The sequence below is a fragment of the Abramis brama genome, assembly GCF_963993115.1.
Source record: "Abramis brama genome assembly, chromosome: 20".
Taxonomy (NCBI): domain Eukaryota; kingdom Metazoa; phylum Chordata; class Actinopteri; order Cypriniformes; family Leuciscidae; genus Abramis; species Abramis brama.
Window position 1 is genome coordinate 23,635,630 of NC_139982.1, and position 72,089 is coordinate 23,707,718.

Genomic DNA, 72,089 nt, shown 5'->3' on the forward strand with positions numbered 1-72,089 from the left:
AACATTGTGTTGGCGTTCATGTGTCATAAACAATAATTCTGACATGACTTGGAAGAGGTATGAGTTTCCCAGGTGTATTTGAAGGCACAGTCAGTTATAGCACGGAGTCAGGTGTAAATTAGACAATAATAATAAATGTATATTGCATATAAAGACTGTCATTACATGAAAACAAGGAGCTAAGTAAATTCTTTCTTCCTAGCTCATGCTAATCTCTGACTATGCTAATAAAATAAACAGCATGAGACAGCAGAGTCCTTATCAGCTCTACAAGAAACCTGTGATAAAGATGGCTAGCAGCTTCCTCTAAACTAATGTTCGACCAGTCTCAAGACACTAAATCAGTTTAATCAGCTTTTACACTTTCCAACCATTTACACGTCCAACTTAAAAACATTGCTCTGCGCTCATTAGCCAACACAAAAGGCTAGCGACTAAATGAGGCATGATTCATGAAACGGATACCTTTAATCATCACTCCTAGCCCCCGAAAGGTCGTTTAGTATATTATATCTAAGTGTGCAGCTTATTCCTGCTTCATTACTGATAATTAAGACCTGTCATATTTTCTTGCACAGTGTGTCGGCTAAGAGCTTTGGCATCTGCCAAATAGGCATCAATTTTCAAAGCTGTGGAATGAAAGGTAAGGCGAGACGTTATAAAAAGTAGAACTGGGGTTGGTTTGGTTAGCATTTCCGTTCGAAATCACGATTTCACAGAAAAAAAAGTTGAGATTAAATAAGACATCTTATTTTGATATCGGATAGCTCTCAGCAAAAGTGATGGGTTCCATGAACAGGGAATGGCTTGCTCGCAAGAAGTCTCTCGTGGCACTATCTCCTCAGATAGTTATCACATGAATAGCCTAACAGAATGAATTACGGGCAGAGACTTGGGAGCTGTGGAAATGTGGCAGAGAGATGCTAAAAGGGACAAAGTGGCTTTTTCATTAGCATCTGTTGTGGCTCGACTGGCATAAACTGGAGAAAAGCCTCAGAGGTGTCATAGGGAGAGAGTAAAGAACTTTGCACGAGGTAAAATGGAAATTAAAAAACAGGATAGGCAAATTTGGAAGTTTACCCCAACTGTGACGACTTCCGCTTTTGAAAATCCCAGAAATGTGAAAAGGGTCCAAAAAGGTATATACCTCAGGCCTAACAGATTTCAGCAGGGCCAAAATGATATTGAAAACTAATTTCTCTTGACACAGCGAAAATAGACAGGATTCTTCCAGCATTTCTTAGCTTTTTCAGTTTTTTTTGAAAATGGTTCAAGGCTATGGCTTCACGAGAATAAAAAAACACCCCCCAAAGGCCTTAAGTTTGCTCAGTTGAAATGATCTGCTTTGACAAATTTAACAGCTCTTTTTTCTCCCTCTCCAAATGCACTTGTCACTCAGTATTAGCCGTCCTCATTAATGACAATGGGAAAGTTTATCTTAGCCACACATTTAAAATCATCCTCAGCTTACAATGGGGCTCAAAAATCTTCCACAAAATAGAAGGCGGACCTACTTACACAGACACCCTTTTTTGAAGTAGTGTTACTCTTTATGCTTGGCTGTGAACAATCTTTCCACAACAATAAGGTACATTCTTCGGTGATCAATACTTATTATCTGTGCTCTGGTACATCTCTATACAACCTCTCTGAAAGGCTACCTGTGGGGTTTGGACCTGATGGTCACTGCTTGATCCGCCACTAGAGATGCACAAAAAACTCATTTTAAAGTCATTATTGTAGGCTTTTGTGTAAATATAAATATATATATATTTACACAAAAGATATATATATATATATATATATATATATATATATATATATATATATATATATATAATATATATATATTTACACAAAAGATATATAGATATATAGATATATATACACACACACACACACGCACACACACACACACACACACACAGAAGTGGCCGAAAGTGATGTTTGGAGGGGATATTTGTTTTTTATGACCCTACAAGTTCAAATATGGGGAAAATATATATATTTTTTCTATTTTAAATATGAAGGAAAAATAAAACAGTAAACTTGGTTAAGGTATTTATCTGACAAACTTATTTGGTAAAAAAAAGAGGCAAACTACAGCTACAGGTTTTATTTTACTATGCAAAAACAATGCATAGAAAAACAAAAAGCTAACAGGAAAACACTGAATATATATATATATATATATATATATATATATATATATATATTCATAGTTATTGTATATATAGTGTATATGTGTATATACATAGTTATATATAGATTATATATATATATATATATATATATATATATATATATATATATATATTTTCATAGTTAATGTATATATAGTATATAGTGTATATGTGTATATACATAGTTATATATAGTTTATATATAGTATATACATAGTTATATATAGTTTATATATATAGTATATATATATATATATATATATATATATATACATAGTTATATATAGTTTATATATAGTATATACATAGTTATATATAGTTTATATATATAGTATATATATATATATATATATATATATATATATATATATATATATACATAGTTATATATAGTTTATATATAGTATATACATAGTTATATATAGTTTATATATATAGTATATATATATAATATATATATATATATATATATATATATATATATATATATATATATATATATATATATATATATATATATATATATATATATACATATGTATATGAACTATGAACATATAAAAGTAAATCATGAATATGTTTTCAGATTTCAAATAAATTAAATATTGAAAGGCCAGATTGACCTTTCCTGAACTATGAACATATTTAAAACATCCACAATTTATAGTATAAATAATAATAATAAATACAAAAAAAAACACAAAAAAACACACAAAAAAAATACATAAACTTAGTAGCAATCCTATTAAAAAAAGATTCTATTTTACTAAAATACACAGCAGTCCTCCTATCTTCTGATGTGAAATGTGATATGGTGTTAAACCTGAAGTAGACACACCGTCATTAGTTCCACACAATTCCCCATGTGTTTAAAATGCGCACGGTCATGGCATCTGTTTGATAAAGCTGCATCAGACTGTACTGAAGCATAAGACAGCTTTGAACTGCACTCTTTTCCATTATAGGACTACTAAACTAAATGCAGACAATATATAACAATAATTACTTTGGAAAGGAGTGATACTTTCATTGCTGCCAGTTAATTCGAATTCCTTTTAGTCATTTTAGAACAGCAAGTGTCGAATCACATATATCACAGCCTTACTTTGTGTCAAAAAAAAGCATTTGAGGTAAACTATCAGATGATTGTCTAATGGGAATTTATATTTGAGTCACATACCAAAGGGGCTCCCCACACCCCCTGAGCAAAACCCCAAAGCTTCCATGCAACAAAACAGCTTGGCCTGCACCGGCCTATCAGGACGAGACACAAACTGTGGGAAAGTTATTTTTAAGTCGAATGCCAGTAGAGACAAAGCAGGAATTGCTCCTGGCTATGGCACTCTATGGCCTGGATCAAAATTCCACCTTTGGACTTCCCCCTCTGAATACGGACAAGAGGGGGGCGGATGATGCCTGGGATGTTGATAACAATAAATTCTGCCAGTACCGTAGTCACGTGCCCACCAACCCGACACTAGAGGTTTTTACACAACTGACACTTGAAAATCAAAGACTTAACAACATAGTTGTTGGTAATGCTAATATAATCACTAGAATCATCCTTTCACAGTCTTTATCGTCCACTTAAGTGACCAATCATTTTGGTAAACATCACGTTACGTTTACTCGCTGGAAAGACTTGACCTGTGACCTTTTGAAATGCTAATTTGTCAATTTTTTTCACTGACATTAAAATAACCATGCAAGAAATGACACTAACACTTTATTTAGATAGTCCACTTTCTGCTAAGTAACTTTGCAACTAGTCATTACAGTATTAGTAGACTGTCGGGTTAATATCTACTAAGGCTGTGTATCAACCAAAGCAATTTTTCCAGAGGCTATAGCTTATTAATCCAAGTGTTTTCAATGGGAGCACCAGATTTTTTTAAACGCCAACAGCATGACAAGGTGCTGACTGTCTATTTCCCGCTGAGCGCTGGGCGTTTTTTACTGGTCGCCGAGAGTTGAGAATGTTCAACTTTGGGTAAAAAGCAGTGCTCATCACGGTCACTTTTTTCCTAGCCGTCCAATCACAGTGGAGAGGGGGCGGGACAAATGCCACAACAACCAACTGTCCGTCACATTCTGCTTGTACAACGATAACAAACGACAACAAAAAGCACAATCTTCATCCAAAACTAGTGCCAGAGCAAGTATGCTACATTGTGTTGACATTTTTATATTCAGAAACAGACTATTTGCGAAATCAGATACTAGTAACAGTTCCGTGTATATTCCGTATCATAGCACACATTTATTTTGATGGATTGCATCTACAAGTCAATTTATTCTACTAACACTAACCTAACAATCTACTAATACTCTAATGAAAGTTTGTTGACATGTAGTTGCAAAGTTACTTATAGTTAGTAGAATGTTTAAAGTGATTATCGAAATAAAGTGTAACTAAAAAGGCAACTTCTGTCTACCAATTTTTAAAGACTCAGTTATTTTGTTCTTTTTACATAATACATGTGAACATTTGCTTCTGAGTGAATCATTTTTGGCTCATTTTAAGTTATCTACTTTGCATGAAAAGCAAACATATTTTTTTTCCAAACACATTAACCTCTTCAACATTTTAGTTAAAAGTCCTACAAACACTTAAAATAAAGCATATGCACTATGAATGATTATTTACGGTATGTCTGAATCAATGTCCATGTAGGCGTTTTGCGTGAGATAGGATACCACTACTGCAGGAAATTAACTTTTCTTAAAAATGCAACAGATAATCATTTTTAAAAGCAATGTTATGCAGTTTTTGTAGGTGGTTAAAGGCCCAAAGTTAGGGAAAGTAGCATCGGATACATGTATAGAACACTTAATACTAAAGGAGAGTTTAAACCTCCTTGCAAATTATGAATTTGTAATGAAACCATCTGGTCCAGAGACAATAAGATGTTGTTAAAGGAATATTCAATGAAAGTTAAGCTTAATTGACAGCATTTTTTGATTACTACAAAAATACTGTATATTTCCCTCCTTTTCTTGAAAAACAAAACAAAAACAAAAATCTAGTTTACATAAGGCACTTTTAAATGAAGTGGGGTGAATGGGGCCAATCAATAAATGTTAAAATACAGCCACAAGACAAACAATATGCATGTTAACATGATTTTAGTGTGAAAAAAAATAATTTACTAAACTTCTATGTGTAATAATATGCAATTTTACAATTTCATTGCTATGGCAACAAAGTCTAAAACCTTAAAAATCATGAGAACTTTTGAAATTATTTTGTGGTTATTAATATGGCAAAAAACAACAACTGTAGATTAAGCTCAATTTGTATTTAAACTGGTTAAGTTGTTTAAGAAGGATATTAAAAAAAAATGGAGTGTCTATTTACGCTGCCTTGTTGGCAGAGGCTATTTACACTAACTCCGCCCACTGACTTCTGGTTGGGCCAGACAAAATTATGGAAGACACTTAATTGTGGCAATAGTATAGAGTAAGGCACATGGCAAAAAGTTTTGATGCAATTTGATCGGATTTCGAACTTTAATAATAAAGTGTATAATAAAATAAGAGGTAATATAATAAAATAAATAAATAAATAAGACAGCATCCATTTAATAATTAACACCCTGTGTTATTATTGCATACCGTTTAATGTACAGGGTGGGCCATTTATATGGATACACCGTAATAACATGGGAATGGTTGGTGATATTAAAGTCCTGTTTGTGGCACATTAGTATATATTAGTACACACCACCCATCTTGAGGAGTTTTCCCCCTCACATATACTAATGTGCCACAAACAGGACTTTAATATCACCAACCATTTCCATGTTATTACGGTGTATCCATATAAATGGCCCACCCTGTACAACAATACTGAGGTGCAAATAGTATCTGCCACTATTTATAAGTATAAATAGCATCTATTTACACTTAATGCAAATAGCCTCTACCTTAAAAACATTACACTCACAGAACACTTGCCTCTAAAAATGCCAGAACTGATTGCTAACCGAGAAATTAATTGGTAAAGAAAAAGTAGGCTAAGAACAAAATGGAACAAGTGTTTTTCACTCATTCACGCGTTTTATTTAATTAGAACTGACCGCCGGTAATCACTTCGGCAGCCATCTTGCCTTCAGCACTCAAAATAGCAACTTGCATAACAAGAGCCACAATAAACCCAACCATCATGTATATTTATAAGCATAATACAACCTCTTAATTCAGACTCTACCACAATCGCAAATTCCCTAGCTGCCCCCACTTTTTTCCTTATTTGCTGTCTCGTCTTTACAGTTACCCTTTCTCCACCAATCTTCCTCCTTCCCACTCTCTTCCTTCATCTATCTTCTCTGCCCTCGCTGTACCTCTGGCAGGCTGATGCCAACATGTTTCAGGTTAGATTGCAGCCAATAGGAGCACAGATGTCATGACAGAATCTGACAAAACAGCTCAGATTAAAGCACTACTGCAGGTGACAAGGACCTGAACTGGTGACCTAGACTCCAGCAGCTCGGCTTGTAGCAGGAGCCTCCAACAACAGAAACCACTTACAATTTGTTTGCTATTTCACTACACAAAATACCTCATAAATATATGAATCCATTTATTCCAATTGCTGACATTCCTATGTTTTGAGCTTGATGGCCTAAAAAGGTTATTCATGAAGTTTACACATTACACACGGAGTTATCAACTATAAATAAATGCATTTATATATGGGTAATAATAATAATCAAATTATTTGAGTATATTATTTAACTTGGTCTACAAAGTTGTAGATTTCAAAGAATCATTACATTAAGTGAAACATATGCAAATAAAATATGAAGTTACTATCGGTTTATTATTTCTTTTACCTAACTGCATGTTAGTAAAAAATATTAAACTGTTACCTTCTTGACCAAGTAAGCAATTTTGTCTATGCAGTTTCCTCAACAGGTACAACCTGTAACCAAGAATAAAGAACATTTTCATTAAATGTTTTTTAATAGAAAAGGCATGCTGTTTTTTTTTCTTTTTCTTTTCCTATACAAAGACTAAAAATCATGGAAGCATGTTTGCTAAAAAAATGAAACTACGATGCAATATATATGTTACCGGCAAAGTGTGTAATCCGGCATTCTATAGAATGCCTAGGTAATGTATAGAATTATAGGTAATGTATTTTTTGCAAAAAACATCAGGAATTCTATACATTGCCTAGGCATTCTATACAATACCGGGATTTCACACTTTGCCAGTAACATATACATTTCCAATTGATAGAAATAAAGTCACAGTTATGAGAAATAAAGTTGCAATGTACAAGTAATAAATGAAAATATAATTGCTTTACTTGGTGGAGAAAGCGGGCACCATAAAAACATGTGCTCACTTGGCTGGAAAAATCTGGAATTTTGGTACAACAAAAACACAAATAATCCTTAAGTTTCTCAAAATGACTCAACAGAAGCATCACAACAGTGACAGCTCTGAAGAAGGCAACGCCTGTATGCGCTACATTCCAAAGCAAATCGAGCTGAGATAACTTGAAACCAGTCATGTAGTCCAAATTTTCTCCCTGTCAGTGATGAGAAGTTCTCATTAGCTTCAATCTCTGACTGCATAAGCACAGTATAATTTTACGCCTGTTTCACATTCTTAGCCAAACCTTAGTCCCCCTTTGAGTGTGAAGAAACTAATCCAACATAGCTCACCTGTCCTGAAGTTAATGGTAGCCTCAGGCTAATGTACCTGCATGGCTGAACGTTACTGTACGTCCACCTACAACTAAGCTCAACATTATACAAGAATGATTTGTAGTGATATTAATTTAATTGTAATCTAATTTTGGGCATATAACAACACTTTCCAATTTCCCAATTGGAAAACTTGCTTTATTGCTCTTGCAGTTTTGTTAGCATTCGCTAGCTAGAAGATACATTTGTGTTTTAGTGAGGAAGGCAAACCCTCATACTTCATTTCACTGATAAGAGATCAGTCTACTTCTTGTCAATCCTCACGGCAAACAAAGAAGTGATTAAGAGGAAATTGTTCCCATAACTAGCTAACCTGCCTGGAATCACAGCCAATTGTGTGTTCTTCACCTGGCCCAAGCCTGCAAGCCTACTTGAAATTTGAGCTTCCAGCAGATTGCAACCATTAGTAGTCGGAACAAGTTCCTTTAAGCAGCAGTCAGCCTTTACCTGAACCCACTCCAAAGACAGACCTGCCAATCATGTGTCAGGTCACACACACACACACACACACACACACACACACTTTGGGTTTTTATGTTTTATGGGGACATTATGATTTGTATACTGTAAAAACCTGTAAAAAGTGATCAGTTGAAGTAACTTTAAAAAGTGAGGAAACCCATTGCCTTAAAATAAACCATGCGTAATTGAAAAAAAGAAAGAAAAAAGTTTTACAGCTGTTTAATATGTAGCATCCCAGGAGTTTTTGAAGGTAAAGAAGTGGAATATTCTGCAATGGCAGAGTCAATCCACTGATCTCAACCCGATCGAGCATGCATTCACTTGGTGAAGACAAAACTAAAGGCAGAAAGACCCACAAACAAACAACAACTGAAGACAGCTGCAGTAAAGGCCTGGCAAAGGAGGAAACACAGTCTTTGGTTATGTCTGTTGGTTCCCGACTTCACGCAGACATTGGATTCTCAACAATAGTCTATTCTGGTGACATACAGAGGCAAAATTATGAAAATTGTGTCAGTGTCAGTTTTTTTTTACTTGACAAGTACTTGCCCACATAATCATAGGCATGCCTTAAAAACATATGACAGGATGTGTGACCATCCTCTCGGTCAGACGATCAGAAAATCAAAGGCAATTGGCATGACTCAGACCCAGGCCTTAATACCTCCTGATTGTGCAACTGTAAGCTGGTTTTGTGCGAGTACTGGGGAGCGCCGTGGCTTTAGCAGCAGGGAGATTAGTGGGCCGGCCAAAGTTGGCCTCCAATCCTTTGCCCTGCTGATGCCTGGAGGCTCTTTGAAGTAGACCCATCATACCTGGCATTGCAGCAGTGAGAACTAGACTGGTGTCAGCTCTAATCAGTTGGCTTGTCTGAGGATAGTGAACCCAGGCTTGCGCTAATTGGCCTAGTTGAGGATTATACCCCTTTGCTGGAGATTCAGGACAATAATTTAGTCAAATGGAGCCTTTTTTATCTCTGACTCATTAAGATGCCTACATTTTTTTCTTTGTTTTTTTTAGAAATGGGAAGGTTAGAGATGTATACACACAAAATGAAAAGAGCAAAATAAATGAAAATTACTTTGACAAAAGCAAAAGATACATGCAGAGCACATGCATTAAAAACAACTTCAGAAAGTAATTTCATTTCTGATATTTAAATAATGACATTGAGGGAGTGTTTTGAGGGGACACTGGCTCTAACGTGGACTAGTTTTTCGGTAACTCCCTAGAGCAGAAGCTAAGTAACTCGCTAAAATGGCACTGGCCTGCCACGGCTGTGTTCTAGAGGGAGGCAGGTGGTATTGGAGAGGGCCAGCTAGTGGGTGCAGAGGTTTGTAATGCATCTCCGGGGAACTAACGAGACAGACCGGCTGTAAAAAAGCAAGCAAAGTAACAGAAGGGAATAAAAGCAATTCCAAACGACACAGTAATCATTTATCTTGTGAGAAAATGGGTCTTAAAAATAAATTCAAATTACTTTTTATAGATGTTAGAGAGGTTTTGAGTTTACTTTCTCTGGATGGTTTAATAAATGTGACATTCACGGAGCAAGATGCTGAAAAACAGCAAAGCGAAATAGAACAGATAGAACAGATAGAACAGATAGAACAGCAGATAGAACAGCAGACAGAATGATCGATAGAACGACTGACAGAGCGATCATTAGAATGATAGATCGACAGATAGACACAGACAGATTGACAGCGATCGATAGAATGAACATTACGAACGATCAATAGAATGATAAAACGAAAAATAGAATGATAGAATGACAGATGATAGACAGATATCATAGACAGATACGATACGACACAGAACGATCGATAGAATGACAGACAGAACGAAAGATCCATAGAACGACAGACAGAACGAAAGAAAGATCCATAGAACAACAGTCAGAACAAGCAATCTATAGAAATGCAAAACAAACGATCGATAGATCGACAGATAGAACGAGATAGGACGATAGAGCGACAGATAGATCTATAGAACGACAGACAGAACGAACGATTGAAAGAACAACAGACAGAACGATCGATAGAACGACAGTCAGAACAAGCAATCTATAGAAATACAAAATGAACGATCGACAGATAGAACGATAGAACGAGATAGGACGATAGAGCGACAGATAGATCTAAATGACAGACAGAATGAAAGATCGCTGGAACGACAGACAGAACGAACGATCGATGGAACGACAGATAGAACGATAGATAGATAGAACAATAGAATGATAGATAGATCACAATAGAACGATAGATAGATAGATAGAACGATAGATAGAACGTTAGATAGATAGATATAGAATGACAGAAAACGATCTATAGAAATACATAACGATAGATAGATGATAGATAGATAGATAGATAGATAGATAAATAGATAGAACAATAGACCGAAAGATGGAACGATAGAATGAGATAGGATGATAGAACGACAGAACAAAAGATCTATAGAACGACAGACAGAACGAACAATCAATAGAACAACAGACAGAGCAATGGAACGATAGACAGAACGATAGAACGATATATAGATCATTCATTCGATTCAAATGTATAACCAATTGACAGCCCTAGTATAGACACATCACCAGAGCAAAGCAGAAGGTGAACTGTGGCAATGTGACAGGACGCCCAAGTCTCTTAATCAAGTGGTCAGCTAAAGAGGCCATCAGGTCAACAAAGGGGCAAATCGGTCATTTGAGGGTGAAGTCCCAAACACCAAAGCGGTGCCAACCCAATAGAGCAGCCGGCCTGTGAAAGGAGGGGAGGAGGAGTATGCTAATTATCCACTGAGTATTCTTATGTGAAACAGGGCCTGGCTTAAGCCCCCTTTACGGTCTGGGGAGGATCAAATAGGTCCGGGGTTGTCAGTGCTGCCCACTTGTTTCATGTGCACCCATTATCTCGCTCCCTTGCATTGACTGGGACAGATAACTATCACGTCACTATGGACCCTCCTCTGTTTTCGCACATTTGATCTTTCACGCTCGGCTGGTCGAGGCCAGGGGACTTAATCAGAGAGAGGTATGGCATTCAGACGCATTCAGAGGTGGTGGCTTTGCGAGAAGATCTGCCAGACCTAAAGAAGCAGCACCGAAGCTCTTTAGATGCTACCACCGGCCACCCACAAGAGCTTAGAAGCCATTATTGGCCCTTAATACTTCAATAATAGAGAGATTACTGATTGAGACTGAATACAATTGAGCCTAGTTATCTAAACCCGTTGCCCATTACAGCACGAGAAGACCAAGCTAAAAGCTGAGAGAGTCCTCTCTTGAAACGCTAACTAGACATTTACGACCAATTTAACCTAATATTTGCAAACATTGCCGTTGCAAATGTTTGATGGACCTTGGAACTGTTCAAGTGTCTTAATTCAGCTCAGACCACGCATGTAATCAGGTTTTAAACAGCATCATTCAATCAGTAATTTGATTAAGGAGCTTCAGTAGGTAAACTGTTAAGTTCCTCTTGACTACAGACATGGAAAATGTTGCCAGATTAGTTAATAACCCACAAAATGTGATCACTGAATATCTAATGGACGCTAATACACGGTATAAAATGTCACGTTTTACATTATTATTGATACAAAATAATAATAAAAAAATTAACAAGCATATTTTTTACATTAATATTTACAAATTACAAAAAATAAAGCAGCCAAGAAAATGTCATATATATTTATATACATATATACATACACACATATATATAAAACATTTTTCTTGGTTGCTCTATGCTCGACTCAGACTATATATATACACATATATATATATATAAAACATTTTTCTTGGTTGCTCTATGCTCGACTCAGACTAAAATATTTATGTAAAAAAAAAAAAATTAAATATATATATATATATATATATAATTGCCAGGTCTATTCTGATTCGCAAGCTATAAATAAATAAAATGTATTTATAACAATAAAAAATAAAAAAACCTTAAATAACATCTATGCATGCAGGGTATTACAATATGTTATACTTGAGTGAGAAATGAACAAATTCAACATGTGTTTGTTTTTACGTCCATGCTTGGTTGCACAGGGATTCGGCCTTAGTCAGCTGGCAGCTCGCAGCTTGGCTTAAAAGCACCGGTGAGAGGCTCAAACACACTCCAGGTCACCAGGCAGAGGTGTGTGAGTGTGTACGAGTCGCACAGAGAGGCCCTGCCGGAGGACAAAAGAAAATTAGGGACAAGAGAGTAAACCTGCCAACCCAGATGGATAAACTTGACTTGCTGATGAAGGACTCAGCAAAACGTTCCCCAGTCCGAAAGCACCCCCTTGGACTAGCAACACCTCCCCGCACGCTTGCACAAACAAACACACACGCTCCTTTTGTCTGCAGTGCAGTTTCAACACTTGAGGCAATGAAGCAAAATGTTGTGATTATTCTCATGTAATGAAGCAGAACAAGATAAACAGCCGTTCTTGTTGGAGAGCGAACAATTAACCGTTCTAAGGTTCTGTGGTCCTTTAAGATGTCTAGGGTTCGTTGTCACACTCACCTCGGTGTGTTTGTGCGTGACGGAGGTTAGGTTTTTTTATGCAGTATTTACAGTAAGCAGATCTGGCTATCACCTTTCACCATGCCTACAGCACGCTCGAGTCCTTTTTATTTTATTAAATGCACCAGTGGGCAGCAACCAAAACAGGGACAAGTGCAAGAACAGAGGGAGAGAGAGAGAGTTAGAGAGAATGAACACATTTACATATAAAGCAATACCCAGGGTTAAAAATTTACATAAATTGCATTTTTGAAGAAAATGCGAGGTGCTTGAACATGCAAAACTCACAGGCGCACTGCTAGGTCATTGCGAGGTGGTTGCTAAGGTCTTCTGGGTGTTTTTTTTAGCAACTTTTAGTCACTGGTCCACTGAGTCCCAACGTGGCCAGATATATTAGTTGAAAAACTTAAACTAAATTAGAAACCGAAATAAGTTTAAGTTGAAGCACTAAAATTCATTGTCTCATTCATATTTGTATCACAAACAACGTTGGACAATTTATGTGCCAAAGTATAATGTTACACTTTATTTTGATGGTCCATTTTAGACATTCTACTAACTATAAGTAACTTTGCAACTACATGACAGCTTACTGTAGACTGTAGTAGACTGGAATAAGTTGACTTGCAAAGTTACTTATAGTTAGTAGAATTTTTAAAGTGGACCATCAAAATAAAGTTTTACCAAGTATTTAGGGTTAAGGGGTTTGTTCAAATCGTTAAATGAACAATAATAATAACATACATTATTTGGGCAGCACTTTATTTTACAGCCCTGTTCCCCATGCATACTATGTACTTATGTAATTGCAATAACTGGGTAATAACTAGGTACTAACCCTGAACCTACCTCTAAACCATAACCTTAACCCATGTAGTTACCTTATTTTACCCAGTATTTTCTCAGGTAAGTACAATGTAAGTACACGCAATTGCACATACTGTAAATTAAAGTGCAACCATTATTTGTACAGAAATGCACTTACAATGAAAGTCTCTGGGGTGATAGTTGTAGCCTATGTTTGCCACATTGACTTCTATTGCAAGTCTATATACAACTTGTAAGTGCAAATACATCATGAGAAAAAAAAAGTTGCCCATTTCTCTTCAGTGCCTTTTTGAAATGGGAGACAGTGTGTGTAAAAGCAGAGGAAGAGACTCTCTCGGTTTAACTGTATGTGACAGGACGGCTGGCATGCAGAATTCAGCCATGCTAGCTACAGTACACTGAGACAGAGAGCTGTGCTACATATACTACAGCATGTACAAACACAATGGCTCTGGAGTGAAATTAGTTCCACAGATTGCTTTTTTTAGTCTGCCTGATATTTAAAGCCAATATGAAGCTGGTTTTACCTCCACATTTAAGAGAAACAAGATATTCAACAAGAAGGTGGCGGGTAGGATTTGATTTTATGCATCAGGAATTGATCGGATTGTGAAGAGTGATCTTTGGTGGAGGGGCGGGCTGAAAAATAAGAGGGCTTGGTGATGTCATCTGAAAAGGAAAGTTGTTTTAGTCATTTGTGATGAAAGATTACAACATCTTGTAATTTTGAAACTCTTCAATTGATCACAAAAAGAGCAGGAGTCTGCACAAAGGAAATAAATACACTATGCACATATACATACATTTACATATATATACAATTATATGTATGTGTGTGTGTGTGTGTGTGTGTGTGTGTGTGTGTGTGTGTGTGTGTGTGTGTGTGTGTGTGTGTGTGTGTGTGTGTGTGTGTGTGTGTGTGTGTGTGTGTGTGTGTGTGTGTGTGTGTGTGTGTGTGTGTGTGTGTGTGTGTGTGTGTGTGTGTGTATGTATGTATGTATGTATGTATGTATATATATATATATATATATATATATATATATATATATATATATATATATATATATATATACACACACACATACATACATACATACATACACACACACACACAAGAAATCCATGTTGAGTGGTGTTTCCTGCCAGTGATGTAATGGGGTCATTTATTTCAGTAAACAAAACAGTGGGAGGAGACCTGAGTTGGCCTGCTGATATTTACAGAGAACAAACATACTCTCTCGTTAGAACACACACACACACACGCAGCTTGTACCAAATACCACCACGAGATCAACAAAGCTTGTACCAAAACTGTCAAATATCCATTCCATATAAATGACACCTATAAAGACACAATATATAATAGGATTATATATTGAAATGAATATTGATTGTCTGATTTCAAGAACTAGATGGCGAGATGGCTGATGTGAGTTTGTGTGTGTGTGTATCCAAGACCAATGGGGATCTCGTACGGCATTCTGCAAAATTCCCCCGAGCCTGTCTGCCGAGCTGAACGTCTGATTGAGTCGTGTCACACTAATCTATCCTGACAACACGCGAGCAGTTGCCATGTACCCCTCCCAACCCCTAATGCGCTTTTTTGTGTGCAAGAGAACGAGAGAAGCCCATCCGCCCCTCCATTCACTTCAGAGAGGATGACGTGGTGTGTGTGTGTGCGATTGTGTGTGTGTGGCAGAATACCCCGGGGTTTATATGAAGGGTGATTTGTAAAAGAAAGAAAATCAATAGTTGGTCCATAAATGTCCTCTGTAGTAACGGTATTTTTATATAATATCATATAAAATATACAGTAAAAGAACATGTCATAATGTCAAATAAACAAACATTTATGTCTTTAAGTCTGTTATCTGATTGGCTTAAATATTCATAAGATTATGTTAACTATAAGCTATATTTTTTATTTTTCTAGTCATCAAAATGTTGCATTAAGAGATGGACACAGCATAACCTTGCTTTTTATTTTATTATGTTATTAATTTATAAATAAATGTATATATATATATATATATATATATATATATATATATATATATATAAAAAATGTTTTTTTGTAAAGTACAAATGAAAACAAATAATACTAGAATTTGATTGAAATGGTTGGTGCAATTTTATGAAGGATAATTTTTGTAAAGGAAAAAAAAAATCAATAGTTTGTCCATAGATGCATAGATGTCTATTTTTACATCATATAAAATATAAGAGTACATGTCATAATGTAAAATAAACATAACAGTTGCATGTATTTATGTCTTAAACATGTATGATTGGCTTAAATAGTCATAGGATCATAGCTTAAAATAATCTTATAAGCTTTTTTTACTTTACTTAGTAAAAAATAGTTTTTTTATTTTTAAAGCATAACCAATGATTTTATATTGTTTATTATTAATTTAAAATATAATATAAAAATAGATTTTTATTTTTTTTATTTTTTGTACAAATGAGAACAAATAATACTAGGATTTTATTAAAATTGCCATGGCAATTTTTTAGCAGGAAATGAAAATTGAAAAGAAAAGAAAAAAATGCCAGAAATTGGGAATAGCTGGAAAAGAAGTCGTTTGTGTTGAACTCTTTCCATAGTTATTCCTCCACTATTGTCTGGCCTGGTCTAATCCCGTCCCGCTCCAGATGGGGTTCAGGCCAGGAGAGAGGACTGTCACCCTGCAGGTGGGTGTGGAGAGCGGCTGGGGGATCACTCCCCTTACGCCTCACCTTCTCCTCCACCCCCTCTCCCCAAAATCCTGTTTTTAACACATGACCGGATGCCCTAAATTATTCAACCTTTTCAATATTTCACATGGCCCCCTTTTCCATGTTTGTTGCCCTGGCCTTATGCAATTTTCATGGAAAAAAAAATGTTTTTGTCCTACTTTAAAACACAAGCAAGACAGAGCAAAGGTTTGGTATCATTGGTGTGGAGACTGTTGTGTATGAAGACTGAAAGGGGTTTGTGATAAAGACATGACAAGTTTCTCATGAAATTAGACCGACAGAATCGTTTTTGTTTTTTTAAAACTAGATAGATAATGCTATTTCTTGTTTCTCACATACATTTTCTAAGACGCTATAAATTAAATATTAAAATATGACTATAAAACACTTGATTTTGATTGGTCAAACAAGCCATTATGGGTTCAAATATTTATATATACGGAGCGCTAAACTATAAAATTGTCCCAGACAAAGGATTTCCTACATAGCTATGCTAGTTTCACCTTTCTTGTATCACTCTGCAGTATCTTTCTTCTCACATAATACAATAACTTAAACTAAAAACAATACTTGCATGTCTATTCATTCATTATTTGGAACACAACAATATGATTAGTGGCATTCATTCTTAAAAATAAAGGTTCTTATTGGCATCAATGGTTTCATTAAGAACCTTTAACATCCATGGAACCCTTACATTGCACAAAAGGTTCTTTATTGTGAAAAAAGGCTCTTTAGAACATTATAGTTCTTTTACAAACTGTTCACTGAAAGGTTCTTTGGGTAACCCAAAATGGTTCTTATATCTTATATCTCCCTTTGGAACTTTTATTTTTATTCAAATGATGCCGACTTTGGATCGACATACAAAACTATCAAATATTATCCTAACATTGTATATTATCCTTGTATTATAATCATTACGAGCACAAGTTGTAATTGCTGCCTAACACGTTTACTCTGTCTGCTTAACTGAATACATGATGTTAGGTATAAGAACACAACATATTACAGCTGTATATCACTGCCATATGGACATTACTTTGATACACTCATCTTTGAAACAAGCATTTTCTGTAAAGCTGCTTTGAAACAATATGTACTGCGAAAAGCGCTACACAAATAAATGTGAATTGGGTTTTTATGATTATGCCTACTATACTTTATATAAATAAGCTTTGAGTGTTAAAATGGGCAATGTGAGCAATGTCAACTTTACCACACTGAACCAAAATAACTACATTGTGTCGTTTTGCATACCTCCCTAGCCACAAATTTGGAGTGCTTTGAGAGACAGAGTCGAGGAAAGCGAACTCTCGAGGTTGGGCATGTTGGCTGGTGACCAGCGGGCTCAAGCCGCCCCATTCTCCCACTGTTTCCTTCAGAGTCCTGGCTGCCGCTACTCGCCAACCCCCCTGACCTTCCATAAGGCCCCAGCCCAGGACACCGCGCCTGTCCTGCCATGTGGTTGGCTGTACACTCCTCTCTCACAGGACCCTTTTCATCCAGAATGAGGTGGGGGTGTAACATTTTCTGTAAACACACACACACACACACACACATAAAAATGCAGTCGAAAATATAACCAAAGATGTAGATGTAGACGCACAAACAGCCTGACACACATGCGGCACCTCATGAGCGAGTTATTATTAAACTTTCAGGTCAATTGTGTGGTAGAGACTCAACTTGAGGCTTTCAGCAGCATAGTGCAGTAGAACTGATGAAACATTCATGCTCGGAGAGCCACGTTTCTTTTCTCTTTTTTGTGTCCATTTTCATTATATGTCATCTCTGTTGAGTCAAGTCAAGATCTCCTAATTCACTAGTACCTTATCTTACAGCTAATCAGCCTGACATGAACTTACATAAACAGAACTCCAAAACTACGTGATTGTGAGTTTGTAAAATGAACACCAGAGAATAGCCCCCATACCCTTTTTAAGTTTATATAACCAATTCATGCAGGATGTAACAGGCTTTTAATTATACATTATTCAAAGTTTTAGAAAACGCAATAACAAAATGAGGATCTGCTTAAAATGCTTTTTTAAAAGCACTTCCGAACCCTGACATGATAAAATAGATACAACTATTTCTTGTTTCTCATTACATTTCCAAAACACTAAAATAAAAGGCAAAATTGTAAATATGACTATAAAATACACGATTCTGATTGGTCAAGGCATTCTAGGTTGAAATATTTTTATATAAACTGTAAAACTGTCCAAGGCAAAAGATTTCCTACTCAGCTATACTAGTTGTATGTCTCTTGCATAGTATTTTTCTTCTCAAATAATACAATAACTTAATATTTTTGTCTATTTATTCATTATTTGTTACACAATTATATAATAAGAGGCGTATACATTCAGATGGTCAAACACACACACACAAAAAAAAAAACACATTATGCCAACTATGCTTTTCATAACTAACTAACATGGATGTTTAGTAACATTAACAATCTGAAATCAAATTACATCAAGATTAATCTCAAAATGGCTGAACTGTGCAGACAAAAACAGGCATCTGGTGGGGGGCGCTGTCCCGGGTCCTCAGAGTGTGGCCGGTATAGGGGTTGCCCCTGCCTTCTGCCTATAGAACAAATGTGCCCAAGTTTGGACCCAGGGTTGCCCACAGTCTGCTTGCACCAGCAGCCAAGACCTCCATATGCCCACCCAGCTGACACCGTCTCCAGCACGCTGTGACCCCAATGTACAGTAAAGCAGACCAACACTTCCCAGCACATGCCCAGAACGTACACAGAACCAGTGCACTAGGATACATCCATGGATATGCATGCATTAGTGCTGGGAAAGCTACTTTGGAGGTTGCCAAGCTAATCATAATTTCAAGTAGTTAAATTACTGCCAAGCAACTATTTAGAAAAGGCAGATTCAAGTAAATGCCACTGAAGCCTTTAGGGGCCTTCAGTATTTTTAATCAGAGCCATAATTTGAAGGCATAACTTATAAATAAATAATTTTTATATATATATATATATTATTATAAAAAAAACATTAGCTGAAAGTCTTAATGAACAGTAGATATTATTAATATTAAAATGATTTAATTAAATGCATTAATTGACTATTTTAACTAAAAGCATTTATATAAAATGTATTTTAACCATCAAATCTGTAAATAGTCTGTCAATAATAGTGAGGAATATATATATATATATATATATATATATATATATATATATATATATATATATATATATATATATATATATATATATATATATATTAGGGCTGGGAAAAGATTAATCGCGATTAATCGCATCCAAAATAAAAGTTTGTGTCTACCTGATATATGTGTGTGTACTGTGTATAATTATTTTGTATATATAAATACACACACATATGCATGTATATATTTAAGAAATATTTGCATGTATATACTGTATATATTTATATATAATTTATATTATATATAAATTTATATATTTTATATATAAATAACAAATATTTCTTAAATATATACATGCAAGTGTGTATTTATATATATACAAAATAATTATACACAGTACACACACATATATCACGTAGACACAAACTTTTATTTTGGATGCGATTAATCGCGATTAATCTTTTCCCAGCCCTATATATATATATATATATATATATATATATATATATATATATATATATATATATATATATATATATATATATATATACACACACACACATACATACATACATATACATACAGTACGGATATATACATATGTATATATGTATGTGTGTGTGTATGTATATATATATATATATATATATATATATATATATATATATATATATATATATAACAAAAAACATCTTAAATGCCATGGAGGGACTCGAATCTATGAATTGTTTTTTGAATCCATTCTTTCAGATTTCACTAGAATTTGAGTTTTTAAAGGCCCCATTTACACCTGTTATTAAAATACTTTTTGGTTTACTGCGATAAGTCACACAAAAGGAGAGAAATATACCTGAATCATAATTTTTTTATCACTCCGTTTACACTTCTCATTTCAAATGGATTGTATGAAACAAAAGTTAATATCAGGGGTAAATAGGGCCTTATTGCTAGTTACTTCCCAACATGCATGCATGCACTCAAATAAACACAGAAATGTGGTTACAAAGATCAAATGCAAACACAGTAGCACAGGCATATGTAGTTATGCAACCCTAATATCAGTGCGTCCATTAAAAGTCAGAGCATTAGTAACCACAAAAAACAAAAGCTTACTGATCTCTGAGCAGCTCTCACAAAATTTACAAAGCTTCTGATACATTAACACTTATCAGGAGTTATCCTCTCCTAACAGCCACCGCTGAAGGCTCCCGTTGCATGAATATTTTACAAGATTAATATTTAAACACATCAAATGGAATATGGAAAATAGCATATTGAACAGAACCTCATTAGCCCACAAGAGAGAAGCTAAGTAAGTTTCATTCAAAGTGCCTTTTCATTGTGTGTGAGAGTGAAATGGGAGGGGGTTCGGTTTAGAACACACACACACACACACACACACACACACAAAAAAAAAAAACCCTGCGGACAGGCGGATGGACGGACGGACGTTTTCTTAGATATCGGGTAAAAAGATTATGGGCAACCTGTATAAATTGACATGTTCAAGAGTTCACTATGACATTTGGCAATAACTACCATCTGCTGTTTAAAAATAGTCTACTAAAAGAAGCACTAAACTAATGCAAAACAACCAATCAACTGTCTAGACTTCCTTTATAAATGGCTGGATGGCTTTCAAAAGCAAGTCACAACTTTTTTGGCACGTCAAGTTTAGGGTTGTGAAGGAGACTTCATGCACACTGAGGAGGAGAGAAGCCAAAAAAAACGTCACGCCGCAAGATCACAAGACTGCCTTTGGCCAGAATCATAGTTCAGAGCTCCATTGTGATTTATAATTTCTCTCCACATATTTTGAAGTGAATATGAAAGCGGTTTAAAAGTGCTATAAAGAGTGTGCTCCAGCAGACACTTTTTTTTGTTAAACAAACAAACAAAAAATGATTTTAGTTGTTCCATACAACAGATGTCCTGGACTTCATACATTTAACTTTAACTTTTAAATCTTTATCCAGATGTATTATCTCCATTATATTGAGGCTGAAAAGGAAAGAAACATCTGAAATAAAGTAAACTTACGGTGGGAAAGGCATGATGCCCTTTAACATGTGGCGTCGTGCCAGATCACGGTGGAAAAAAGACTTGCACGTTGTCATATATGACACTCAACAATACTTGTTTGCTTCTGAGCTGCCTGGAAACAGCTTGCCGGCTGCTGATGATGGCAGACCCTGGAGGCCACCAAATCCCTGAGGTAAAGGGAGGAAAACATTAGTAACAAGATAACAGGGGAGGAGAGGGCTCAGGGAGCTTGGCTTCTTCAGGTACCTGGGCCTGCTCTTAACTCCTGAACCAGCATCCCAGAGACTTGTGACAACAAGCAGTGGGTGTGGGGGTGGTTATAATGGTTGATTATGATGATGAATTCAGTCAATATATTCCATGATTATTATCCCAGTCTGCCTGGCTGTTTATATCATATCATGCACTTAAAGAGTAACAAATAAATAGTCATTTAATCAACTTTTTTTTCACTAAATCAACAGTCCCCCTATTATAGTGACAATCCCCCAGGAATAACTTTGTTCAAGAACAAAATACTGATAGCTCATGAATGTGGTGTTTAAACCTATAACCTTTCCGTTACCAGGACAGATCTTAAACAGAACTGTTTATTTTGTCTATATTTTGTTTGTTTATTTTAGTTCGATTTTGTTTGTTTTAGTTACCAGAACAGATTTTTATTTATTTTTGAAATAATTGTTTATATTTTGTCTAGATTTGTATGTGTATTTTGTCTAGATTTTGTTTGTTTCAGTTACCAGGACAGATCTTTATTATTTATAAAATAATTGTTTATATTTTGTCTATATTTTTTAGTTTATTTTAGTAAGATTTTGTTTGTTTCAGTTACCAGGACAGATCTTTATTTTTATTTATTTTTTATAATTGTATATATTCTGTTAGGTTTTGTCTATATTTTGTTTGTTTAGTCTCATTAGATTTTTGTTTTGTTTCAGTACCAGGAAAGATCCTTTTTTTTTTTTTACATAATTGTATTATATATTTTGTCTATATTTTGTTTGTTTATTTTAGTTAGATTGTTTTGTTTCAGATACCATGAAAGATCTTACATTTCGTTAACCTCATAGCATAATTGCCTAAGTTATATTTAAAGGCAATTATGCTTAAGCAATTATGCTATGAGGCTAACGAATTTTCAAATAAGTGTTGATATTTTGCATTATATATTTTTTATCTACTTTTAGTTTGTAAGCCAACAACAAAAAGAGATCCCCAAAACAAAATATCAACTAAACAATTGCAAAAGAATGACTTCAGCGGTACCATGGTACAGTGATGGCAACCAAATGTTAATACCTTGTTACTTAGACACATACCATGAATCTGAAATGATTCATTTTCTTATTCATTTTAATTCACCATGGTATTTACACAGCACTTCAAACAATGCCATATAAAGTAGTACCATAGTACATAAAACTTTGGTATTACCGTGATACCATGTCCAGAAAAATAAATAAAATAAAATAAACAACATGGTGCTTTCTGTTAATGTACTGAATACATAGTCTAATAGTATAAACAATTATAATGCATGCAAAACAAGTCTACTCGAAAAGATCTATGGAAAACCATTGATAAGAGCCATAATCAAGACACTGGGGAAGCGGTTAATCAGTGACTGCCATTCACAACCTGCAAGAGACGCTTAACAAGGGGTGAATTCTGCTGAGACTGTGATGGCTTCATTACACTGGCCTCACTTACCGTCTGAAAAAAAATTAATGATTTAATGAACAGAGTTAAGATTTGACACCACCGCAGCACTCCAGCGCTAAATCAGAAATAATGAACGAGCCATTAACGAGGGGCTGGGTGAGAAACACCTGATCCCCCCCCCCCATCCCATCCCTCTGTTTATCTGTCTATCCCTCCCTCCATCTCTAATAAACAGTCCACAGCTGAATAAGGGCATCACCTTCACCTGCCTCTGCAGCACTGAACCTCTGTCTATCAGAATACACCCACACACACACACACACTGCGCCTCTGTCTGTCACACTACTCCTACGCAGTGTGCTAAACGTACACACACACACACACACACACACACACACACAGACACCCCTTCACCTGGAAGATGAGCTGTCTGTCAGGGAGGGAGACTGTCTCTCTGGGGAGTGTGTGGGGGTCTCTCTGTCACAGTAAACCCCTGTCTATCACACTCGCAACCTCAGACACGAACACGCATGAGGCACGCAGTAAGAGAAGCACATCCGTACACACCTGTCAACAGAAGAATGTTTAATTTGAACAGGCCTGCCATTCTTTGATAAGATAATGACTGGGGCTGCCGTTATAATCATTTCGTACATTCATGTTCGCTTCGGTATAATGAAGGTGAGGCCTGATAGTTCCTGAGATTCGCTAAACAATCATCATCAAGTTTTGAAGTAAATGTTTTGAAATGAGACAATAAACAAAAACACAACTAGGACAGGAAAAATAAGTATGCTTTACCGGGTTGCTTTGACTCGATACATTCAAGGTCCGTTAACGGATATTTAGTTGACCAAAAACACCTGGCTATCAAGAAACATTTTTCACAGGGTTCTCGAGTTGGTTTTTCAGTTCAGCATATTTAGTTTTTGGGTTCTTTAAAGCACCAGCAGATGATTTTTTTTTTTTTTTTTTTTTTTTTTTTAAGAACTAGACAATAAAAAGTTCTTTGTGGAACTAAACTATGTTAGATTATGTTAGATCTTCTCAAAATTGTTAGCCATGGTAGATAAACAACTGTTTGGGGTCAGCAAGACTTTAAAAAAATAATAATTCATACTTTTATTCAGCAGGGATGCATTACATTAATCGAAAGTGACAGTAAAGACATTTATAATGTTACAAAAGATTTCTATTTCAAATAAATGTTGTTCATATGAACTTTCTATTCATCAAATAATCCTGAAAAAAGTACTACGGTTTCCACAAAAATATTAAGAATTATTTTCAACATTGATAATAATAATAAATGTTTCTTGAGCAGCAAATCAGCATATTAGAATGATTTTTTTTAAGCATCGTGTGACAGTGAAGACAGAAGTAATGATGCTGAAAATTCAGCTATTGTAATGATATTTCATAATATTACTGTTTTTACTGTATTTTTGATCAAATTTCCCAACCTGGTCAAGTACTGCAGATGTTTATTAGCTCTCTTAGCTAAAATATGCCCAAAACCTCTTTAAATCCAGCCAACAGACAAGGGGAGACCATTTAAGAGTAGAAAACCAACTTAGACTTTTTTATCTTTTTCTTTTCTTTTTTTCTTTTTTTCAAGGATTACATTAACTATAGACATGTTCCACTAGCATTTGACAACCAGAAGGTTCCAAAGTTGAAATTTAGCTTAAACACTCTAACTTTTTGTGAAATGTTTAACTTGGAAAAGTTTGCTTGTGCTATATCTAATAAATGCCACTTGGTTTGATACTTTGTTATTGAATGCAATGACATTCTTACTTTTTTAATTGTGGCTTAAGAGTCCAAATACTTTGTTGAGCGACTGCATCCTTGATCACATACAGCCTCTGCTTCAATCCCCAGTTAGCCAATGGTCTGCAACTCCCTGTGGCTTTACGCTGTTTGGAAACAAATGCTTCAACATTACAAAATCATGCTAGTTTACCGGTACTTCTTTCAAGTGTTAACATTTCCTTAGCTTTTATGATCTTAACCAGGCCTATTACACATAAAAGGCCCATAATACCAAACATTAATTTAAGTGCTCCTCCAACAAACCCATCAATTATGGCACTCTTTACCATGTGTTCCATTCTGGACACAACTTTACAATTTAGCACTGGGGCACCTCTTGAAACCTGCTTTTAAAGAGCTGTCGAAGAGAGGCATTTTAACTTTTGACAAATAAACAATGGTGCCCTCTGAGCCCGCTGCGCTAAACACCGCTCACCAGGCCCGAATTGAATGAGGAGAAAAATGCTCAGGTCCTTTCGCACCGCACCACGATTTTAAGGAGGGGAGAGCACACATTTCACACAGTTGCCTTTGTGTGTAATATATTGTATCATGGCCATCCTGCTGGGCGTATTTCATATAGATAATGATGAAGGCAATGCGAATATCTACGTGAACGAGTGGGTTAGCTAATTAAGATTATAGCTACCCAGAGAAGTGTCTCGGTACAGTTTGCACCCAGCAAGGCGCTGACTTCATTGTGGGAAAAGCAGCACCATTTAAACAACAGGGTCCACATCACCTGGAGTGCAATTGATACCAATTATACCATATCATAAAGTAACCCAATTTAATAGTCAGGGAACCAACATGGGGCATTTGGCTCATTTATTAAGAGACAACAGAAAAAGGATTCATTTCTAGTCAGTGAGCTGTCATTTTGTCGCAATGATAAAGCCCAGATACTAAACTTAAAGATCTGACTGTCACAAATAAGGCAAGAGCAATTAAGCACGACCTGGCGCCAGGAAAGGGCAGTAATTAAGTGTGTTATTGTCTTTTGCCTTGCTATTTTAGTTTTAGTGGAGCTAAAGATGTTTTTGAAAGATAATTTTTGAAAATAATCAATCCAAATGAAGTATAAATATTATTAAATACAATTAATATTAAAAATAATTGAAAGATTAATGAGACTACCATTCAGGTTAAGATTTAATTTTTATTTTATTTTTGGAATAAATTAAAGACAGTACAGAAAGTACCAGTTTTTATATAATGTATATGCATATTAAATAAAATAAATAAATAATAATAATACTTTTAATTTAGCAGTGATGCATTAAACTGATTGAAAGTGGCAGTAAAGACATATTGTTACAAAAATGTTGACACTATTGCATTTTTTAGAGCTGCTTTACAGCAGAATTTAAATTTGTCTCATATTTGATGAAGTTTGCATCACTGATCATTATTTTCCTGTTTATCAATAAGAAGCTGCTTTGAAACTATCAGTATTGTATAAAGTGCTATATAACGGTGACTTGATTTGACTAGAAAAAAGATTTATATTCCAAATAAATGTTGTTTTTTAACTTTAAAGAATCCTGACCAATAGAAATGTTTCTTGAGCACCAAATCAGCATTTTAGATTGATTTCTGAAGGATCATGACTGGAGTAATGATGCTGAAACTTCAACTTTGATCACAGGAATAAATTACATTGTAAAATATATTAAATTGACAAGAGTTACTTTAGAGCTTAAGATGCTGGTAGAAACAGGTGGAAATCAATGGTGTTAACTGTGGAATTTTCGGTAATGGATGGATCCGAAGTTCTAGAAGAGTTTTTAATTCTATCAAAAGTTTACAATAACCATTAAAAATTGAAATATTGAACATAATTCTTTAGTGAATTCAATTGAAACCGGCTCCATTGTGAACGCCATAATCCACTCTTAATCTGGATCAGGGATTCCAGTGTGTTTTTTTTACCCCTCTCTTGAGGCAGCAGTTGCCGCTCATCCCGTGCCTTTGTGTACGTGCCGGCCTCCTTAACGTTTTAGCAGGGCTTTGACTGGTTGAACTTTGATCTGATGTCTTCATTGAGGAGAACTGCAGGTTACCCATTCAAGATGCAAATCCTTTACCAGAGCCTATAGGCACTTTGTAAAAGAGAGAGAGAAAAACAGGGTGAAAGAGAGAGAGTGAGTGTGTTTCGATGGGGGGGGGGGGGGTCCTGTGTGAAGTTGAAACACTCCGCACGCCCCCCTCCACACACACACACACACACACACACACACACACACACACACTCGCGCTCTAATCCACATTGCAATATGGATTAAGGTAGGGGATAACCTTTTCTTAACGTGCAAGAAAGAGTATGGCAAGGACAAGCCCGGGGTGGGCGGCTGGGGATCTTCTCATAATAAAGCAGTGCTGTATAAAAGCACGCTCTGTGTCAGGCGCTTGTGAATGGGCCTCAATGCAGCCCCATTCCCAGGCCTGGTGGGGAGGCTTGCCAAAGACTACCTAGAGCCAACTAAGCGTGAGTAATCCGTCCACACTCAATGGACGGGGTGAGCCCCATTCAACCCTCTCAGAAGTTTAAGAGTTGATCAATTTATTATCTGTGGCGATTAGGGTGCAGGCCCAGTCACCTTCTTAAAACCCGACAGTCCGGGAAGAAAAGAAAAAAAAGAAATGGGTCTCTCTGTTTCCACAGGCAGCGTCGCATAACCGAGGCCCTCTAATTGCGATACTAATGCGCTCGAAACCTCTGATTTGAAATGAACCAAGGCAGAAAACCGATTTCATGCTGTGACAGTTTATACATTGCCGCCGATAGACAAACGGCCCATTGAATAGGAACTGTACCTTCTAATTTTGTTTCCGGGGGAGAGAAAATAATCGCTTTGTTACATAGGTAGAGAAAATTGGGCATAAAATCATTCAGCCATTTTTTTTTTTTTTTTTTACTCTTACAGTTTGATGTGATGCCTTTAGATGGGAATTAGATGACTGAAAAAAGCAAATTCGAATAATTGACTGTTGTAATTACGCCCCAAAAAAGGCTTTGTGCCTTTAACGGCTTGTAATGACAACTGAGTTAACAGATCGGTGCGGAAAAATAAACTCTACAAGTCAAACAAGCTTTGTTGGCTAAGGATCACACCCACTCCAGCGGCCACAAAGGGTGCAGTGGTTTGGGACAAATCTCAAGTGCTCTTCACACTCACACTTCTTAGCACATGGATAAACAGTTTTATTAGCTCAATTCACAATAGCCATCGTCTTCTTTTTTTAAAAGAATGTTAAACGCCACAGGAGACCAAACAAATGAAAATGACAGGCGAAAAGGGGAGTGTGGTGATGCCATGCCTGATTCCTCAGAGCAGTGATGAGGTAAACAAAGCAGGTTTAATGGGGTGTAGCTCAATCAGCTCACTAGTTCAGTAGCCAGTACACTAGCTAGGGAGTCAGCCATGTCAACATAGTTCTGGTGCACTGAGACGTTCACTTTGTAGAAATTCCCTGCCCTCTCACTATACCAGAAACAATGTCATATTTTAAGTCAACAAAAGACGAGTCTAAGTGTAAATCAAGACATAGTCTTATTTTCTGTTTTAATGGCATTAACAAAAATGCACTAAGATGTGTTAAACAGTGCTGTAAACTACATTTTTAAAATTTCAATGTATATTTTTTTAAGAATATTCAGTGATGGAAATGACTTGGACATTTCTTTGTCTTGCTAGGACTAATTTCACAATAAAACACAATTAAATAATATTTTCACACTTTTCAGTTTAAGTAGAAATTATGCACAAAAAATATTAAACTTTATAAAAAACTTTTAACACATTTTTCAAAAATATAAATAAATCTAAAGGCATGTATGTGCTCAAAATTGAAGAAATTGAATTCAATTGTGTCAGTGTTTATATGATCACTGCTCCTGTTAGTCCACGAACTGAATGTTCATGACATACAGATAGGGATCTCGGGAGCATAATGAGACGCATCCTTAGTTTATCAAGTGAGATATTAACATTCTTGCTGGGCAAAGCAGTCGTCACCTCCTCGGTTCGCATGTTCATGCCCCTGTGTTTGACAGAGGTCACTGCAAACCCACAACAAGCCGCCACCTCATTACCCAAACTAAATAACTTGATTCTCTCTATTAAAGCCATGTGACAAATATGCTACATATTCACATGGACGCTGCTCAAAAGTGAGGCCCCGATTACAGGCCCAGAGCGGAAAAGATTGTTTCATCGTCATTCTCACACTCAATTGACCGTGTGGTTATGTGTGTGTGTTATGCGTGTGTGTCCTGGAGTCATTATGTGCAATTCAGGCAAGCACGTGGATGGATGTGTGTACAGGGCTTTCAATCATGTTTATGAGGGGGCCGTTCGTGCATATGTGTGTCTGTTTGACTCTTAGCGGCTGTTCCCTCTGCAGTCAATTTATCTTAATGTGAATTGAATGCGCTAACAACTCCAGCGCCGTCAGACATCATTTCATATCATTTCATATCAATCATCCGGTATCAGCCACACTGATCTACAACGGCAAACACTCAGTACTTATGGCAACAAACAGATTTACTGTAAATTATGAAATTTATGTTGGAAGAATGGTATAGAGCACTGAGAACTCTTAGTATGTTTAATTTTGACAGCTGGCTTGCTTGAAAACCCTTTAGCCATGACTATATTCACAATATAGCACAGCATTAAGCGTATTACTGGAATAAATCAAACAAATTCCACAACCCTACATAGGCGGTTTGGAGAATAAATAAATAAACAAACAAAAAACAAATTAATGAATACAAATTCTGCAACCCAAAATAGGAAAATTGTTTTTAATTAATTTACTAAATAATTGAAATTAAATAACAACAACAAATATTATTATTAATAATGGCGTGTCTACTTTCACCAAGTGCAAATGTTGTTGTTGCTGTTGGTATTTAAACTAACTCCACCCACCATTGACTGATTGAGCCAGACAAAATTACAAAAGAAATCCCGATGATAACAGAATCAGTTGTGTGGAAAGTAAGGAGGAGGGCGTACAATTTTTGGCGTAACCTTTTACCGAACCCAATTAAGCAATAAATAAAGCAATTCAGCAGCATCAATATTTATTTTAATAAATATAATCATGTACACTGAATATGTTGCTATTATTGAATACTGCTTTATATTATACTACAATACACTGAGGTGCAAATAATATCTGCCACCATTTGCGCTAAATAGCACCTAAGTACTATTTACAATTAGTACAAGGAAAATATTGCTATTTTCCACTTAGTGTATATAACATCTGTCCATATTTGCACTTATAATCAAAATAAAATAAAATAACCACTGCCTACGACTACTATTAATAATGCTGTAATCATTTTGTAATGTATTTTCAGTCAGAACACTGTATGGACCAATCAGCATCCAGGATCGCAACCACCACATTTTATATAAAGTAATAAACCACTAAAAGACTTTACTGTGATTTTATCACTTTTAAAGGGACTTTGCAAATGATTTCTCAAAAATTAAGTTATCTATTTCAGTCTTTACTTTGAAGCATGTTTCTGGTCTCCTGGCCACTTAACAAGGTACATGTGTGAAAGAAGATGTGTCAGAACCCCAGGGACAAATCACCTTTCTAATGCAATAACAAAACAGGCCATTGTCTCGCAGATAACACCTTAAATTAGAAAAGCCACTCTTAACACCAACACTTCCTGATTAGACCTGTGAGGAGCTGTGGGCCAATCAGAGACTAGGACCATGGGGCATTCCTTTGTGACATCATTAAGGTAATGTGTGGGTAAAGGCTGATTTAGATCCCTGGGCTGGTCACTGTTGCAGTTTGCCGGTTAGGAGTGTTTTTCTGTTTGGGGAGGAGAGGAAGGTGTGAGTGTATGTGAGGGGCTGAATTCACCTGTTGCTTTGGACTCTTTCGGCTGTTGACTCCTCCTGGGAAAGGAAAGAAAACAAGTCACTCTCAAGGCAAAATTACATTTGGTCAGGTCTAATTTGACACACAAAAAAAGCAATCCCTTGGGTCAGATCAGATCCATCTGTCGCAATTATTACCCATACGGTCAAACACATATAGAACAGTCAGACATATTTACAACATCTTCACTATAGGATATTCCTCTCAGACCAGCAGGAACTTTACATATAAAACGAGGTCAGATACACAAAACATGTCCGAAACATTCTTTAGATCCATGGAAACCTTCACTACCCTTCAGTGTCTGCACTCTGCCATGCTAAGGAATGGGAGGCCTATCAAAAAACAAGCCAACATCCTGCATTGGATTCCCGCCCTCCCCATTTATATGGAAAACAAAGGTTTACGCCTTGACCCCACCCTCCATCAATCAAAATATTTACAATGGCCTCCCATCTGTCCGCTGAACTGAAGCGGCCCGGGTGCTTCTGTTCCTCTTCCCATTAATGGAGGGCTTTTCCTGGAGAGTCGTGGGTTTGTATGACCCCCTGGCTGTGGTGAATGCTCGGGAAGGTCATTAAAACCAGCAACATCACCGAGCTGTAATGACAAGCAGAAGATGCACTTCCTCTTTTGTGGGATTCACTGACTGGCTGGTGGCTTTTCGTTACACCAACTCTGCATGGCTCGGTAGATTTGCTCCAGAGGCCAGATCTGGATTGAAAGGTGAAGGAAAAGGTGAAGGATCGTATTGTAAGGAAGAACAATTTAAATATATGAAAATATGATGACAAAATAACACTGCAAGATATTACCAATGCACTAAAATATTTCTGAAGAAGAAACATCTACCAAAGAATTTGATTTTGAACAAAAATTCACAAGCCTTGAACTAAAAATTCAACCCGAGATTGATGTTCCTAGGTGGCTACATTGCGTATGACCGTTCAGATATCAAAGTACGTTCCAAAGTCCCATATTTGATCCGACTTCCACCCCCTCTGAGGCTCGCGGCCAAGCCGGGGAGAGTGCGCCTTCTCTGGCTTGGCCGAGTGGGTCAGCCCCCCTGGATGAATTTCACTTTTCCGCTTATATCTCGGGAATGCCTATTGAAACTTGGATCGAATATAGATCTCCACGGGTCACATGTTAGTCAGAATGTTCAAGACAAGTCATGTTGTGAATACGCTGTCTTTACATAATGCAATTAAACTCAGGGAATGAATAACTAAAGCATAATGAATTCACAACATCATATTACAATAGTGTATTTATTATAATGTTATTTCAGGAGTTTTTACATGTTGTTTTTGTTTATTAAAATCTATTAAAATTAGATGCCATTTAAGTCAGTGGTTCTCAAACAGGGAGCCTCCACACCAAAGGGGCCACACGGTGACTTAAAAGTATTAATAAATTATTATTAATATATTAAAATAATAAAACTCAAATTAAAAAGCTAAAAATCACATAAAATTTAGCTTCCACCAAAACGCATAAAATCAAAGATTGTATCGGAGAACAGGGGGCCTTCGGGTTACTTAAGGTTCAGAACCACTGATTTAAGTCATAAATTAATAGATGAAAATGATGAAAATGATTGAATATGACATAATAAAACACTGACTAAATTTAAAGAATACTTTTATTACAAGACAAAAATGACAAACTAAAACAAAAAATTGCTGTAAAATGAACAGTCTTGGTGTCACAAAAAGTTTCCAAGGAATGAAACTGCGATTCTATGATAACCTTTGTTCTGTTAATGTCTAGTCTGACAGACTGGAAATACAGCTAACGTACAAGTACATGTACTTCAGCATGAAATATGATCAGTTCCACAAGAACTTGTGTTTTTCCCCCTCCAGACCAAGCCTTTCAAATAACAGAATCAGTTACAGTAAAATTATATTTTGATATGCTATGAACGTCTCTTTTCATTTGCGGCCCTAAAACCATTTCGATTCAGCCTAAAAACAAAAGGCACTGTCTGCCTCAACATCACTTTGCCCCCAGACTTGCTGATTGTTCAACTATCTGCCACTCAATGATAAAAGTGCCACCCAAAAGCATGGCTTCCTTGTTTCTCCCTCCATCCTGCCTTTGTCTCCAAAACGGTGTAATTTCAGAGATTGAAGTCCTCGCCGGTGCCTTCATTCCCCTGCTCTGACAACAATAGGACCCAAGTGCTTTCAGGAATGATGGATAAATTACTAGGTAGTAAAATATTATATCTAAGGTAGGTGATGGGTCCTTTTCTGCAGGGCTTGTCTCCATCAGTCTCATGGCACTGGAGGTAATTATAGTCTGTTGGATTGTCTCTCTCTCGGCATGGGAGAGAGCTCTGCTGTTTGTCATGAACTCATCTCGCCGAGTGATAGGACAGTAATGGTTCGAATTAACATCTGTTGCCTGGCTGGCATTGTGAAAGGCAGTGACAGCCTCACCACTGACCTTTTCTGATTATTGAAAAAAAAAAAAAAAAGGCGAACAATTAGCTCCCCTCTCAAGAGCCAATAGCTTAAATTACAATGTATATTGTACGTTTGACTGAAAGACTGTCAATGGGCTCAGATGTGTGATTTATTGTGTCGTTTCATTGCAATCATTTGGTCATTTAAAGGCATTGGTTAAAACCTGTTATTTGGAGGTGGACTGGCGGTACGACAAACTCAGGGTGTTTTTCTGAGGTCAATGATGTGGTCCAGCCCATCAATGCCTCATTAGATCATCGGAATGGTTAACAAATATCAACAGTAGCATGACTCAAAATGTTCAACTAAGCACACAAAACTTCATAATTACATTTAAAGAATGTGTAGTACTAAAAGTTAATTGAATGCACCTTTAAATAAAAGTACTAATAGTAAATACAAGTATGAATGTGGTTAATTAAAGGAATATTCCTGGTTTAGCACAAGTTAAACTCAAACCAACAGAAATTGTGGTATAATGTTAACACAAACACATTTCCTTTCCTTTGTTTAAAAAAAACCCTAAAATTTGGGTTACAGTGGGCCGATTGCAATAGAAGTGAATGGGGCCAATACGTAAATGTTAAAATACTTACGGTTTCAATAGAATAGCCACAAGACGTAAACAATATTCATGTAAACATAATGATGATAAAATCATTTACAAACCTTTTCTGTGTAAAGTTATGTCTAATTTTACAACTTAAATTCTGTAAACACTAAAACTGTAAAACTACAGTAAAAATGATTAGACGGCTTAAATAATACAAACGTTTTAACAGATTGTACTTCTAACTTGTAAAATTTGGTTTTATCTTATTAAGGTTTTGGTTTTATCTTATATCTTGTAAGTTTCACATTTCTGCTTTCAAATTCTCAAAAAATTGGCTTCCATTCCTTTAGTCAAATAGCTTTTTTTTTTTTATACAAGTTTGGACCAAAGTATGGGGTAAAACCATTTAAATTTCACTTCTTGTGCGACAGCCCTTTCCAAATCTCCTGCAAAGGAGCCAACGTCTCCTTCACCTCAGAAACAACTTGACCCCGACGACCAAATAATGACAGCAAAGTTGAGTAACGAACACAGTACAGTGGGCAAATATCATCAGCCTCACCCATAAACTCAAAGCTGAGTAAGGCAAAGACGAGAGATTCCACCGCTCTTCAATTTGTCCTCCCAAGGATTGTCTTTTATTGATGGCTTTCTAGGTCAGCGACCCTCCGTGCTGTTCAAAAGATCTAAGAGGCACCCAGATGGGCCCTCTCAAGATGGAGCCTATTGTAGCATACTTTCTATAGTGTCTTACAAATGAAATGCGTAGGAGCCATTAGCCCAGAGTGGATTGTTTTAGGGGGTGTGTGTCCCTCTCATGGGGGGTAATGATGACAGTCTGGGCCACAGATCAGTCATCAAAACAATTGTTTCGGGCCTTTTCTTTTGATGAGAGGCTTTCGCTCTACTCTCTCTCATTGCTCTTAACCGCGAATAAACTCCTGATTGCCTTGACAATAAAGAGCAGAGAAGCTGCGAGTCATGAATGCTCCAATCTGTTGGTTTTACACCTCAAGAATCAGTCCAAGAAAAGTTTGAATGGTTGATGTTATAGCTTTAAATAGAATGGATGTTGTAATGAAATCAGACAAATCAGGTTATTTATCAACTTTTCCCTCAACATGATGTTATTAAATCTTTGTCAGGTCATGACAACAGCAGGTGAGGTACTTACTGTTGTCTTAAGGGATTGGAAAGGCAGGTGTCAACTTTCCACCTTGCTAGGCCCAGCACTGTTCAAACTCCCAGACACCTTGTGTGAATTCAGTAGATAAGCACTGGCTGACACAGACATCACCTTATTGAATTAGGCTGTTTGTGCAGGCAGCCACCAGAGCATTCGGCTTCAGCTCTGGTTCTCACCTGTTGACAGATGGGACAGAAATGCCAGTTACCTCAGAGGAAATTAGACCGGGAATCCAATTTGAATACCAGCTGTTTTTTAAGCAATTGGAGAGCCCCAGTAGTTGTTCAATGGGGTCATCTAACAGGCCTTAAAACTGAGGTAAAGAACTAACAACGGCTTAAAGAAGAAGTGCTTTTGTTTCAACTAACATTTCAGAAGAATATATAATTTCTTTAGAACTAGGGCCGAGTAAAAATAATGATTTTCCAATTATCATTAGGCTACTTCACTACAGTGTTTATCATTACTTTCAGGGATTGAGTATTTTTATAAGATACATTAAAAAATAAAATATATACATTTCTTCCTGTTGTTAAATCTTACAACTATTCAAACCAACAGTAGTTCCTTAAAAAAATACTGACATATTTTAAAGAGATGTGTATGTAAGGTTTTGTGGCAATTTACTTTCTTCTTTTTTTTGCGCTTTCAACTTACATGTAGTAATACAAAATGACAGAAAAACAAAGCCGCCATAAATCACCATCATCAATGAAAAAAAGAAAATCCAAATTAGAGCGTGCAACCATGGGTAACAAGCTAAATTTTGCTAAACCCCTGTCATCAAATCCATTGTGATCGTGTTGTTTGATTATCATATTTAATTTGTAAGTTGGGCCGGTGGGAGAGCGGATCTCTCTAATCCCCTTTCTCTCTCCTGTGCTCTGCTAATTTGAGTCTGTAATGTTGTATGCTTGTGTGGCAGTGATTGCTATCAGTGACACAAACCTCCTGGGAAGTCTGATCTGACTGGTGGGGCCTCATAGACTGATCTACAGCACTATCTTGCTATATTTGCATAAGCGGCAGGCAGCTTTGAAACTGGACAGGCAGGTGTCATGCATTCTGTGATCGTAAGCTACAATCATGTCTGGGGTTGCTGTTATTAACACTGATAACGGATATGTTTTCATTAAGCAGTCTAAGGAATAGGTCCCTCTATGGAGACTCTGTTTTGAGGGATGAAATGTGAATGCAAACGACTGCAATACAGTAATATATATATATAGCTTTTCTGCCACTGGGGTTGGATTGGTAGGAAACGGCATGATTCAACAGCATGATAGATTTAGTCCAAGTTTGGAAAAAAGAAAATGTATAGTTAACCAATGACTAGGGATGTACCGATTTTAAATTCTGACTAGTGCAGATAATTATCATCATATTATGACAAATAATCGATAAATGGCCAACATCTATACTATTTTGTCTTATATTCAAAATAAACTATAAAAATCAATGCTTTAAATGCTATATGTCAATTTAGGCATTACAACATTATAATGTACAGTATGGAAAAATGGATATTCATTTTGAGATTTGCATTGGCAAGTTATTAAATTATTAGTATTTTTAAAGATTAACTTTATGTGAATATTATGCTACCAATATATCATGCACCTTTACCAATGACTAATATGACATGACGCTGGAAAAACACATCACAAATTACAATACACATCACAAATCCACAAAAGTCCAAAAGACTATAGTTAACATCATTCAACTTCCCTTTTGTCCAGCATTTTGACATAATGGACATGGCCTCATTTGCAGAGCTGTGCGGTCTGTACTTGTTTTACAGTTTGGAAGGTATTGTTTAATACGAGCGGGTATGTTTTTCTGTTTGGGACCCCCTGGTTTGAAGCATTTCCAGTTTCCCCAAGTTCCCCACAGTGCCTGACTGCCCAGCACAGCGGACAAGGACTCATGGAGTCATTTAGGAGAGCAGCGGGTCGATGTTGTGGCCTTGTGCTTATTGATCCCATCCAGTCGACAGACACATCCATTTCCCACAGCACACAGTGGGACAGGAACAACAGCTTGACACCCCTAGATCATCAGCTCATGAGGAGAGGTATCTTTTTATGTGAGGGATTTTCTTGGAATGTTGCTTTGAAGATGCGGGAATGGGGAGCCATGAATGGTGAGATTCTTGAGAGAAAAGCAGCTCCTGGGATGGAGGGGTCTGTCAGCAGGGGCTGCCACTGTTGAACTATGGCATCCAAGGTATTCATGGACAAAAGGAAACTTCTACCAGCTTTGACCACTTCTGACTTTTCTTCGAGAAGGAATCTAGGGTGAGAATTTGGGAAGAAATATTTAGGAAGACCATTGTGCATTTGACAGACATAAACTAGTCGTATAAACAACTCACTTTCTTTGATTGGTCAAGTGATGTCAAACATCTGCAAACAGAAGAAACAAATCAGTGTAAAAATGTCCCAGTAAACTTGGCCATAATTCCAGGTCATTGTGGTAATTGCACAAAGGACAGCTGATCTAACCTCTCACATTTAAATGTGAGACAGCGATAGATCCAGTCACTGGTAGCTATGACTGCAAATGGCCAACTCATTTACAATCTGAATCCCATTTGATTCCCAGCGGCTCTCCCAGGCATCTCTCTCCACAAGCTGTACCACCCGCCACTGAGCCGGAGACAGAGAGCCAGCTTGCCACATATGGATCGTCCCTTGATATCATTCAGTCAGCGTGTAATCTTATTATGCAAAGTCTTAATCCGCACCTATGTCCCAATGCCCAAGGGTGGCAATATTGTGATATCAAGGTTCTGGTAGGTCATGTTGCGTGATCCCTACTCTATTCTTTGGAGAAGATGGGGGACTTAAAAGCCATCCCTAGAGGCCAAAGAAATGGAGAGAAAGAGAGATCTGGGGCGGGTCCAGATGTATGGTTTTGTCTTGATTTTTTCCCTTTTGGATGACAAGATTGACATGAGGTCTCCAGCAAGGATTAGACTTGATTTGGAGCAGTGGGATTTTTTCCAGCAGACACATTATTGGACAAGGGAATAAGGGGCCACCAGCATGGCGAAATTGGATCAGGATTGGCAATTGCTGTGAGTCAGCAATGGAAACATCAACTGCTAAAACAGCAGCTGCCCTGCAGATCTCTCCTCCTTTCAGGTGAAACCACCGTCAGTCACTCGGAAAGGGAGCGGATGGAAAGCGAACTGGGGGTGGGAGAAGCAAAGAGATACGAAGGCTAGTGGTGGTGGGGTAATTTTGATGTTGGTGAGACTTAACACTGGCGTAATGGGATTAAGAGAAACACCTTTGTGCCCGGAAAAAAGCCACCTGGTGCTGTAAAGAGAAGAGCTGCAGCGAGAGAGAGACAGACAGACACACAGACCAAGGGAGAGAGGGAAAAGACTAATCCGTTCCCACCTCTGGGATGTCATTCATAAAGCCGAGTGATTTCCGCTCTGCTTGCTTCAAGCTAATTCCATCACCAAGAGCGACAGGCGATGGGAATAAAGGGCCAAGCTCATTATCCCAGCCACGGCCTAAAACATGCAGGCATTCCCGTTTCACTTGGAATCAATACCACATGATGGGTTTCTTAGACCCGGAAGTTGTAGATGATGTTCACTTCCTAAAAGCTAAGGACAGGGAATAAAACAGACAGCTCAGGTGTGGTGGACACTTCAGAATGACATCTACAGCTACAGTGTCTGCAATTACCACCCACTGCATCTCACTCTAAATTAGAGGGTTTCCCTCAATAGAGCTATAAGGCCAATAACCAATTAAGAGATTGGCAAACAATGAAGTTGCATCTCCAAGCACGCTGTGCGTGGCCAAGCGGTTCCTTGTTGCATTTCAAATTCAACTTGCTGTCGTTGATTAGCAAGTCCGCCTCCTTTGAGACATTACTGCTGTGCCTTTTCAGTCTATCAGGCTAAAGACAGAAAGCATCTATCTGCCAACATATATGACATGCTAACATTAAAAAACAGGCAAATGAAGGTGTGTGACAAGCAGGTTGACATAATTATCGGCAAGGGATGACAGTGTGTGTTTTGGTGTAGTGGTTGGGGGCAGGTTGGCTTGATTAACAAGGAGTAGTTATTTTTAAAACCAGGTTCTGACATGTTCGGGCATGCAACGGTGGGGTGGGGGCACCTGAGGGCCCGGTGGCTTTATGGGTGCACCAGTGCTGTCACTTGTTTAGTCTATGAGCACATTGGGGACGCTCTGGCATTGTGACTCCCCTTGGCAACTGCTTTCACAACAACTGTGTAAACAGCCTTTAAAAGAAAACAGTCACGATTCAAACACACCAATTCATATTTCAAGCAGATAGTATAGCTCAGGTCTACACATTACTGCAAAAAAAACAACAAAAAAAAACAAAGCAATCCTGTTAAGGCAGAATAAAACTTACCTATAAGGATTCTTAGGTGTTTTGAGAGGTTATACTTTGGCTTAATATAACTGTGTCCCTCTCTGTCGGTCTCTCTCTCTCTTTCTCACATACACACACACAGGTCTAGCATTGCATGAGGGCTGTTAGCATTATTGCCAATTGAATGGATAGGATGATGGGATAGGCAGTAAACCTCTGGCTCTCTGAAAGACTCTCAGTCATAAACAAACCAGACAACCACAACACAAGCATTGAGCCATCAGCTTCCTGCAAACATCTTTAGTAGAGTCATCCATCAAAAATAGAGCCAAAACGATACAACCTTAAAGGTGAAGTGTGTAATTTTAAATGCAAATATAATATCTCTTATTCAATATCAAAACATCAATATGAACAAAATTCTGTAAAAAACGTGTAAAAGAGTAAATGCAGATCTACATTACTACAAATTTGGTCAAACTTTGGATTAGTCTAATTCTCACTATTAACTACGACATTTGCCTCAATAAATTCCTAATAACTGCTAATTAATAGTTAGTAAGGTAGCTGTTAAGTTTAAGCATTGGGAAGTAGAATATGGTTTCAGAATTCTGAAAATGAATAAGGATAATGGTTTGAGATTTTATAATCTTTTATGTAAGAAAAAAACAAAATGTTCTCCGCCATCTTCCTCAAGGGTTCCCACCTGCTGGCCCCTCTGAAAATTTTGAGATGAGAGGCAAATATGCAACCTTGTCCAAAACACACAAGCTATTTTAAAGGTTTGAGCTGAGAGGAGTTAAAAGAGGGAGGGAGGTTTCCTCTTTTGTCCAACCGCCTGCATTAAATGAGAAACCATGAGAGCAAAAAAGGTGATGAAAGTTCATTCAAAGAAAAGGGTCCTATCTTCCAGCTACTTGGAGTGCAGGCTTTGCATTAAAGGAAACTCTTTTCAAAGCTACCTGTGAACGAGAACCGGGATCAGTGAAAGTCTTGCTTAGTTAGACAAAGGTTTTGGGTTACCGTTCACACAGATGTCAACAGGGAAAATAACGTGAGAACAGTCACCAAACAACAGAGAGACAAGGTTCGAATTAAATAGTTATTGTCATTTCCGCCAGAAATACATGTCAGTACCTAAAACAAAACAAAAAAACTCATATTGCACCCATAGTCCTTGTGAGGTGTCTGCAAATAATTTTCAATAACATTTTAAATATTTTTCCAGATATTATTATTGTTATTTTATTTTTTTACCAGAAAAAGTAATTGCAATATCCAATAAAATATACATTTAAAATTTGAATAAAACTACATAGCTTTCTAATTTTCTAACCTGAAAACTGACTTTGATATTCTGATCTATTTTTATGAAGGCTGAAATAATTCAGTTGGCCAACATACAAAAATACAGTTCACTCGTAATGACTAGAACATTAAAAATACACACATTTACCATGCAAATTATGAATTATTATGATTCTTTCCTCATTTACAGTTATCGACATAAAGGGACATTCATTCAAAGAAACACAGCTGCCCAACTGCCTGGCCAAACCCACAAGTGCACGCAAGGTTAAAAGTTATATCCCCTCAAAAATAGAATGATGATGTCCATCATTGCACTATAATGTGTTGTTGATCCTGTCTGCACATATAGGGGGAACTGAGGACTTCATTAGAGATTTGACAAGCCCACTCTCCAAAAGTGATGAGATTATCCGTAATTGATGTCACAGTCGATTAAAGTTTGGTCCATTGCCGGTCCACTGGCAGGTCTAGCCTCGGTTCAGGCCTCAGGACATTGATGAAAAGCGTGGTTTTGCCCCGATCAAGCTGTTTCTACTACGGGACGACAGATTTTAGCAAACAGCCTAATGACTGTTTGAAGTTTAATAAAGCCATGACCCTATTCCAATGCCACAACCTTGCGGATCCCCCCCCAAATTGAGTGGACCGGAGAACAATAAGGCTCGAAAGAAAAATGAAAAGCTCATCATTAACTGGAGGGCCTTTTTTCGACCAGTGATGTGTGGAGGCAGTTTGTGACTTCATTGTTGGAGGAAAAAAGTGCATTTATTTACATGCAAACAAAGTTAACAAGAGCTAAGAGGTTATTGAGCCGTCCGCCTGGTCCTCGCTAACACAGGGGAGTGAAAGGAGGGGGCTGGGGAACAAACAGCATTTCAGTAAACGTCTGGTCTGTAAAAGAGCACGTCTAGCTCAGAGGAAACAACCAAGGGCTTTCTGTGACAGTGAGAGTCTAGTGTGACCCAATTCTGGAAACAGTTATTTGGTGATGCACTTGATAAAAGGTACATTTGAATGAAATGAAATATGCTGCTCAGTTCCACAAGAGAAAAAAAGTATAATGGGAAGGTTTTTACAATGTGGTCACTTTGAGGATTTATGTGGAGACCATTAAAAAATAGCTTTAAGAAAGAAATGTCTTTTGATTTCTGTATACTGTCAAATTTGAATCCACCTGATGAAAAATTCAGACAGTTCCTGAAAAAACTAATTTCTCATACTGTAAGTGCCAGGCTCAGTTATGAATGGGGCTGACTTCCTGTTAAAATCCACAACGTGTCCATACAATAATTCCCTTTTTGAAAAAGAGTTAAATAACAGTCCAATAAGAAATTAGCCTGAAGTATCCAAAAGTGTCATGTAACCTTCTTAACTTCAATGCTGAGTGAACAGGAATTGCAGCACACAACCGTTTCCATTTCTTGCGTGTCTTCCTTCTCTAAGATGAATTCTCCTCCACAGCGACAGCCATACGTATAACACTCAGTGTCTGAAACAGAAGAGATGCTTTATAATTATAACCCATATTTATAATATATTATTATAAGTTGCTTGAGAACAGGGTTCTGACTAACCACAATCCCAGTTCATGTCGTCTAGAGTTATATGGGCGTCCACTGGCCAGCTCTGTTTCAGTTCATGTGCTGCAGAGAATTGTAATATGAAGAAGTCAAATTGATGATCAATCCAGGATAAAGCAAGAAATGAGACAATATGCTCTCTTTCAATCATGAACAAAGCAGTATTTCATCAAAAACCAGTTAAGTCCTTTTAGCATTGCATTTTACAATAACACTGGGGAAGGCAATACATTATGACTAATACCTCACTGATAACAAGAAAAATATATACAGTACTGTGCTGTTGTGTGTCAGTAGGAAATATCAGTTTACATTTCCAAACATTCTTTTTGCCATTAATTGTGATAATCCAGTGAGATTTGTGTATGCACAAGGAATCTGACAACAGCCAGGATGATCTGATCTCACCATCATCGAGTCCGTCTGTGATTACATGAAGAAACAGAAAAAACTGAGACCGACTAAATCCAGAAGAACTGCGGGAACGTCTCCAAGATGCTTGAAGAAACCTTCCTGCAAAGCTACAGTACTGTGAAAAGTACTGGCACTTGTGTTAAAATGCTCTAAGTGAGAATGCTTTCAAAAATAAAATCACAAATTGAATTTGTTTATGATTTAACTTCTATTAACTAATTCAAATCAATATATGGTGTAACGACCCTTTGCGTTTAAAACGGCTTTTGTCCAGGTACACTTGCGCATAGTTTTTCAGGTAGATTTGCAGGAAGGTTTCTTCAAGCATCTTGGAGACGTTCCCGCAGTTCTTCTGGATTTAGTCGGTCTCAGTTTTTTCTGTTTCTTCATGTAATCACAGACGGACTCGATGATGGTGAGATCAGATCATCCTGGCTGTTGTCAGATTCCTTGTGCATACACAAATCTCACTGGATTATTACAATTAATGGCAAAAAGAATGTTTGGAAATGTAAACTGATATTTCCTACTGACACACTACAGCAAAAGATATAAATAACTGACTTAAAACCATTTTTTGGGGGGGGGGGGGGGGGTATTAACATGCCTAAGACTTTTGCACAGTACTGTATATTATAAGATTACTCTGAAAGTTGTGTTTCATTACCACATTGAATTTATGTCACACAAAAAACAAAACAAGCCACATCCTGAACCTTTGAGCTGTCGCAGGAAAAAGTGTCTGGAAGAGTAAAAAGTTTCCAGAGCAATCCTTGCTTGTTGAAATATTTAAGCAATAATCACAGAGGATTGCTGGGCTGCTGTTCCACTAATAAGAGATTTAGAAGGGAAGCTGCAAAGTCATCTGAGGTCATTTAGAGTGCCCTAGCGAAGCCTTCATGTCTCCTACTGCTGCTATGAATACACACAAATGAGTTGTCTTAAAATATTCATTGAATATTAAAGCAGGGAATACTGGGTATTTCACAAGGTTCTGCTTTAAAGGCTGCTAATGAGTGAATTTGAAACTAAAACCGTGTGTGAAAAAATGCAATATGACAATTAATTGTCAAGAGGCCGAGAATGAAATTAGATCTCTTTGCTTCCTAATGAATTAAGGAATCAGGAACACGACACTTCCAAGTAACGGTTCTTGTCCCTTTCCGGCATAGTGTCTGAGATCTTGGCAATTAACAGGTTTGAATGCAACGTTTTATCATCAGGTGCCATTTCTGGTGACTAACTTTAATCATTAATTTCTTATCGGTGCAAAAAAAAGAAAAAAAGAACTTGAGACAATGAAATGAGCTCAATCTTTGAAATTAGCAGTCCGATGTGTCTCCATTCACCTCAAGAATATGAATAACATTCGGATATAATATTTAGTGAAAACCTAAACTGATGGGAAGATTTCAGTTATGCAACATAAAAAATGTATTAATTACCTCATTTTATACAGAGTACCCCAGAATAACCTCCAGTTACGAACGTACAGCTACGAATGATGCATTTCTGCTCAGTAATTAAGTCAGAGATGCGTAAACTGATGAAAGGTAAAAAGACTTATTCCTATGACAGTAACCACAAGTAAAATGCTATCTCTCCTTATATCTCACAAAATAAGACCCTGTTCATGAATATTTAAAACTGAATACTTTGCTGATAAGTAGAGTGCATGAATATTTATAAATACTATAAATATATTTTTTGAAACTGCAAAAGATAAACCCAAACAGACGTGGCCTTTTAAATAGAGGCCACAGTATTTGACATCAAACCTTGTCTGGTCAATATTGACACACATTTCAGTGTCCAGTTAATGACTGCAGGGCAGGCTACTTAAGTTGGTTAGGGATTAGTGTATCCTTTGAGCTGGCCAGAATCAATCTCAAACTTAATTAAAACAGACCATATAGAGTTAAATTGAGAGTTGAGATTTTTTACATAAATTAGACCAAAAAAAAAAAAACTGTAGTTTACTGTGTACTTCTTTTTTTGCACCAATACTGACAAACCAATAATTATTTTCATGTTATGAGCGATGATGACCAATAAACAGTCACTTAAAATTGTACACTATTTGCATAAAAATAAAATAAAATAAATAATTATTTATAATTATAATTATTTTACAGTACAAAAAATTATATTCATTTTAAAATTTTCTAAAGATTATATTTAACCGTGTTATTAGTGTTATAATACATTAACTTTAAGTGAGCATTAGAAAATGGCAAAGAACATTTTAATGTAGAAATAGAGGAAATGAGCACACACACAATTAAATCAGTCAATGTATGCAATATGGACTGACAAAAAATAAATAAAAATTGGTAATATCAGGGAGTCATTGAATCAGCGAGTCTTTATGATCGAGTCGTTGAATCATTTATTCAAACCGATAAAAAAAAAGAAATTAATTCAAATTAATTACACATTTTCAATAGTCTGCAGCAATTAACATTTTGTCAGATCCTCTAGTAAATTACGTTATTTTGTTTAGTTGTCTCTTCAGAATCTTGATCTCTATTTGAAAAATAAAATGTGAGATTGAAAAAAACAAAACTGAAAAATGTTCAATTTATCCAGAATCGTGCAGCTCTACTATATAGGAAATAACACACTTGTTTACATGATGGTCGTATAGTTTGAAACATCTGCTTTACATTAATTGTATGCATAAATTTATAATATACAGTTTGAGAGACATTTAAAATAATTATTATAATATCTAAAAAAAATTGTTTTGTAACCTAAAATAATGTGTCATTTAATACTTGCAAATGAAGTCAAAACTATATCTGAAATAAAGTCACTGCATTTAAATGAGGAGCATGTGCAGCCTAAACGAGGCCTGGCTTTTCTGTGGACGCTCTCTAAATGTCAATTCTGTGGCTGTGGCGATCTACGTTAGCAAGTAGCTGTGCAAAGTGTTCCCCCCTAAAGGCGATGCCACAGCTCCCCAGTTAATGGCGCACAGGACCCTGGATGTACACTTATTGAAGGTCCTAATGGAGGGCTAGGGGGAGCTTGTTCCTTAGGCGAGAGAGGAGAGAAGCAGACTATCACTTCATGTAAGAACTGGCCATGTGTGACAGACCTGACCTACATTCTCTCTCGCACTCTCTCTTTATTTCCCTCCTCCTCTAGTACCCACAATTCTAGCTACGCTCTTCTGTAAGGAAGCATCTGTCCAGACCAAAGACAACAGCTCGGTTCTCATTCCTTCCTTTGGTATTTTAAATATTTCAGACAATTTTAGTTTGCCAAAGGGCTAGTGACAAAGCTGCTTTATGCTCTTAAATTATCAACAATGAACGGAAATGAATGATGAATTTTTATTTTTCAGGGTAAACGTGAGCTGTACTCATCAGTGCTAGACTGTTCTGGATGGTTGATATGACATTGCTATGTGACAAATTATCAAGCCAAAAGTGCTCATTCCAAGTCTAAAATGGCAAAAACTGGGGGGAAAAAAGACGGTTTTGAAATCGCTGGTGTTTCTGACGTCACAAACTACCTTATAACCAATCACGTCAACGTGCCGGCGCTCTGTAGCATATCATTAACAGTGAACTAGCTCAAGAGATGCCAGGTTATCCCGGTATGTTTTTTGTTGATATGAAAAATCGGGTAAATTCAGCAATATAACAAGTGTATTGAGCATATTATGATGTTATGATGAACTACAGTACAGTATATGCCTTTCTCCACGGACGACTTTCTGAGTCATTCAAAGCGTTTCAGATGATTGTTAGAAGACAGCTGTCTTACTCTGAGATGTGAACGGGAACATGGTTTGTGTAACATTAGCAACGCATTATTAGCTGTTTGATAACAGTCAAGCAAAAGACTAATCATTAATTACCATTATGAATCCGACGTTGTAAAGAGCGATACCATTGTGCAGCGTTTACCTCAGTAAGTTGGGCGAGTGAATCTGTGAGCTGGTGTGAGTGGAGGCGGTGCTAATTAGCATATTCACAGATCCGCGTATACTAAATGAAGCAAAGGTGTAGTTACATTCAAGCTATTTTAAGGCATGAATAATTTTTTTTACAGGAAAAAACATTTAAATATGTAATTTTGGTGATCAAAGATGAGTTTTAAGGGATACAATTATTGACTACAGGGGAACATTAATGAAATTGCAACAAAATTGAGGGCAAAAAAGGTACATTGTTCATACTGTAGCAATGTATGAAGCACCGCTCACAGAATTCACTTCCAAACCAAGCAGCCACTTGACCAACTTGAACAAGCGAAATCTGTTTTTGTCATTCACGAAACTCCCAATCCCACAGATTCCAAAATTCGATACAATGAAGTCCATTGCATCTAAACATAATTCTTCCAAAAACTTTCTAGTTTCAATATTGAATTCCAGAGTATTCTGGGTGGTTGCTAGGGCATTGCTAGGTAATTCATTAGAAAACAACACCCATGTCTCTATGATATTTTGGTCACAAACGCATTTAAGAAATTCAATACAGCATAGCCCATCTAAACACAATTCCTCCAAATACACTTTAGTAAAGTTTCAGTCCTTAGAAGGATTAGACTGAAAGTGCATAAGAGGATAGACAGGAGGGAACGTACCCCTCAGCTGGAGGTTGTACTCCTTCCTGCTCTCCTCATTACTCAAGATCTTCCAAGCCTGGTCGACGTCAATGAATCTCTGCAAGTGCTGCTCCGCCTCCCCTTCTGACACGTCCAGCCTCTGCTTGTCCGGGTGAAACTGCCAATCAAAATGCAGAGTGATAAGACTGACAGAAATGATAACCAATGACAGTTGATTTTTTTTATGTCATTTTATGTAAAACACCCTTTTTTTATATAATTAAGTCAGATTTCATAAACAGATTACAAACAGAAAATGTGTCAATATGATTGGAGATACAAAAAGTAGAATACTACAAATGTAAACATGGTGACAAGTCTTGACGCAAAGTTAATGGGCAATTTGCTGAAGGACTTGCTGTGCTTTTGGACAGTTTACCAGAGAAGGCAGACCATGGGCACTAATACGGACAATGGCGCAAAATATATATCAGTTAGGACAGATATGTCTTTCCAATGACAAGACTGGACAGAGTAGACAGTTAGAAGGGCAAAGGCCGCTTCCTTCCTCCAGCCAAAAACACTAATGCGATCCCCCCTTTGTGTCCTAAAATATGACAGATCTTACCGTAACATCACAGCTTCGCCAAAATAAAATAAAAATTTACCCAGAAGTCTAATGCAGCCTCCCTAAAGGAAGCTTTAGGGATTTATTTTGACAGTCCCTTCCGGCCTAGATGGATCCTTACAGTATAGAGTCATTCTCCTTGAGCAATCTACAGATCGTGGGCTGTGACTATCGATTAGTGGGGGTTGAGGGTCAGCTGAGCCGTGGGGCACTTCATTCGCCCACTGGAGAAGAGCAAGGTTGAAAGGGGCAAACGGAAAACAACTTAGATCCTTTCGAGCAGGCATTCAACCAAACTCTGATTATGCTCTGGCACAGGCGAGCACAGCATTGCATGTGTGTATGTTTGTGTTTTTGTATGGTCGCTATAGTTCAGAAGCCGCATCGCCGCCAAAGTCGGGTAATGATGCATGGGGTGACACTGGGCTACAATAACCGACAATCTGGGGCAAGCCAATTACTGTCCACAGCGATTATATTTGTAATTTTAAGCAACAGGAAGACTGAATTCAACTAATCATTTCAAGCAATTAAGTTTAAAACTAATTAAAATTTAAGGGTGCCCGTTCTCCGTTGTTTCCCGTTCATCCCCCCTCCCTCCTCGCCCCTTTCTCTGTTTGTGTTTTTGTTGTCGTTTTCACTTTGTTAATGGGTGGTCAGAATGCGATGAGAAGAGGAACAGAAAAGCAACTGCAGCAACAAGCCAAAAATTAACTTCCTGATCATCCTGAATCATTAACCATTTCTTGTCATTTTTACAGTGCGGGTGAAAGATGACAGCGCTCTGCCGCCTCGCAGGCCACTCTCAAATATGAAAAAGAGGGGCCAATGAACTTTAACTGAAAGATCCTTAAATATGCTGACGTAAATCATTCATTGAGGCCATCCAATTGATGGAAGGCTTTTGGGAGTGCATTCTCTCCAGCACTAGCGCTTTCACATGCCGTCATTACATTCTGAGGAGAGTTTCAAGTTGGTAAAATGCAAGGAAAGCATCCTTCTTCACTCAAATCTCAGTTTAATTAAAAGTACCAGAGTAAAAAAGACATTAAGATTAGGAACGGCACAGGATACCAGCTAAGAGGATTAAATCGATTTGTGTTTAGGATGCTTCAGATCAGAGGATCAGAGAATGACCAAAGCTAAATAGCTAAAGTGAAATCTTGAGCCGTAAGCGAAACTTTAAATCAGCGTAGCCATCTAGAATAACACTGGAAAGTCAGTATAATATAATGCACCAGGTGTTAACCGAATATCTATAAAATATAAAACAAAGCCTACTACATAATGTAATGCTTGAAAATGGAATTTTAAATAATATTCACAACACGGAAAGTTACACGCTGGTGGGAAGAAAAAAAATCAGTCTTCATTATGACACCCATTTGTAAGGCATTTTGGGGTGTATTTTAGTACGCATAATGGCAATGAAGATGCATCCGCAAAAACATTGACAAACTACACAAGCTATATGTTTAAATATTAGATTTGTTCTTTTTATTTCTGTGGTGCGGCAATCTGAACCATCACCTTTCCCAAAGTAATATATCCAACATATATTCTCAGCCAGCACAGGAAAGGAAAAACAGCTCCGGTCCTGAACCCTGAGAATGGCTGAGCAAGCTTGGCAGCACAATTTCTCAGTTACCTCCAGCAGGACGCCAGATTCTGCTAGAGAATTAGACTCTCTCCCCAGTGGCGGAATCGGAGATAGGGTTTTGCTTCCCTCTACTCTTTGTAGGTGAGCTCGAGGAGTCAGGACCACAGGTGTGAAGTGCAGCTTAGCCCTGGCAAGCACATACCGCTGCTCCACAAACATCTCCCTGGGTAGTCTTTTGTCAAATAGATAGTCCCTGTGAACTGAGTTTCAGGTCTGTCGTAACAGAGCGTTTGATTGAGCGCCTGATGGAGAGATGAAGATACACTGGGCTGAATTTGAAAATGTAAGATTTTGTAAAAAGTACAAATTTATGAATATATTTTTAATTGGTCAAAACTTTACCAATTAAACTTTAAACATTGTGCAAAAAACATTAATTTCTTCAAAAAATGCCCCTTGTATTAAGAATGATTTCTTTTCTTTTTTTACACACACACACACACACACACACATAAATATATATATATATATATATATATATATATAAATAAAATATTATTTCATTATTGATTTGATTTAGATTACATGCAAACACTACTGTTCAAAAGCATGGGGTCAGTATGATTTTTGAATGTTTTTGAAAGATCACGATCCCTTGAGTTGGTACTCAAGAAACTTTTCTTATTAGAAATGTTGAACAGTTGTGCTGCTAAATATTTTTGTGGAAACCATGATAATTTGTTTATTTTTCAGGATTCTCTGATTAATAGAAAGTTAAAAAGAACAGCATTTATTTGAAATAACAATGTAACATTATAAATGTCTTTACTGTCACATTTGATCAATTTAATGCATCCTTGCTGAAAAAAAAAAAAAATATATATATATATATATATACACACACACATCTGGATAGATATATATATAACTGATCCCAAACTTTTGAACTGTAGTAATGTTAAATACACAAAATTAAATACCAAAGTTGTTCCATGCTGTACATAATTATTTCAGAATCTGGGCGCATCTTTTAAAAATCAAAATCTGGTTGTCACATGACTCAAATATATAACTTATGAAAACCTTAGGGAAAACCAGTAAGATTTAACATTTGAATGTGAACACTTACTATACTGCTTTCCAAAGTCTTCTTAAGATGCATTCTGACTCAGTGTTACAAACACCAATGTGGTTATACCACCCATTTACTCTAGTGTTACTCTACAATTTCCAGTCTGTATAGCTCAGGTACTTGTCATAAATACATAACACAACGAGAGGCTGGAGCTCTGTTAGAGCAGCCCATCCTCCTGCCCCTCTGGAGTTACACGCTTTAATTGCTGTCTCTTTGCACGCATTGTAAAATATTCATTTACTGGGGCTAATGGAGCTTGGAGAGCAGGAACACAATATAAAGGGCCGGGCAATTTGGAGCACTCGCCAGCTCTAACAATACATCATCATCTCTCAGAGGCTGCGAAGGGAGCACTGCCACATCCTCCGCTGGGCTCTGGTGTTCTGCCTGCAGCCGCTTTCTGCTTCAATGGAGAGAGGAGAGAGACCGAAGCACAAAGGCTACTACCATCACACTACTGCCACCTACTGTCAGGCTGATCTCAGAATGAAGGACTGAGGCAGGACACTGTGACTGCAAACAGTAATCCTAAGTAATACAGCAGTATAGATTGCTTTAAGCCTGAGGTTACAATGGCAACGCTGAATTCTGAATCAGTAAGTTGACTCCTGCCCAACTGTCTGGCTATAATATGAAGAAACCAATACATGATGGCATTTCCATCACAAGATGCTGATTCATTTGACAGGTTAAAAAAACGTGAACTATTATCACTTTCATTATCAATCACTCTCCTGCTGTATATTGCGTAAGGCATTGGAATGGAGTCTTCAAACTGCTTCTACAAATTGCACGGCACACATCCTGATTTATCGACTGGCGTTATGAGATTGCTGTAATTAAAATGGGTTTGGGATTAAACAAATCAGCTTAAGTATAACTTGACTGGGATAAATCAACCTGCAATGTGTATTAATGAGAAATACTGATGCCATTGATTAATTGTGCATATATTTTCAAAGCCCGTATTTAGCAAGAACAATTTGCCCTAGGAGGAAACTTTGATGGGAGAATCAAGCATAATCTTTATCTCGGTATGAATTTTATCAGTAGACATGCACTGCATAACATGCAGCACTTATTGTGTATTAAATAACATTTATGGCAGTGGTTCTCAGTCTCTTTGACTCCAAGGCCCACTGTTTTCCAATACAATATTCAAAACTTAAGAGTATCAGTGATAAAAATAAAATAAAATAAAAAAAACCTGTAATGAATAGTGTGTGTGTGTGTGTGTGTGTGTGTGTGTGTGTGTGTGTGTGTGTGTGTGTGTGTGTGTGTGTGTACATGCATACATATGGTCACACTTTAGTTTAGGCTCCAATTCTCACTATTAACTAGTTGCTTATTAGCATGCATATTACTAGGATATTGGCTGTTTATTAGTACTTATAAAGCACATATTAATGCCTTATTCTGCATGACCATATTCTACATCCCTTAATCCTACCCAATATCTAAACCTAACAACCACCTTACTAACTCTCCTGACCATAATGCCCTGGTGAAAGAAAAAGCTAAGTATACTTGCAGCCAGACTAAATATCAGTATACTTCAAGTGTGTTAATGATTAGTTAAATTGAAGTGTGCTATTTTGAAACAACTAATTTTGTACTAAGTATATTTTAGTTGTAATTAAATTGTAGTAAAGCATTACTTTAAGTGTATTTAGTGTACTTTTGTGTACTAAATTGGACCAACTTCAAGTATATTTAGTATACTTTAAGTATATGCATGTGTAGGGACTAATTACATGCTTGATTAGTGATATTAAAGTGTACTTTGTGTTACAAGTACATTACAAATTCAGTGTCTTCGAAACATACAAGCAATATACCATAAGTGTATTTATATATATATTTTATTTTTATTTTATTGGGATAGGACAGTAGCTAGACAGGAAGTAAGGTGGGAGAGAGAGAGGAGGGACGGGATCAGGAAAGGTCCACAAGTCTGGACTCGAACTCGGGTCTCCCGAAGCACAACGGCGCACTTGCCCACGAGGCTATCGTGGTGTGATATATTTGAGTAAAAAGTATAGGCTCATTAATACCTTTGGCTTATTCCAAATACTACAAATTGCATACTTTGTCTTCAATAACAAATGTACATTATTAGACAAATAAAATTTAGCTATACTTTGTACAAAATACTATTGTATACTATAATGTATTTTGGAAGTATACTTTCAATGCATTGTTACTGTACAATGACCATTTCCAGCACACAGTTAAAATGTACCTAAAATATATGTTTAATAAAGTGCAAATAAATAAATTTTAAAAAAAAAACTGAATTTTCAGTTCAAGTATATTTTTCTAAAATATATTTTTAGAAAATATACTGAAGTACAATTACTTTAAAGTGTGTTAAAAGTTGTATTGTGAAAATAGGTAAAAGCATGATGCTAATATACTTTTAATATATTTAAAGATATTTAAGAGTACAATTTTTGTTAGTATATTTGCAATGTACTATTGAAAAAAGGAATATATTTCAAATACAATAAAGTATACTTTTTTTCACTAGGGTGTAGATTTGGTCCTTATGTATGTGTGTGTATATATATATATATATATATATATATATATATATATATATATATATATATATATATTTACATTATTGTTATAAATTATTATTTCATATGATACACACCACTCAGTGACAAGGCAGTATTGGAAAAAACAATTGGAAGCGGCAACAGTTTTAACCTGTTCAGACAAATTGAAGACCCATGGCTTGATTCAGCAATTTCTGATTATTTTAATGCAACTTACTTAACGTTAAATAATTCCCCGTTTGAGAACCACTGATGTATGGGCACATTTGCTGAATACCTACCATGAGGATGAGCTTCTGATACTTCTGTTTCAGCTCTTGTATGTCATCTGTTGGACAGGCACCCAGTATTGAGTACCAGTCTTTATGTAGACCACAGGAATCTGCCATAATTCTGCAGAATACAAACAAAAATACAGAAGAAAGCATGAATTGTTTGTTCCAAACAAATGGCAAGTGCAGGACGATTAGTTGAAATGTAATTTATAACATGCATACATTCATATTGACCTTATTACTCTTTAAAAGTAATGATTAATTAATAGTAAACAGTTAAGACAGTCTGTCTTCAGCAGTCAGTTGGCAGATGTACAGCACGTCACATTTAACTAGTGAAAAAGCATACAAAGCGATAAAAAGTAAGATAAACATATATATATATTGTAGGATGATATCGTATAAGAGACCTGTCTCGCTTCCTACCCTAATATGAAGGCGTTTTCTCCGCTACTATGCAGCTGTCATCAGCGTTGGCCTTTCCAGTCCATGCTGCTTCCTCCAGTGTGAGGGTTTGCCTCGCTCTTTAACGCACTGACAGAAACACGTATGATTTGATAAAATCATATTTTATAATCTGAAAGATTTTTGAACTAGCCAAATTGCGTAACATCACAAATAATATGCACTTATGTTTGTAGTTGAACAACTGAATGTGTATTTTTGAGAATGTCACTGCTCTCGAAGATGGCGGAACTCCTCAAGCTAACGTTTCTACACGGATGCTTTAGAGAGAAACACGAGAGCGGGCGCGCTGCTGCATCTATGGAAACGATGATGGAAACAGAGACGAGCTGGCCTGGAAGCAAACAGTTACAGCTTGCGACAGCTGCTAATATTCAGAATTTATTTATATTAGACCCTTTTTACTTTTTAGTCGGAAAAATTTATGAATAACAAAAATGTATTCCAGAACGGTTCCTAATCACATTTATATTGGGATTATAAGTATCAGACATATTGGTATGTTGGATTGTTAGGGGTGGAAACAGGTGACTGGACATGCAAACAGAAATATTGAAATTCAGAAAATATTTGTGGTAACTTTTGATAAAATGCTATCATAAATTATAACGATACTTTATTTACCTGCAAAATCCTAAAGCACATCTTTTAAAACTATTGTTCAAATACAGAACTGAGCTAAAAAAAAAAAAAAAAAGGAAAGGAAACATTATATTATAATGGGATGTCATAAAATATAAATCTTTTGCTTTGACAAAATTACAAAAAAAACACTTCTATATGGCAGCATATGTGTGATTGTGACAAGGGTTGCGAGAAAAGTTGGTGGATGTTTGTTAATTGTGTTGGGAATTATCTAAAATATCGTGTGTGTCATAGTCTACAGAGGGCAAAAAAAAAAAAAAAAAAAAATCACACTGCACACCTCAGCCACTGTCTCCAGCTGCTAATTAACAAAGTCTTTAATGAGCACTGTGAAAGATGCCACATGTAGCCTAACAGAGAAAACAGATTGTTTGTCGAGGCATGTTTACTCAATTTAGGTTTATTATGAAGCAATTAATAATTTTTTTTGTTTGACATTTCAGATGTATAAGGCACAATAACAGATGTTTGTTTTCTTGTTTTACTGATGCATGTAATTCGTTTGTGTAATTCTACTTCTAGGGCAGGAAAAGTTGTGCTGTTGTAGTGTCTTAAAGGTTGTAGAGAAAATACTACACTTTATTACAGAATGCTTATCATTAGGTTGCACTCATTTTTGCTTCCCTTTATATAAATAAAAGCTATTTTTATATATTCAATATATGGAGAATGTCACTTAGAAAAGAAATGTAACAGAATTATAAATATATTTTTAAACACAGTTGCTAATACCTCTTGACTGCTGTTGTTATTTACAGACTCTGTAGGTGTTAACGAGAAAAGATTTTGACTGGCGTACATCTAACAACACTCAAATATTACTTTAATTACTTGTTGCAAACAAAGCAAACAAACTTTACCATGACATTGTGCAACTGTTCTAACGTATAATTATTTGTGCTAATTACTGTTAGAAGTTGGGAAGAATTAAACAAAGTAATTAGCAAATGGCATTCTGATTAGTTTCAGCCTTGTTCTTGTGTATTGCGTGTGATGCATAAATCCATGAAGCACTCAGTGATCAAACGAGCAAACGCATCTCTTTGAGTTCCTAAGGTCATTCATAAATTAAACCTGATTATCTTTGGTTTAATAAGGAAGTTCTTAATGAACTTCTGTAGAAAAAAACATATAATCCTAAGCAGTGTTGGGGGTATAACGCATTAAAAGTAATGTGAGCTATGTACACTGTAAAAAAATGTAAGCTTGAAAAACAAAACAAAAATCTTAGTACTAATTTCCCCTAGCTTTTTCTTGTTGACTCAACTTTTGTAAATCACTAATTGATAACTAATAAATTAATTGTCTGTGATACAAAATTATTTGTTTTCTGGAGAGGTGCAACTATTCTGTAACAAATCTTTTTGTAGTTCAGCCAATTCAAAAAAAATTGTCAGTGTCCGAATTCACTCGTTTTCAGAACTTTTTTGTTATTAAAAAAAACAAGTGAGCCAAGCCCAGGTGAGGAAATGTAATGCAAAAGAAAAAGTAATGCATTACTTTTCATAAAAAGTAACTAAGTAACACAATTAGTTACTTTTTAGGGAGTAACGCAATATTGTAACATAACTTTTAAAAGTAACTTTCCCCAACACTGGTCCTAGAAAATGCTAAGTGGTAATACAGACTTCACCTAACTGTAGAAGTCTACAATTGTGGTTGAGCTTCATGGTTAGAGCAGATCAGTTTTGAATGGTTCGTATTTAGCAAACCATGAAATGAAATAGACAAATATTTTCAGCCAGTTGATGTTGAAGCCAGATATTATGAGTGATCAGTTTGTTCACTGACCCAGAGTTGAATTTCACCCTGAAATTTGGCTCTAGCAAACTGGCTGTTCCTGCTGTGTCCATAACTCTAGAGATTTATTCTTTAAAACTGTGGGCCAAAGAAGCTGTAGGTTACCTCGAAAAGTTGTTAAATGCTCAAAATAAAGAACATTTTGGTTTATGGGAAAATATGACAACCTCATAAACAGGCTTCCCAGCATCCACTACTTTCAAAATCTTTTTGAAAAGTAAAGGTTCTTTATTGGCATTGGCAGATGAACCTTTAATGGAAACTTTCCATTGCAAAAAAGGTTTTCTATAGTGTTCTTTATAGTCTTATAGTGTATTAAAATGTTCTTTACACTCAGGAAAAAAAATTGTTCTTTTAAGAACTGTTCACTTAAAGGTTCTTTGGAGAACCAAAAATGGTTCTGCAAAAACTCCTCTATTTTTAATTCCTTCCCTGCCAGCGTTTCTTAAAAAAGTTGCCAGCCAGTGCCAGCATTTTTTATGCTTTTTTCACAAATCTTTCATGGACCCCATATTTCATTGTAGCCTCTGTCTTTATTAAAAAATAAAAAAAACTTTTTATTTTAGCTTTATGTCTCCCAGTACAGAACGTTCCCCTAACGTTATTTGGTTCCTGTTTGATTATTTTTTTGAGAACCAGTAACATTCTAGGAACATTCCTTTAAGGTTTTTTTTTTTTGCAACCATAAAATAACTTCCCCAGAACATTGCAGGGAGGTTATTTTTAAATAACCTAAAAAATAAAATAAAATGTTCCCTAATGGTTATTTTTAGGTTATTATTTTGCAACCATAAAATAATGTTCCCAGAACATTGCCAGGTATTGAAAATGAAAATGAATCTAATTAAATTAATGTAAAACTAATCCATATATATACTGAGTGGTTTAGATCGCTTTATCTGATGAACAGATTGAATTTAGGCTTTTATTTCATATATAAACATTCATCAACTCATACATCAGTTATGGTAAACAGAAGCTTAAGCATGTTCGCTCGAGAACCAATGAGGTTCATTCTCGTGTTACGCACCACGTTTGAGCTTCTGCAAGAACCAATGAGGTTCATTCTCGTGTTACGCACCACGTTTGAGCTTCTGCAAGAACCAATGAGGTTCATTCTCGTGTTACGCACCACGTTTGAACTTCAACAAGAACCAATGAGGTTCATTCTCGTGTTACGCACCACGTTTGAACTTCAGCAAGAACCAATGAGGTTCATTCTCGTGTTACGCACCACGTTTGAGCGTCCGCAAGAGGTTTGTTCTCACGCGTCAAGCAGGTTCGGTTGAGCTTCTGTTTTAGGTTTGCTGATCAATGTTTGCATGTAGACATGTGCCGGTATTCGGTAATGCGATAAATCGCGGTAATGAATATGCACGATATTGTTATCGTGGGCACTTCAAAATACCGTGAAAAATAATAGATCAGAATTTATATTTATAGAACAAGCATTAGCTTATTTTCCATCAACCGCTTAAACAAACACTGCGTATATGCTGCGCGAAACACGTGCGCACTCTGATGTAAACAATCCCCACATGTAGAAGCACTGTGTGCAGGCGGCGCCGTGCGCACTCTAGTCTAATGTAAACAATCCTCACATGGAGAAGAAGCATGGCGGAAGGAGGAACGCTGCCGACGATTTATCCATAGGCAGTAAAGTAAAGGATTTATCCCCCTTCTAAAAGCAGGGCTGTCAACTCTACGCATTCAGCTTGAGACTCACGCAATTTACACTTTTCACACGCTCTCGCGCCACACATCCATTTTCTCATGCAGAGAAAAATCGCGGAGCAAAGAGGACACCGACACCGACAGACTAGACAGAGCAGGTTACTTTTGATATGAAATAATTCTCAGCTCTCATGTTCTGTCCATTTTATTACGAAAATCAGACAATAAATACCGTTTTGGCGCTGACCGATCGCTGTAGCGCCTCAGTTCAAGTAAACCGATCATCTGTTACCTCATATTTAAAGATACAGTACAACTTACTGATAGGTATTTATGCCTCATACATAATATAGATCAATCAGTGTTTTTCAACCATGGAAAGAGGTCAATAAAACTGCAGGTGAACAATTATGTCACAGAACGTTACATTTACCTCAGGAAAGCCATTTAATGACCAATACATTAGTTGACTAGAAAAAATAGCTATAGAGAGGAGTATTTTGCTAAATATGTGCACTATATTACATTTGTAATATATTTTTTACTTGTGTCATAATTGTTATTATAATGAAAACCAAATTATATTTAATTTAATTTTTAACCTTTAATAATACCAGCTGACAGGGCTCTCTGTATGTTTACAGCATTATGTGAGATATATTTTTTCTAGAGAAATATTAACATTTAGGCTATCTACTGTAGCCTACCTAATATTTATCCAAAGAGTCAATATTGAATCAAGATTGAAATCAAATCCCAAGAATTGAATTGAAATCGTGAAAATTGTGTAAAATTCTGTTTAGTTACCAAATGTTTTGACAATCACAATTACACCTATTGTGATGCAAGTTGTTTTTTTTCTACATCCCCTCCTAATCCATCTGTTTCTCTTGAGCAATTAAAATATTGTGATAATACCGTATACCGTGATAAAAGCTCAATCAATTAATCGCAGCATGAAAATTTGATACCGGCACATGCCTATTTGCATGTGAATAAAAGCCTAAATCTGTTCATCATAAATGATGTTTCATTAAACAAAGTTCGGGAGGAGCACGTTCAAATAATCAATCCAATCAACTCGTCAACAACAATTACAATGTCTATCCTATCAGCATGAGAGGAAGCATGTATATTCACTCAGTCGACTCACCTACATTCCTCAACAGTTTTTCAGCATCCCTCCACCACCCCGACTCCTCACTCTTAGCTTGTTCCTTCCACAGCCAGGAATACGGGGGGACTACTCTAGGTTCGGGCCGAATACCGAGCCCAAAGCCCTCTCCTCGGACAGCACGCCAAATATGCATACCATTTATGAGGGTGAATTTTAATGACAGAATTATCAACTATCTCTTCAAGAGTGTAGGGACTAAACAGAAAGGAGTCATCAGTTGCAGATCAATGTGACTCTCACGCACACTCTGAACATATTCATCTTTATCAGAGAGTGCGTGGGTAGCTGGACTCTTGCAATGCCCTAATTAAATGGCCCTAATTAAATGAGATGAAGGCCAATCTTTTGTTTGTAATAACAGGTTGAAGATAGAGTTTACACCATTGACCTAACTGAGGTCAAACAGTTTTAATTAAAGATAAGGATACAAGAAATGAACTGAATATGCCATTACTCTGTCATCAGTATAATCAGAAATTAACTAATTTGACATTCAAACCAAGTTTAATATGGTTAAAGATAAAAGCTAAACGATAAAAGATTGTTAACGACTTATAAAGCGAAAACCAATAAATCATTTGCATTACTTGAAATAAAATAAACATAAACTGACATTAAATATATAAAACTTAAACTAACTAAAACAACTAAAACTAAAATAACTTTTAAAAAAAACACTAAAATAATATATATATTGCTGTTATTGAAAATTTCATTGATTTATAATTATATAGCATATTTGAATAATAGTTGAGCATAGCCTCAACTGCATATCTCATAAAACCGAGTATCAACAGTACAGCTACAATAAAAACGTGTTTTCGGGGAGTTGTCTGCATCTCCGTATTCCTTGTGAACCTCTTTGAAACAGTTACACACCAACACCTCTATACTGATGCCATTTTTCCGCTACAAAAAGTTTACAGTCCATAAAACCTTTTATTTACTTCAACTGCGACACACAAACCAGATCATATCAGCAGCTCAAGGCTTAGGTTCCTCTTCTGGTCATTAGTATGAAAATTATCCCCATGTTTGTTTGCAAAGCACTCCAGTGGCTATCAGGGAAGTTTTTGAATTCCGTGTGTGTGTATGTGTGCTTGTACTCATCATTTCCATAGGTGAGGCTCTACGCTGCCCCCTGAAGGGTGCATTGAAACACCCTTTCTTCTCCATGAGTACCAACCACTTGTAATTCAAGTAGAGCGGGCAGCTTTGTCCCTCGGTTCACCAATTGTTCCCGGTCGACACAGATGCCCCCTAAATCAGTCTGAACGGAGCGCCCCCACCAACACAAGGGCAAAGACGTGAGAAAGAAAGGAAGGGAAAAGAAGATCCAGGAGAAGAAAGGGAAATACAGTCTCTATGTCTTGGCCATGACATCCTGGTAGGAGAGAGGTATTCAAGGCCTTGAATGGCTGCCAAGCTTTAAGGTTGCCGTCTCAGTCTACATGGGGGGCCCTTTGGTTCATTCTGGCTGTTAAATCAAACACGGTTTACTTTCAGGGAGGGAAGTGGTCCCGGATAATGAATGTTGTTGTGGATGCGTGTCGCACCTGAGATGACACGGAGGTACCGCGGCGGAACGCAGCGCTGAAAGGAGTTCAAGTGAATGATGACGGATTAAAGAGTTATATCTCAGCACGACACGCACTGTACTCACAAGGCCTCGCCAGTTAATGCAAATCTACCACAATGGCATCCCCCGCGAAAGGGGCTTTGACCGACAGTAGTTTGGCAGGGAGCCACAAGCGAGGCAGCACCCCTGCCAACCGTCATTATCCTTGAGGTGAATTCCCCACCAGTGGGCCGCCCAACCGAACCAATGCTCTGTGCTCTCCTGGAGGAGGTAAGCTCCGTCCAGAAGCACTCAGCGCTCGTATTTGTTTTTCAATGGGAATGCCGACCACATGGGGAAAGCAGTCAAAGAGCTTTAGAAAGCACAGACATTTGGGAGTATTCGTACTGTTTAGAAACTCTACCAAAGAAAGGGTGTTTTCTATTCAATTAAGAGCAAGTGGAAACCACATAATCCTTTTCCTCTCCAACTCGTTTTCACTTAATTGAGTTTGAATCGAGAAGTGGACACAATTTTTTTTTTTTTTTACATTTTCATGCATACAACTGATTTGGTGTCATGGGAAGAGCTTTTCTATTATTAACATAAACATACCAAACATAAAATATCTGCGGCATTAAACTAAACTCACTGTAAAAAGTTATTTCCATGATTTGTTATCACAACTATTTTTCTTTTGTCAAATCAACTTAGATAATTAATGTGTTTTTTAGATAACATAACATTTTGAGACTCCTTCATTGTATTAACTCAATTTTTTTATTTCAATGAACTCAAAAATTTAAAGCAACCAGGTAACTTACCTTAAGTTAATCCAACAATATTTTTTACAGTGAGTAGGAGCACATTTTAGTCAATGTGGTGATGTCCACATATGGTGTTGTAGTGTTATATATAAATATTAAACAATTATTTAAATTATATATATATTTATACACAGTGCACACACATATTAAATATAATATAAATTATGTATAAATATATATACAGTATATACATACAAATATTTCTTAAATATAAACATGCATGTGTGTATTTATATATACAAAACAATAATACACAGTACACACACATATATTATGTAAACAAAAACTTTTATTTTGGATGCGATTAATCAGGATTAATTGTTGCCCAGCACTAGTAAATACATATATTTAACATCTTATGATGTTATCATCTTAACACACACACACACATATGACAGCACCATATATATTTAAATGATAAAGGTCTTCAAATATAATGCAGCCTAAATATTATTCATTTTTGTATATGTATTTATTATGTGTGTGTGTGTGTGTGTGTGTGTCCTATGTCTATAGCTATAGACTGAAATGTGCTCCAATTTCTTCTATAAAAACATTACATTTTAATGCTTTAAAGAAGAAAACATATTAGTCAAGCTTTTGATGAGATACTGTACATGCATTATTTCGCATTCTCTTCCATGCTAGTGATCTTATATTGAGTTGTTCCTCTCCAAATGGGTTGTGCAAGAGATCATGTGCTATTTATCCTGGCCCAGGAGACGCCCCAAAAAACGGTGCCATCTTACAGCCATGTTTATTTATGAGTCCTTTGCTGGGTGCCAAGTTTTACGGGCCGGAACTTCTGTGCTGCAGCTGTGTTTCCTTGGCTGGCTTTCATGGCGACACGCACGGCTGTTCTCTGAGCGCCCCGACACAGAGCGCGGTTGGCACGGCCCAGCGTAACTTTGCGCTCTGGCTCTTTGCTGGATCAGCAAGCTTTACCTAGCGAAATCTGCTGCTAGCGCTATGGGCTTTGACTGATAATCAATCTTGCGTGCCTGCTCGACAGTTGTCACTGGGACAGAGAGGCGGAGCAGGTGGCAGATGGGGCCTGTCTGCTGAGAGAGGAGACGCTAGGTGAGCCCAGGCCTGGCCCAGTGCAGAGAGGTTAACCCACCGTACAGATTTAGCTCTCTACTCCACAGAGGTTCAGAGGGGAAAACTGGGAACGGTATAGGTGTTGATAACCTGGGTTTAGAGCTAGTCTAACACTAAATCCAACAGAGGCCTTGTGTGAATGATCTATTTCGATTTTGGCCTTTAAAGTCGTTTCAGAACTTATATGTAGGAGAACGGTGCTACATCACATGGGGCAATTAAACCAGGCATACATTAAATCAAGGATTAGCCTATAGGCTATGATAAAGTATGAAGATTTTAACCAAAAGTTTGAACTGTGGTGGGGCAAGTTTTCAAATGTGTTTTAAATGTTATAAATGTATAACATTCGTTGGCCAAAACAATGATGTGTTTAATAATTGCTTTACTGTTTAAATTTGAAGGCCCTATAATAGGGTGTTTAATGAAATTATATTGTGAAAACTTACCTCATACTGACATAATGATTTTCTCACTGCATATTTAACTGGTATTCTCTGCCTTTATATCCTACTTTATGCAGTGTACTATATTTATGCAGTAATTCTTTTTCAGGCTTTTAATAAACAGAGGCACTTTTTTGCCACTGTACTGTCAAAAAGAATTTGTCCTGCAGACTTAATCATTTTTAAAATAAAAAAAATCTCCGTATTTATTGCTCTATAAAACAAAGCAGGTTCGCCCGCAATAAAAACACACTTCAATACTTTCTCATGAACCACGTGGGAAGAAAACACAAGCGAGCCCACCACAGGTGCGATGTGTGAGAAAAGGCCGAGCTGTCAGTCTGCGTTTTCCACTGTTTGCTCACGGAGCTGATGTGTTGTGACGGGCTGTGATTGACACTGGGAGGTGTGACTGGCACGAGTCTGTTTTTTGGGCGGAAGAGAACAGGTTTACATCCTTCTAATTGCTGACTCCTCTAGACTGAGCGCGGGAAACTGAGGCGGAGACAGGTAGCGCGCTAACACTCCTCCTTGCGTCAAGCACGGGCTCGCGTGTAATTGCGCTGTCATTTTCTGTACTTCACAACGAGTCGGAGTTGTTGTTAAATGAACCACGGGGAAACGGGAATGTTCCCACCCGCACAGTTCGACATGCATGTTCGGTGAGAGAAAGGCGAAGCACTCCTGTGAGGCGTGATTAAAAACACACATCAATGCACTTCACTTACAAGGCCTTTTTCTTTAACAGAAGGCGCGATAAAATAGCTTATTTTGGTTTAAGTAAGTATTTAAGTAAGTTTAATCACTTACTCAAATTTAGTAGTAATTAACAAAGATGCAAGAAAAACAAAAGAGTATGCTGAACACTTGACATTTTTATAGGCTAACACTGAATGGCTTTGGTTCATTTTATGGGATAGTTGAAAGGAAAAAAAAAGACTTCAGACTTGAACCCTTAAACCAACAGCTCTTACACATGCCCTTAGCATGTGCACATCCAACTGCACCACTTGATAGTTATTCAATTTTATGTCTAGCAAGTCACCTCATGGTGGCCGCCATGATGAGATCACATGACCAGTCGATACTTGCTATCTCTGAATCTCTGAACAGAAAATAACTGAGTGCTCTTTTAAATTGGTAGCTGACATACTATGACTACACTGTAAACAATTATATGATCAATAAGTTACTAAAACATTTGTTTTTACATTGCTTTAACTCATCAAAAGTTAAGCAATTTTAAACTTTTTTTTATAAGTAATATAAGATTCAACTCATTTTTTTAAGTCAGTTTAATGTAATTTAAGTTGAAGTGACTTAAACATCCAAGTTGATTGCAGCAACTTTTTTTTTACAGTGTCACAATCTTGGATTTTCACCTTTTTAATAACCTTTTAAACAACAACTTTTTAATAACCTTCACTATTTTTGTTTTAAATGGCACGCCAAATGTTTTTTAGTGCAAATATTCTCGCAGTTATGTAATTTTAATTTTTAATTTTTTAATTGATAATATTTTTTTATGTCATTTTAAAAGAATAAGCAAAATGCTGTTGTGTAAAATAGTTTTAGATTCTGTATAACAGGTCACACCACAGGAAATGTGAACCCAAATACTGATTTTGAAATTTTGCCACTTTTAAAGTGAACAGATGTAGGGTTCATTACCCTAATAGAACCATAACGCATCTATATCAGTGGATTTAGTGTAGGTCACGAAATCAATAGTGTATGCAGGTTTGTACTATAAAAGTAAATGAGAGTCATCATCTGAGAATAAGGCCTGTTTTGCATTGGGACAGGTTGGGCAGAAGCTGTTTAGGAATGTGCAGGAGTGTGTGTGTGGGTTTCTCGTCTCTGTGGAGCCTTGTCTCTGAGCTCTGACAAGCTGACTGGCACAGCTAATGGACTGATCATAATGCCTGTCTGAGGGCACTGTCTGTCACATGACACCAATGCCAAGTCATTAGATACAGCCTGGAGGCCATCAATAACACATACTACATATTAAAAGTCTTGTTGAAGCATATGCACTTTAGACCTAGATAAATAAAAGTAAATGGGGTTTGTCTTTTCATTTTTAATGTGTGTTTAATACTATTTTAACACGCTGTACAAACCAAACCTAGTGCAATCTGAAATGCTACTTGACAAACGTGAATGCAAAATGGATTGCTCTGGACTTTAGGCCAGTGATGGACTTATGTCATTTAGAAAGTATAAAAAGCAATATGTTAACTTCTTAAACCACATTTTGTAATGTCTATTCAGTATTTTTGTCAGCCACAATAATGTAATGTCTTGGAATGTGGAGGCTTTTCTCAGCAAGTATTGATGCACTATGTGATTCATTTGATTAAATTAATCTGTATATCTTGTAATTGACTAGAATGGAACAAGGATATAAAAAAATTACAGACAGCCCCCTTTTTTTTAGGGATTTACGATGATATTGGATATTTAATTACTTTTGTTATCTGCCATATCAATATCAGCCAGAATTTTAATATTGGTTCATAGCTACAGTTTTTTTTTCTACCACCAGTAGAGCATTTCTGAAGAGCATTAAGGCTTTGAACAACACAAAAACCATTTCTCCAATGTTACTTCAGAATTGTCTTACTTGAAGCGTTTAAAAGAAGCTGGCCTTTGAGAGAATAAATGTTCAAAGAAATGACACTGGTCATTCCGAAGGGGTTAGAATCACAGTGCGTTGGTTATTACAGGGAAGACCATAGAGAGATACATCAAGAGTCATTACACATACACAGCTTAACTCCCTACTGTGATGTTGATCATCTGTTCATATGATGTTAAAAGGTGGGAAAAACTGTGTTCAAGTGAAGTGTCTTGAACAAACTAGCGCAGGAAAGGTCAGCAGGGCAGATGCCGGGAGCCCCGTAAGAAAACCGATATTGAATCAGAAGGAAATAATCAGTTGATAAGTGGCAGAGCCGTGCTAAGGTGAATTTTAATTATGGCTAAATTGTGAAATTATTCCCACATGCTCTCAGCATCTGTTCCCTTCAGGAGCTCTGATTTATGGTTTCTATCAGCCCAAGCAACCTGCTCCCCATACCTGTGATACACAGGAGCGAGATGACCATTCAGTGCAGGCAGAAGGCCAGTCTCATAAAGGCTTGTCTGTTGAGTATTACCAATTACCCAAATATTATTAGTGTTCCGGAGAGGTTGCCAGTTGATTGGACAACCAATATACTACAACTTGGAACTATTGGCCTATAAGCTAAACCTCATATATGGAAAATAAATCTAGTATTTTTTTCCAAAAGAAATCCTCCACAACATGATTATTACTGTATATTCTTGGCAGATATGTGCGGAACAGATTTTGCTCATTTTGCGGGGCTTGGTGTTTGACTTTTTCACACCATTTACCCAACCTTTGCTAGTCAATTTTCAGATCCTTTCTACCACAATCCCTCAGAGAGCTTCTCCAAACACCTTTTGTGAAGAATCCCCAGCAGCATGCTTTAAAATTGAACAGAAAATCCCCCTCCAACGCGTTTCTGTTGAACGCGACTATGTGGCATGCTACATTCCTTCTGCAAGACTAGACTGTTTTTATTCTTGTGAGATGGTTTGATGGAATGTGATGCACACGGTTAGCTATTTCACTGCTCTCGTGATATGTAATTCCCTCTTTCAACCTTATATGAATTTCAAAAGATCATTGAAGTGTTTTTTATACCCTAATGCACAGACTGAATTCAGTGTTACAAGGAGTGCAGAGCTTTCAGAAGACAGGGATACTACAACTGATGCTAGCCTGTCATCTGCTTCTCCACTGGGAAAGTTGAAACACATATCAATTGTTATGTTACAATAGAAACTCAATATTTCAGTCTTTCTCATGGTAACTTTTTGTCTGGTTACTGTTTCATGCACAACCACTAGTGTTTGAGCTAAACAGAACAGTAGCAGAAATAATGGTCATAATCTATAAAATGGTCATTTTTTCCGAGTGGGCAACTAAGACTTATTATAGACTTGTTTCCTAAATCTCATATTATGGTATTTTATGCCTTAGTACAGTCAAAAAAAATAAATAATTACATACAGCACCTTCAAGGGAATTAGAGCAATGATCCTATAACTGGCTTCAGTTTTACACCTTCCAGCTAACAGCATGGAACACCAACGCATAACTTTGCCACAAATGTTTTGAATGTTTCAAATAACCATGACAATATTAGCCTTCCTCTATGCATTGTATCTATCTGGATGATCTCAGCAGGGTCCAATCAGATTAGCCCTTGTCTTGATAGGTATGTTTGTGTGATATGGTATACTGTAGTGACAGGCAATGCAGAAGAGAAGACAGGGTAGACAGTTTCCACATGCTAACATGCTCGCCTCCCGCACTATTTCTTCCCTGCAGGGTGGCAGCCTGCTTCTTCTCGGTGCTGGCACCTGGAGTGTAAGTGGATGCCGCTGAGGGGAATGACGGGCTTCACCCGCCGGTGCCAGGTCCTCAGAGCCACCATAATGTGACTTGGCAAGTAATAATGTGAAGTGACTGACAACCCTTCATTCCTCTTTGTGTCAAAGATGTCAGTCTAATCACACAGAGATTAGTATAAGATCTATGAATCATTGTGCATCTTCTTAAAGGTTGTGTATCACAAAATGTACATATTGGGTGTAATGTGCATGTTTCGTAAAGATAATTTGAAGGTCTATGAGTTGTGAGAAAATTGTTTAAACCTTAGAAAATAAGATTGTATATTGTCTTGCAATCAATGTCAGTAACTGCAAGTATTGCTATCCCTTTAACAATTTCGACGTTGGACCCATTTTCTTAGAAAGGTACATTTAGGTGAGATAAGCAACTATCGCATGATATCTTCTAATAATGCTTTAAAGGAATATTCTGGGTTTAATAAGAGTTACAGTCTATATACCACTGATCAAATATACCACAAAAAAAAAAAAAAAAATCATTCCCTGTTTGGAAGAACAAACAGTTTTACACTTACAGTGGAAATCCATTGGGCAAGCATATAACATTTTCCTCAGATGACCTGTAACCTGTAATATTCCTTTAACAAATTCCTTTAACAAATGCATATGCATATGCAAATTAATAATACATATATTTCAATTTTAAACAGTGTTAAATGCTAATTTCACCACAGCGTCCTGGTAAGGGCAGGCTCCATCCGTGGTAACTCATAAGCAGAAGATCTCCTCTCCGACACCTTTGCAGTGATTGCTTGGAGCACTGGGGACCAGTCTGTCACTAACCTTTACTGTGGAGAACAACACTGTAGCCAAGTGTGATTGTGGTTACCAAACCCACACTTGCGAGCATACGCACACTTCAGCACCTCTGAACCTCCTTTGACTGTCACCTGCTTTGGTCCTAAGTCTAATTCAATATTTTTTCCCTTTCTTTCCAGGCATACTTGGTTCCCAAAAAAGACAAGTCAAAGCACTCTAGTTTTATTGACACTTGGAAGTACAAAGCAGAGCCAAATTCTGTATTCTTAGAAAGACGAAGTAGCTTCACAGGACTGTTTCTGTCTCTACTGAATAATCTTATCTTGGTGGAATCAAACACAAAGCAACAAGTCGCAGCATAGCTCCCAGTTTGTACAGTAGCATGCATTATTTATGAGGCAACCTGTGCTGTGTGCATCCAAAATCAAATAAGCCTTCTTGTATTACAGCACTGTTCTGTTAACCCTCCACCCACCCCGTCACCCACCCCATTGCCAGTCAGCAGCATGAGTGGATTTGTAAAGAGTAAAGGATATAAATATGTTGGGAAAAGACCCACACATCCCATACAATTTGGGTCCCATTGGAGTTCAGGGAGCGTGTGATCGGCGGAGTGCCTCTGAATGTCCTCCTTTAGGGCCCATGCTGCTTGGAGGCTGGGCCCCAACATGTCTTTCCCCCCTTCCCTCTATCTACACAGCAAACCTCCTTCACTCTCAATTTAACCCGAAATCTGATGAACCCTCTCTGCCTCGTCTCCCCCATGCACGCATACACAGACACTAACACCGGATTTCATGGAAGAAAGAGTAGATACAGTTGCGAGTTGATCAATCAGCAGGCGTGAACTGAGGCAGAAAGGCATTAACAATTCACATCGTTCTCAGTCCACTCGCCCAAGCAGAAGATTCCGGTAGCATATCTAATGCACAGCTACCTCACTTTATATAAGAGCAGCCATGACTCACAAGCTATTCTGTAAAAGTGTGCATTGATTTAGGGGGAGGGAAAGGATGAGGAACTCTCAATTGCCTTGCCACCATCCATATTAGCGTTGCACCTTATCCAGGCAATTAAAACATCGCTCAGGATCTTGGAAGTACCTGTCTTCAGAGCTGGGTCAGCCTCTTTTGAACAGATTTTTCATATGGCCGTGGTGAAGATGTCCTATGTAAATACTTTGTTGGCCACCCCCTCAGGTGAGCGCTGTCAGTTTAATGGGATCACTGCAGAACAAAGCAGCTGTGAGAGATTTTGCTTAAAGTTCATCAGTGGTGCACTTGTCACTCTCCTCAGTACCGTGGTGAGCCAAATTCAGAGAGGCATCGATATTTAGAAGAAGAAGGGTTTAAATCAGGCCCCTGAGGGACAGAGCAAGCCTCGACAGCCAGGCCAAGTGTTGACACTTGGAAGGACAGCTGTCATATACTGTAGGACCAACTAAAAATGTGTCTGGGGTGTAGAGTCAAAAAGTTGGGTGTGGGGTAGGGTCCTCTTTAAACAACTTGTCCACAACCGCATGTAACACACATCTTGTGTGCTGTAATGTTAGTGGTTCTTGTACTGTATTAACAATCTGCATCTCATTTACAGCAGAGGCTGGCATCAGACATACAGCCATTGCATGTCAAAACTTGCAAATTAAATGTATGTGTGACTGATGAGTGCTGCAAGTCTTCCATAGAGAGAAACACACACCTCATTATTTTTTCTATTTTTTTGTTGTTTTCATTTTAACACCGACCAAAGCTGTTGTAGATGAGCTTGGCAGGGCGTTAACTTGGCGGAAACATGCTCACTTCGCCCTATGGTTGGTTAGTGTGAAGCACTGTTGTTAAGCATCATGGTTCACTGTTACCTTTCGGGGAATCTCAATAACTTGTGAGGCTGACATAATCTTGCTTTTCACTCACATTTATTCATTACCTCTCTCTCCCTTCCTTCTCTCTTTCTCCACCTCTCTCTTTTCTTCCTCTCCACTCACCTTTCTTCCTCACCCACTCGGGGTTGACAGAAGGCCCCTTGTTCAGATGCACACCGGGCTTCACACAGTTTTTCATTCCCCAACAATGAAAGGAGCTTTCAGCAAGGCTGGTTCCAATTCATCTGTGATAAATGAGAAGATAAGGCAATCAGAGCACACCATGACACGGTGTGCAGCTAGTTAGGCACACTTCGAGCCCATTCAGGTGTGCCTGTGAGTCCTGACGTTGGGGGGGCCCTCTATATATACGTACACAGTCCTGATGGTGGCCAACACTCGGGCAGGAGCTGGATGTTGGGTTCTTAGTGTAGATTCTTTCTGCTGACAGGTCAGGTTTTGCGACGTTAAATGGATCAGAATGCATGAAGTATGGGAGAGAGAAGATGCTCTTATCGCATGTCTCAGGATTGCATGGACAGTTGAGGAGGTCAGTATTTTCACTGGAGGCATTTGTGGAGGCCTCTGAAATTGATGTCTATGTGTGAGGGGTTCACAAAGGCCCTCTGAAGAGGGTCTCTTGGGACACCAGGTACACCTGAGACAGGTAAGTGAATGGTTTGGGCTAAGGGGCGTTGGCACAGTTTTACTTTAAATTGACAACCAAGTAATTAAGTATATTGTTTAATTCCTTTAGATTGAAGTATGTCAGTTTAGATATGGTTCACTGGCATGACAGGTGTCTTTTTCTACTTTCTTGCCTCCCTGCAATCACACTCACCGATTATTAACGTTTTCTTCCCACACAAATAGAAAGCAGCTAAATGAATTTCAAGTTTGCAACCTAAAGGAATTCCTTAACTGTCTATTGGAATTCCTGCCGTTGACTGACATGTCTAAACTGTTATCAGCTTTCTCACGTGATGGGAAGGGCCAGGTTCATTCGAAGTTTAGAAGAACTTAAGATGGACGTCATGTTAAACTAATCAGCAATTCTGAGATTTAAATATTCTTTTGCCCAAAGGTCTTTTGATTTCTAAACGAGTTTGGTTACATGTGTGGGTGCTTAAGAGTGAGGGTCAGCCAAGTTTGGAAATCTTTTACGTATTCAGATGGCAAAACTGTTCTTTCTAAAATAATTTAAATGTTTGTCTATATGTTTTGTTTTTAATGTAGTATTATGTAGTGGCCTTATCTATACTTTTTCTGACTTTTCCGTTTTACTACTGTTTTTTTACTGGTATACCTCAGACTCGCCTCTTACCATCATTGCTTGGTGTCTTCCAAAACCAGATTTTTACCTGAAGTTCACTACCCCATTCCTGTCAGGTTCATCATGTATCTTTCTTTTGTGTTTCCACATGAGTATTAGACATAATCATGCATTTAGAAGGGAAGTTCAGTTCAGTTACCACATCTGGTTGACGGGTGTGTCCTGTCAAATTAACAATAGCTTTAGAATGGTGATGCCGAGTACATGTGACTGACCAAGCATATTTGTGTGTGTGCTTGTACAAGTGTGTGCATTACGGGGTGGGGTGTAGA

The 72,089-nt window shown here is 37.1% G+C and overlaps 1 protein-coding gene across 6 annotated transcripts; it reads right to left on the reverse strand.

The window, feature by feature from the left end:
• Nucleotides 1–16,989: 16,989 nt before the first annotated feature.
• Nucleotides 16,990–54,343, reverse strand: dnajc24 (DnaJ (Hsp40) homolog, subfamily C, member 24). 6 transcript variants are annotated; one of them, XM_084094401.1, is made up of 11 exons: nucleotides 54,110–54,341; nucleotides 53,690–53,801; nucleotides 47,521–47,659; nucleotides 42,502–42,570; nucleotides 42,292–42,416; nucleotides 31,015–31,049; nucleotides 27,046–27,215; nucleotides 25,099–25,217; nucleotides 23,713–23,865; nucleotides 21,634–21,803; nucleotides 16,990–17,988 (listed from the first exon to the last, which is right to left on the reverse strand). In XM_084094401.1, exons 2-7 carry the CDS (start codon nucleotides 53,795–53,797, stop codon nucleotides 27,197–27,199), a joined length of 495 nt encoding a protein of 164 aa, XP_083950527.1. In that variant the 5' UTR covers nucleotides 53,798–53,801; nucleotides 54,110–54,341; the 3' UTR covers nucleotides 16,990–17,988; nucleotides 21,634–21,803; nucleotides 23,713–23,865; nucleotides 25,099–25,217; nucleotides 27,046–27,196. The 6 variants fall into 6 exon arrangements, with proteins under 6 accessions (XP_083950527.1, XP_083950530.1, XP_083950526.1 ...); XM_084094404.1 differs by lacking the exons at nucleotides 16,990–17,988; nucleotides 21,634–21,803; nucleotides 23,713–23,865; ... (1 more) ...; nucleotides 27,046–27,215; nucleotides 31,015–31,049 and adding exons at nucleotides 32,638–35,421; nucleotides 36,973–37,540; nucleotides 37,623–37,653 and having other exon boundaries at nucleotides 54,110–54,315; XM_084094405.1 differs by lacking the exons at nucleotides 16,990–17,988; nucleotides 21,634–21,803; nucleotides 23,713–23,865; ... (1 more) ...; nucleotides 27,046–27,215; nucleotides 31,015–31,049 and adding exons at nucleotides 35,496–37,540; nucleotides 37,623–37,653 and having other exon boundaries at nucleotides 42,301–42,416; nucleotides 54,110–54,342.
• Between the last annotated feature and the right edge of the window lie 17,746 nt (nucleotides 54,344–72,089).

Bases quoted from the DNA above. Each gene is read 5' to 3' on its own strand.
- dnajc24 (XM_084094400.1), bottom strand. From the start codon at position 53,797: ATGGCAGATTCCTGTGGTCTACATAAAGACTGGTACTCAATACTGGGT. The intron at 42,571-47,520 runs GTACGTTCCCTC...AATTCTCTGCAG, and splicing joins GTACAACCTCCAGCTGAGGG to CACATGAACTGAAACAGAGC. The intron at 42,417-42,501 runs GTTAGTCAGAAC...CTTCTGTTTCAG, and splicing joins CGACATGAACTGGGATTGTG to ACACTGAGTGTTATACGTAT.